Source organism: Nicotiana sylvestris, chromosome 11 (genome assembly GCF_000393655.2).
Source record: "Nicotiana sylvestris chromosome 11, ASM39365v2, whole genome shotgun sequence".
In the NCBI taxonomy this organism is placed as follows: Eukaryota; Viridiplantae; Streptophyta; class Magnoliopsida; order Solanales; family Solanaceae; genus Nicotiana; species Nicotiana sylvestris.
The window spans coordinates 162761417-162833505 of NC_091067.1; the positions used below are offsets into that span (position 1 = coordinate 162761417).

Consider the following 72089-nt stretch of genomic DNA (forward strand, 5'->3'; position numbering starts at 1 on the left):
GAAGAGAGCCCATCTTCAATCTCAGTACCCCCACCGACCTATGGTGTCGCAGAGTCATAACTACAGGCAAGACGAGCCTCGCGTGCCTTAACCCGAGCATCTTCAAAAGAGGCCTCAGGAATGCTCCCCGCCGTCCCCAAACCCTTATATATATCTCGTTGGGCCTCAATATGATCCATAGCTCGTACAAATGGCTGGTGACAACAGCAGAGGCAGATTCTTGAGGGGGGCTTGAGCCAACAACTACACCTTCTCGGCCTTGAGAGCCACAACTTGATCTCCCAGGTTCGAGGCATCCCACTCGAGCTCACCGATCCGCTCCTCGAACCTTGCCTCTTTCAGTGTGGTCATCTCCCTCTCGGCTTCCTGCTTAGACCTGAGGATACATATAGTGTCTTCTAGAACCGCTGCTTTCGCCAAAGCCGCCACTCGGGCTCCCTCGACCCTCTCCAGCTCGGCCACTTTCCTTTCTAGCTCATCCAGCTTCTCTGTCCACTCTGCACTTAGACTGGCAACTCTAGTGGCATTCTTTTCAAGCTCGGCTCGCAAAAATAATACCTTCGCCTGAAGATCCTCGCATTCCGCCGCAACCCTTTTGCCCACCTTGAGCTCCTTTTCTTTAGCCCTAAGCAGCCCCTCGAGCTCGCTACATCTACAGATAGACCGCACCAGATCCTCGTCCTTCATCTCCAACTCCTCCTTGAGGGATTGAGTATTACTGCCCACCCTAAGTTGCGCATGCATCTCACGACACCTGTTGTGATACCGGCGATACTTCGTGGCCATTTTTAGAAAGCCTTCGGCCCACGTCTCAGCCATACGAGCACTCTAGATCTCTAATATATAAGTCTAAAATAAGAAGAGGAAGAATCAGCAAAAGGTAACTCACCCTCAAGGCCATCCCAGCCACACCGCACGACAAACCAGAATCACCGATCTCCCAAAGAAACCCACCTTCGGCGGCGGAGCACAGAAGGTCAAATTGGGGCACCAAGTCCATCGTGTCCTCCAATAGGTTAAAGTCCGATGAAATTTCGAGAACACAGGAAGGGCCTTTCGCTATCCCATCGACCCTGGTAAAGCCTTCCTCGAACATCCTCATGTCCTCAGGATTGATGTCAGAATCAGATTCATAATCATCTACCACTACGCCCTTCAACCTCTCATTAGCCTAAGATAGGGTGCGGGCCTGCCGAGAAGTTGATGGACAGTTCGGAACAATCGCGGCATCCTCCGAACTCTGTCCCCCTGCCGTAACAGCATCTTTCACGCCCGAAATAGGCACCGCCTCCATACCCAGGCTGGTACCACTGCCGGCTTCAGACACCGCCAAACCAGGGTCGCCCCTCGAGGGCGTTTCAATCAAAGACGCCCCCTCCGACATTAACCTTTGCCTCTTTGACGAGGCCTCTTCACCACTATCATGAGAAGGTCCATCTGCCGAACGAACTGTAGTGACTGGAGTGTCCGACCGAAGAGCAGTCTCTGAATGTACAGGGCCAAACGCGGACGCAGTCTGAGGAATCACCAGACTTTGGGCGCCCTCATCCACAGCTACCACTGGCACAGGCTTAGCAGAAGAAGTTGGCTGATGAAAAGCAAGAACAGGAGCCCTCGCCCTTCTTGCTCCTCTCCACTTGCCAATGAGAGAATTTTGACCAAACGAAGATATAAGGAAAAGAAAAATATGGAGAGAAGAATAAAGCAACTAAGGCTGAAACAAGCTGACTCACCGGCGGAAGGTTTGTGCCCAAATCTCTCGTGGAAAGGTGCCCATTCACAAATCCCCATCGTGTGGGGGCAGAATCGAGCTCACCCACCCACGAATATCAGTAACTTGCGGATGAGGTACTCTCTCGGCTGGAAAAAAATACAAACAAACACTCGACGGGATCATAAAAAGGGAGACGACCAACAACCTCTTTAAAAAAATGATAATATAAAGAAAGGAAGACCTACAGACGAAATTCCACGTCTCAGGAAATCCCGCAGGGTTCGATACCACGTGCTCTGTTCAGACGTAGAAAATGTTCTTCCAGAAGCGGCGATTGGCCTTGTCATCCATCTTCACCACCAAAACCTTGGTTCCTCGGTGACGAAGGTGAATCATCATGCCCTGATAAAAATAGGGGGCGAAGAGGTGAAGCATATGTTGTAGAGAAATTCCTCGATCGGCCAACTCCGCGTACTTCATGAGCATAAGGAAGAGCTTATATACGCACGAAGAGAGTTGAGACGGACACACCTCGTAGAAGCGGTAGAAGTCCACCGCCAAGGAAGGAAGGGGAAGCGTGTATCCGATGACAAATGGATACGCGTAAAACATGCAGTAGCCCGGATGGTGTATATGCACTATGTCACGACCCCCCGAAACCAGTTCAATGTGATCGGGATCCCCTATTTGGCTTTAAATGCTGTGAATGCTGCAACATCCATCATAGAAATGACATGTTCAAACTCATCATCAGCAGGGCTTTTGAAGTCAGTCCTTGCCTTCCCTAGGTGGGGGACCACTTCATCCACCGGCGGAAAACTTTCATCCTTCACCATAGCCACTCCCTCATTGAGTGGAGGTATTTCTTTTTTCGGCACCGGGGCACTGACGACTTTATCAGGGTTGGAGGATGCACTAGCCATCTCTTCTTTGATTGCAAAAATCAGGAATGATAAGGGAAAAAGGTAGCAGCCACATGAATTTTTAACAGAAAGGGAAATGTAAAAAACTGAAGAAGAAGAAGAAGAAGAAGAAGAAAAACTACAAAAGTCTCTCTTGAGCGATTAGGAAGCACAACATTCAAATGTAAGATTTTCCCCTATTTATAGGGATATAAATACCCTGAGCGGGAAAACCAAACGCTGCCATTTTGAAAACGAAAAGGGCACAGGATGATGCAATGCATAGAAAACGTGCGCCATAATGACGCATGATGAGTTTTAATGACATCCTGAACTGACGTGACGGTCTGATGCAGCTCTAGAAACATCACATCGCTACGTCGCATTAGGTACTTTCCTCTCGCACAAAGTGCTCAGATTTCTCACAACTTTCGAATAGACAGAGTCTGCCCATCGGGCTCGCCAAAAGACGACCCTAATAGGTGGAAGGACTAACTGTATAAGTCGAAATCTGACCAGACAAGTGTAAGCACGTGATTTTTGACCCTCCCCGAGAATTTTCACATTTTTAGCATGAATATGTGAAATTGGGTCTAGTATAGCTATTTTAACTATTTTTACTTTATTTCGTTGAAAAAAGAAAATTTCAAAAAAAATATATATATAAATTTTAGTTTATGTATTTCTCATAAACTTGAAAAATACAAAAATTGCACTTTATTTTTGTACCTTATATAATTTCGAAAAAATACAAAAATAATAATTCTATTAAAGTTTTATAGGCATTTTTAACTTTGAAAAAATACAAAAATATTACCTCATATTTTATCTTAATATTTTAAAACGAAAATTACAAAAAAAAATAGTTTTATTAATATTTTGTAGCTATTTTAAACCTTGAAAAATATTTAAAAAGATATAGTTTTGTTTAAATACTAGTCTTATTTTTGGTAGTTATTTTGCTTACATAGGACTAGTTAAGCAACGTGTTCCTATTTCTCGGGTCCGGGCAAAAGAATAATATTCGGGTTTAAACTACCCGGTTTTAGGCCTAATTTTCGGACCTAGCCCATAATAAACAGTGTCCAGGACACGTGAGGAACCCCACCACGTGTGGGGGACATATGCCTCGAACCCCACCACGCGTGGGGCTCATTTTCATGGGCATTGTATTAAAACACGGACAAACAAATTTTAAAAGGAAAAAAGAAAAAGCCAACAGAAGAAAACGAAGGAAGGACTTGGAAAATTTAAAAAAGAGGTACTGTTCCCCCGTCTTCTTCCTGGGAAAAAAAACAAGAAACCCTACTGCCTGCTTCGTCCAAACTACGACCCTCCTCCTCAGGTTCGTCACCTTCCCCACGTCCAAACGCTCCAAACACCACCACCACACGGACCCTCCTCCTCCCAGCTCCACCATCGTCACTACCCAGTCCGACGAGTAGCAACAGCGTCGTCACCTCCACTGTCCGAACCCCACCCCGTCACCTTCCCCCAGCCCGCGAGCTCCAGCTCCATCTCCGCCTCAAACCACCACCAAACGACCACCCGTCCCCTCCAAAACTCCAAAAAACCAGACCCATCGCCGACCAGCTCCACCATCACCGATAGACCACCATCCTCACCTTCCCAGAAACCCCATAACCCGCGCTGCTTCACTCGTCAAAAACCAGTCACGACCCAACGACGCCGGAACCACCACGTCTAAACCCACCTTGAGGCCACCACCAGTGACGAACACCCCACAACGCCATAACCTCCACTCTCTCACGTCCGGGCTCCAGCCATTAACCACTGTTCAAACAACCCACCCTACTGTCGCAACTAACGCCCTCGTCATTGTCCAGTCGACAACCATCACCTCGTCACTATTAAACACTGCCCGTCGACCCCCACAATCATCGACTAAACAGTCTGTCAACTTCACGCCACTAGTTGAGCCGGAGTTCATGGAGGTGAGCTGCTCGACCTTGTGTTGAGGTCGAGTTCCAGTCCAAGGTCCAAAGGTTGAGTCGAGGTCCGGTACGTCGAGGCGCTGTCCGAGGTTTCGTCGTTGTTCTTCGTTCAGAAAGGTCCGGCTTAAGTTCCGTCGGAATCGTGTTTGTTGCTCTGAGTTTGTCGAGGTGCAAAGGTTAGTAAACCTCGATGTATTGGATTAAAGAAATTTTACGTTCAATGTTTGAAGTTGCAATATATCAATTGATATGATAATTTTCTGCTTATGTTTCACCGTATGCATTTTCGTTCAATGTGTTATATTATTATTGTCTTAGTTTATTTGGACAAAATTAGTATTAGTACCTGTTGTTGCTACGCCCGAAACACTCATTCGCTTAACTTCTTTTGTTAAATCTTGACAAGTTATGAGATTGTATTTGTAAAGAGGCTGTAAGGTTTAGTATGGTTAAAGGCGTAAAAATGGCATCCCTTTAAGAATGTATATATATAAAAAATAATAATAAAAATAAATAATAATAATAATAATAAATAATAATAATAATAAAAAAAATGAGACGAGCCTCGCCAAATAAAAGGGACAAATTGCGGGGCCCTCACAAAATATATGTATTAAATACTTAGATTCCGGGATGGGTCGTTTAGCAAATTTCACGGCCCTACCCAAAAAAATAATGCGCTAGTTGCTTTAGGCGCGCCTTTAATAATGTTATCTCCCTAAACTCGGGTGCACATTTATGTGACCCAAATCCAAATCTCAACGGAGTCGAAATATGTCTTTAGTCGCGGGCACATTGATTGTGACGTGGCCCGAGACGCATTTCCACGACGTTGCAAATTCCTTTTAAAAATAAGCATGAGATGAGCCTCGCCGAATAAAAACACAAATTGCGGGGCCCTCAGTAAATACCTGTTTAAAATTACTTAGAATTCAGGAGGGCTGTTTAGCGAATTTCACGGCCTCCGCAAAAATAATAATGCGCTAGTTGCTTTAGGCGCATCTTCAATAATTTAATTTTCTTAAGCTCGGGTGTGCATTTCATGCGACCCAAATCCGATCCCAAAACATCAAATAAAATGTGTTCCGGATTATGGGTGCATTTCATGTGACGTAGTCCAAAGACGTGTTTTAAATGATGTTCACATTTCTTTTAAAAACAATAATAGTAAAGCGGTTAAAAGATAAATTTGCACATAAGTTCATACTTGTATAAAATCAGATAATCAAGCCGAATATAACAATTGAGCGACCGTGCTAGAACCACGGAACTCGGGAATGCCTAACACCTTCTCCCGGGTTAACAGAATTCCTTATCCGGATTTCTGGTACGCAGACTGTAATATAGAGTCATTCTTTTCCTCGATTCGGGATTAAAATTGGTGACTTGGGACACCCTAAATCTCCCAAGTGGCGACTCTGAAATAATTAAACCAATCCCGTTTCGATTGTCCTTTAATTGGAAAAACTCCCCCTTGCGCCCTCTCGGGTGCGGAAAAAGGAGGTGTGACAGCTCTGGCGACTCTGCTGGGGAAGAAACCCAGAACTACTGGTTCAGGGTTAAGAATTCGAGCTTAGATAAATTGTTATATTTGGCTTTATCTGATTTTTACATGTTTTGAGCCTAATGTGCTAAATGCTGCTTTTACCGCTTTGATATTACTTGAACTGTACATATAAATTGTGCTGAAACCTTTCTCTCCTTACCTCCGGGGAGAAGCTCGCTGGACGAGACTCCCTATTCTGTTAGTGTCAATACCTGAAATAAGAAAGAGGTCGGACAAGTTACAAAGCCGGACGATCTCGCGGGTCCCCGGTACGTAGCCCCCTCCTCGGCTCGAGTTGTCCGCTCGGGTACACAGTCTAGAACGTATACCCAGGTTATAAACCCAGTATGACAAAACCGCTGCTGGAAATTAAACCCAGAACCGCTGGTTCAGGGCTCAAGGATTCAAGCTTAGAGTAATTGTTATATTTGGCTTTATTATCCGATATATATTGCATGTTTTGACATAACATACTAAATGTTGTCTTTTACCGCTTTGATATTATCTGAATTGTATATAAACTGTGCCGAAACCCTTCTCTTCTTACCTCCGGGGATGTGCTTACTGGTTGAGACTCCCTATTCTGTTAGTGTCATACCCTAAATAAAAGAGGCTCGGAAAGTTTCTAAGCCGGCTGGCCTTTTGGTTCCCGGAAAGGAGCTCCTTCCTCAGCTCGAGTTGTCCGCTCGGGTACACTGTCTAGAACACCGACCCAGGTTTTTGAACCTAGTATAACAAAGCCACATGCCGGATCCCTAGTAGGAACGTTTATTTGCATCATGTGCATTTGGCTTAGGGGACTCAACACAGGGGTTGGGTCCGTCTAGGACAAGCAACCTGAAAATAATAGACCATCTTTGGCATCCTATGTGCTACATGTTGTATTTAGTCAAAGGCGTATGGGTCATTTGGTCATTTCCAGCATGATGTTATTTTAATCAAAGCATGGGGAACATTTGTGGAATCCAAGAAGCCTTGGAATTCCCATATGTCCCCCACGCTTCACATGTTGGGAAAAGTGCATGGGGAGCATTTGCGGAATCCAAGAAGTCTTGGAAATCGTTATGTCTCCCATGCCACATTTTGAAAGAAATAATAAATATAAAAAATAACAATACAATAAAAACGAAGCATGAAAATTCAAAAAGATTTTGTATGTTGTCATCATTTTCCACATATAAGAAAATCGTGAAAAAAAAGGAGAAAATAACAGCATAGAAGTCCGAGTAGAGTCGAAACTCTACCGAAAAATTGAAAAATGAAAAAATGTCTTGTTAGTTTGTTATATTAAAAGCAAAGAAAAAAAAAATCATCATTGTTCTGTCTGGTGTTTTTTTTAAAATATTAAAGAAAGTAGTTTGTTTTGCCATTAAATAAAAATAAAAAGAGTCCGGCGTTGAATGTGATTTTATTATTTGTTCCAAAAATAAGTATATATATATAATCCAAAAAAAAATTCAAAAGAAAGTTCAAAATTCAAAAGATAAAATAGATAAATACAAAAAAATCCGAAAATATTTTTATTCTTCTTCAGAAAATTCAAAATTCAAAAAAAAAAATATTTTAGAAGCATTTCTTATATTAAAGGTAAAATTCCGAAAATGTGTTCTTCTTTTCTTTAGAATAAAAAAAAAAAACGAAATTCAAAAATATTAGTCTTTCTTTTAAAAAGAAAATCAATCAAAAAATAATATTTCCTCGCTTCTTTAAAGTAGTTCTTTTAAACGAAAATTCAAAAAAAAAAAAGAGTTAGTTCATCTGCTTATTATTATTTGCCTACTTATTCTTATTTGACCGAACTACGCGGGTTTGATTCTCACCGGATGTGAGATACGTAGGCAACCCTCATCGGGTCCAACCCCACCTTCTCAAAAAAGAAGGAATGTTTTATGTTTTTCGTTAATTTGTTTGTTTTTTAATTTTGTCGTAAATAAGTCTAGTGATGTAACTTCCCCCTTTTTACAAAAACAATAGCAAAAACAAATATGTCAAATTTTAGGAGTCATAAATAAGCCAGGTGATTCTGCTTTGTCATAAATAGCCAAATGTTCCCGAAAGGGACGCCGGAAGGCTGACTTTGCATAAACAGCCACCTTTGGGTCATGTTTAGGATTTTGGTCTAGTTGACCTACACAGCCTTAAAAAAGCTTCGTCCCCGAGACGCTGAAGGGCCGTGTTTTGCAACACCAAGTTTTATCATAATTTGAAAAAAAAAACAAAGAGTCGACGGTCAAGTGAATACCGTTCAAAATTTGTCATAATAAGCTGAGCCAGCTTCGGCCGCGTCTTAAACCGTTCTTGCCAAAATAGCCTTAGAGTATATTTCAGTTGTCGAAAGGTTATTTTCGTAAAAGAATGGACAAGTTTGTAAAGTGTCAAAATAATCCTCCCCGACCTCAAAATTCATGTGAAATTTGGAAGGGGAAACATTTGCAAAAATAACCATTTGGTTGCATTTGTCGAACAGAGAAAGGGAGCTGGAATTTTGTTTTTTTTCTGCCAATCTTTTGATTAGAACATGCAGTTTGTTTGATTTTCAAGTTTGCGGGTCATCTTTAAATCCTTGAAACCCAGTTTGTTCTAATATGAAAATTGAAATATGTTTACTGTTGTTTATCTTTTATTGGGCCGAACTACGCAAGGTCTGATTCATGCGGGGTCATGATACGTAGGCAATCTCCATAAGATTCGACCACAACAAAAGAAAAAAGAATGAAAAAAAAAGAATGAAAAAAGGGAAAAGAAAAAAATGAAAAGAAAAAAAAACATCAAAAAAAGAAAAAAAGAAAAGATGTTGTCAATAATGAGGACCGACTGAGTCCATTCTAACCTGTTTGTTTTGCAAATAAAGTTAAGGTGGTTGGTTTGTGGTAAGCCGGACAATGACACCCAGAATCCTTTACTTGCACCTCCTGATGCACACTATGCGGGGATCAGGCCTGATGACGGAAGCATTCGAGTCCTATTGGGAACTTGTTGACTAAGGGTAATGATATGGAAGCTGGTAATGGTCTCGGCAGTATTGATGCAAAGCTCAGGGGCTAAGATGCCAGTTCTTGATAAAATCGGGGGCCGCTCCGTTCCTGGTTAGCAAGAGAGAAGCTGTTGGTGGCTTATTTTGTTGTCATTTCGGTTGTTCGGATTATTCTTAGGGTTGTAATCCAAGTATTGTCTTGTGTCAAACCTTCTTATCTTTCCATTTGGTCATAGCAGTTTGTTTAGGATTTTGTTCTGGTTTGTTTGTTTGTTTTGTTATTCAAACCATTTCATCGGTCTAAGGCAAAATCCGGTCTTTTGTTAGTTCCAGTCGTCTTTTGTTTAGTCCTTTTATCATTTCGTTCAATGTCGATTCTAGGGACATGACATGCGCACCCAGTTTGGGCCTAATCTTAAAGTTAATCATAAAACCCTGGGAAGGTGATCAAAGCATTTAAAGGAAATAAGAACGGGTTGAGACTGGGGCAAGTTAAACACAAAGAAAACCGTTAAAGAAAGATTCGCCTAAATTGGCATGAGGGTCGTTCATAGTAATGAGAATGAGAGTGTCGCCCAACGGTGTTTTAGAAGTGACAAATGAACAAACAGATGTTGAATATAATTGTCAAGTCCGACACCATCGGAAGAGACTATAAATCTATTGTTTAATTGTGTTGTTTGCACTTGGCATGTGTTGAAGACTGGAATGACGAAGGCATTTTGTTCTGCTACCCAAACACTTTATCCTTCGTTAGCCCTTTGCGCCTTATTTATTTTCTTTCATACCCCTCGTTCGGAATTAGTAGCAACGAATAAAATACGCAAGCATGGCAGGTAAGAGAAAAGAAAGAAAAGAAAACAACAAAATGGAAAAAGAAGAATAAAAGAAAAAGAGAGAAAGAGAAAAAAAAACGACAAAAAGAAAGGAGAAATGAGAAAGGAAAAGAAGAAAGAAAAGAAAAGTGATAACAAAAAAAAAAGAAGAAGAAGAAGAAGAAGAAAGTCAAATAGAAAAGAGGAATTGGGAACTACGTTTGACCTGATTCCTCAAAGAGGATACGTAGGCGCTTCACGGCTCGGTCATAGTTTTGAAAAATGAAAAAAAAAAAAAACAATTAAGATATCCCCAAGTAAGAAACTGGGGCAGAGGTTGCGGTCGTTGTAAATAAATCTAATTCTGAAGGTTGTAACTAATAACCCAAAAAAAATTAATGTATTTTTGAGCCTTTTATACCCTTTCTTTCTAGCCTGTCCAAAACCCCATTACGGTCCAAAGAAAGACCTTCCGATCAGTTTTCAAAAATGCCAAGTCAGACAAATGAAGAGTCTTACCGGCGAACATAACATTCTGTTCCACAGCAGAAAGGACTCTAATCTCCAGCAGAAAGAGTCATACCGGCGACACTCCAAATCCCCAGCTGGAAAGTGATACAAATGAGAGAGTCTTATCGGTGAAAACCTTCACAGGCACCATAAGGCGATGAAAGCTGAGAGAAAACCCAAAAATGAGAGAGACTTGATAGTGAAAACCCTTCGGGCACTACAAGTCGAATAAGATTGAGAATCAGAGGGGGAATCGCCAATGGAAGATCTTAAAAGATGATTGACGGCAGAGGATAGGCCACATACGCATGTCATGGCCATTAGAGTCGGTATCTGCGTTTGATAGGTTTTTATTTATAGTTTCTTTTGTAAAAGAGTCATCGTTTCCTTTGTCTTTTATTTTGTTTCTGTTATCTTTCTCCTTTCATAAAAAATTTTCCCCAATAGAGTCTGTCCGGTCAGAACAAGTACGAAATGACTTCAAAAAATATGCCATCAGCTTTCCAAGATGAGATCTGACTAGTATATCCAAATGGTATAGTCAGCGAGGAACAAGCGCGAGGCCAGTGTCAAATATATATCCCCAGCAAAAGGCCCATGAACAAAGCAAGGAGAGCAATGAGCATGGTGTGGGAAAATTCATACTAGACTAAAAGGTCAGGGAAATGCCGGTTTCCGAGCTATGCCCCAAAAGAAGAAGGATATCCCCAGCAGGAAGGGATTATCCCCAACAAATAATATCATCCCCAACAAGTTGGGGAACACAGAGCAAGGATGGAGAAAGGGAAAACCATCCCAACGGGAGTATCACAACCAACCACCGCGTTTTAAACTAACAAAATTTTGTTTGATTTGAAGCAGGTAACGGAAATGGCATTGATGCCAGAACTGCATGCCCCAAGGGATATTATCAAACTGGGGCAGAAAATTTTCCTTCCATTTAGAAAATTTTCTGGAAGTCAGGTACCCCCAGCTGATAACATTTCACCCCCCAACAGGTAAGTAAATGATTCCCCAACAGTGTTATCCCTAGCGATTGCGAGGAGTCCAACACGAGGTTGGAAAGTCGGTATCCTCAGCGGTTAGTCTTCAAAGGAGGAAGCTAATAATAGTAATAAAATAATAATAAAAAAAGGAATAATAATAATAATAATAAAAATAATAATAATAATAATAATAATAATAATAATAATAATAATAATGAATGGGGAAGGTAGAAAGGGAAAGCTCATCCCAATCCCCAGCAAGTATTCAAGGTAGGACATCTTCAAGTCTTAAGGATATTTTGGGTTCATCCGCCCTCAAATAGGATATGTCGGGTTTATCCGCCCTCAAATAGGATATGTTGGGTTCATCCGCCCTCAAATAGGATATTTTGGGTTCATCCGCCCTCAAATAGGATATGTTGGGTTCATCCGCCCTCAAATAGGATCTGTCGGGTTCATCCGCCCTCAAATAGGATATGTTGGGTTAATCCGCCCTCAAATAGGATCTGTCGGGTTCATCCGCCCTCAAATAGGATATGTCGGGTTTATCCGCCCTCAAATAGGATATGTCGGGTTCATCCGCCCTCAAATAGGATATATTGGGTTCATCCGCCCTCAAATAGGATCTGTTGGGTTCATCCGCCCTCAAATAGGATATGTTGGTTTCAGTCTTTTTATTTCAAGTTTTAAAGACAGGCGCCCACCTGAATAACGAGAGGAATACATTTTTGTCTTTTCATTTATGTTCTAGGTCACCCACCAGTATAATGCGGGAATACATTTTTTGTCTTTTCATTTCTGTTCTGGGTCACCCACCAGTATAATGCGGGAATACATTTCTGTCTTTTCATTTCTGTTCTACGTCACCCACCAGTATAATACGGGCATATCATTTTTCATATCTTTACCACCAGGCGCCCACCTGAATAACGAGAGGAATACATTTCAGTATTTGCATTTCATGTTCCAGGCGCCCACCTGTATAACGAGAGGAATACATTTCAGTCTTTTTATTTCAAGCGTCGAAATTGGGAGCCCGCCCAGATAATAGAGGCATACATTCAGTCTTTTCTATTTTAAGTGTTGAAGTTGGGAGCCCGCCCAGATAACAGAGGCATACGTTCAGTTTTTACTTTTAAGTGTTGAAGTTGGGAGCCCGCCCAGATAATAGAGGCATACATTCAGTTTTTACTTTTAAGTGTTGAAGTTGGGAGCCCGCCCAGATAACAGAGGCATACATTCAGTCTTTTTTTTACTTTTAAGTGTTGAAGTTGGGAGCCCGCCCATAATAACAGAGGAATACATTCAGTCTTTACTTTTAAGTGTTGAAATTGGGAGCCCGCCCAGATAACAGAGGCATACATTCCACGTCTTTACCCATAGGAGATGCATTTCCTCCTAAGTTTTAGTTTTACCCATAGGAGACGCACTTCCTAAAAATATTTCACCAGTAGGAGACGCACTTCCTAAGCAAGTTTCACCAGTAGGAGACGCACTTCCTAAGCAAGTTTTATCAGTAGGAGACGCACTTCCTAAGATAAGTTTCACCAGTAGGAGACGCACTTCCTAAGTTCAGTTTCACCAATAGGAGACGCACTTCCTAAAAATATTTCACCAGTAGGAGACGCACTTCCTAAGCAAGTTTCACCAGTAGGAGACGCACTTCCTAAGTTCAGTTCTACCGATAGGAGACGCACTTCCTAAGATAAGTTTCACCAGTAGGAGACGCACTTCCTAAGTTCAGTTTCACCAATAGGAGACGCACTTCCTAAAAATATTCCACCAGTAGGAGACGCACTTCCTAAGCAAGTTTCACCAGTAGGAGACGCACTTCCTAAGCAAGTTTTATCAGTAGGAGACGCACTTCCTAAGATCAGTTTCACCATAGGAGACGCACTTCCTAAGTTTCAGTTTCACCAATAGGAGACGCACTTCCTAAGTTTCAGTTTCACCAATAGGAGACGCACTTCCTAAGATATGTTTCACCATAGGAGACGCACTTCCTAAAGTTCAGTTTCACCATAGGAGACGCACTTCCTAAGTTCATTTCACCCATAGGAGACGCACTTCCTAAGTTTAGTTCTACCAATAGGAGACGCACTTCCTAAGTTCAGTTTTACCATTAGGAGACGCACTTCCTAAGAATAGGTTCACCAATAGGAGACGCACTTCCTAAGTTTATTTCACCCAATAGGAGACGCACTTCCTAAGCAAGTTTCATCAATAGGAGACGCACTTCCTAAGTCAGTTTCACCATAGGAGACGCACTTCCTAAAGCAAGTTTCACCAATAGGAGACGCACTTCCTAAGCAAGTTTCATCAATAGGAGACGCACTTCCTAAGTCAGTTTCACCATAGGAGACGCACTTCCTAAGCAAGTTTCACCAGTAGGAGACGCACTTCCTAAACAAGTTTCACCAGTAGGAGACGCACTTCCTAAGCAAGTTTCACCAGTAGGAGACGCACTTCCTAAATCCATTGTACCAGTAGGAGACGCACTTCCTAAAAAGTTTCACCAGTAGGAGACGCACTTCCTAAGTTTATTGCACCCAATAGGAGACGCACTTCCTAGGCAAGTTTTACCAGTAGGAGACGCACTTCCTAAGAATAGTTCACCAGTAGGAGACGCACTTCCTAAGAATAGTTCACCAGTAGGAGACGCACTTCCTAAGACAAGTTTCACCAGTAGGAGACGCACTTCCTAAAAAGTTTCACCAGTAGGAGACGCACTTCCTAAGCAAGTTTTACCAGTAGGAGACGCACTTCCTAAGATAAGTTTCACCAGTAGGAGACGCACTTCCTAAATTCAGTTTCACCAATAGGAGACGCACTTCCTAAAAAGATTTCACCCCTAGGAGATGCACTTCCTAGTTTGATTCATTTTAAGTTCGACCATAGGAGACACAATTCCTAGTCCAGTTTTTGAAGTTTACCCGTAGGAGACGCACTTCCTAATCGAGATTTTATTCATAGGAAACACACTTCCTAGTTCTAGTCACTGAAGTTTTTACCCTTAGGAGACGCACTTCCTAGTTTAGCTCATTCCGATTCAACCATAGAAGACACACTTTCTAGTTTGAGTCATTGAGGTTTTTATTTTTGCAGACACATTTTCTAGCAAGAGTTTTGGTTTTACTCAGAGGAGATGCACATCCTAGCCTAGTCTTTAGTTTACTCTCATCATTGCATCAGTAGTGTAAGTGAGTTACAATTTTGCTAACGACTCACAAATCTTCCCAGTACAAACTGGGTTAGAAAATTTTGTTTGTTTTGTTTGTTTTGATTGTCAGGGACCCGCCTGTAGAACGGAGGTTGTGGCGTGTCGAAGATAGAAGAAGTCAGGAGTCCGCCTGTAGAACGGAGAAGCATGTTTCAAGATCAAGCAGTGACCCACTGGAAAGCAGAAGGTTACAACAAAAATCCCCAGCACTCAATCCAAGATAGAAGCAACAAGAAGCTCGCCCCAAGAATGCAAGTCAACAGTCTGGGATGATCAACAAAAGCTGGTCACCAAAAAACAAAAAAAAAACAAGAAGAAAAAGAGAAAAAAAAAAGAACCCAAATTACGGAAGTGGAGAACAAATGTGGTCTGCTCAAGAACTAGCACCTACAACTAGCAAGTATCAAGGTTCAGATCCAAAGTCTGCATGAAGCACCATTCAAGACTCAAGACCAAGTTTCAGAAGACTTAAGAGATATGAATCCTTGTAACAAGTAGCTGATAGGCTTAGTTAGTCTTTTTCAGTTTTCATTTTTGTTGTAATGACAGGACCGCGGACCGGAACCTCGACGGAACGGCACCTCGATCGGCTCTCCACCTCGGTACACCTCACTATCTCTATCATATCCCGAACTACACGTGGCCTGATTCCTGTATAACCAAGGATATGTAGGCAGCTCAGATACCAGGGCTCGGTCACAATCCCTCCCTTTCCTTAAGTGTAGTCCGTCCAAGTAATGGTCGGGTCAAAAACACGTCTAGTCGTTCTTTGTCGGAAAACTCTTCGTGTTTCCAGTCAAAGAGGGGCAGCTGTAAGCACGTGATTTTTGACCCTCCCCGAGAATTTTCACATTTTTAGCATGAATATGTGAAATTGGGTCTAGTATAGCTATTTTAACTATTTTTACTTTATTTCGTTGCAAAAAGAAAATTTCAAAAAATATATATATAAATTTTAGTTTATGTATTTCTCATAAACTTGAAAAATACAAAAATTGCACTTTATTTTTGTACCTTATATAATTTCGAAAAAATACAAAAATAATAATTCTATTAAAGTTTTATAGGCATTTTTAACTTTGAAAAAATACAAAAATATTACCTCATATTTTATCTTAATATTTTAAAACGAAAATTACAAAAAAAAAAATAGTTTTATTAATATTTTGTAGCTATTTTAAACCTTGAAAAATATTTAAAAAGATATAGTTTTGTTTAAATACTAGTCTTATTTTTGGTAGTTATTTTGCTTACATAGGACTAGTTAAGCAACGTGTTCCTATTTCTCGGGTCCGGGCAAAAGAATAATATTCGGGTTTAAACTACCCGGTTTTAGGCCTAATTTTCGGACCTAGCCCATAATAAACAGTGTCCAGGACACGTGAGGAACCCCACCACGTGTGGGGGACATATGCCTCGAACCCCACCACGCGTGGGGCTCATTTTCATGGGCATTGTATTAAAACACGGACAAACAAATTTTAAAAGGAAAAAAGAAAAAGCCAACAGAAGAAAACGAAGGAAGGACTTGGAAAATTTAAAAAAGAGGTACTGTTCCTCCGTCTTCTTCCTGGGAAAAAAACCAAGAAACCGTACTGCCTGCTTCGTCCAAACTACGACCCTCCTCCTCAGGTTCGTTACCTTCCCCACGTCCAAACGCTCCAAACACCACCACCACACGGACCCTCCTCCTCCCAGCTCCACCATCGTCACTACCCAGTCCGATGAGTAGCAACAACGTCGTCACCTCCACTGTCCGAACCCCACCCCGTCACCTTCCCCCAGCCCGCGAGCTCCAGCTCCATCTCCGCCTCAAACCACCACCAAACGACCACCCGTCCCCTCCAAAACTCCAAAAAACCAGACCCATCGCCGACCAGCTCCACCATCACCGATAGACCACCATCCTCACCTTCCCAGAAACCCCATAACCCGCGCTGCTTCACTCGTCAAAAACCAGTCACGACCCAACGACGCCGGAACCACCACGTCTAAACCCACCTTGAGGCCACCACCAGTGACGAACACCCCACAACGCCATAACCTCCACTCTCTCACGTCCGGGCTCCAGCCATTAACCACTGTTCAAACAACCCACCCTACTGTCGCAACTAACGCCCTCGTCATTGTCCAGTCGACAACCATCACCTCGTCACTATTAAACACTGCCCGTCGACCCCCACAATCGTCGACTAAACAGTCCGTCAACTTCACGCCACTAGTTGAGCCGGAGTTCATGGAGGTGAGCTGCTCGACCTTGTGTTGAGGTCGAGTTCCAGTCCAAGGTCCAAAGGTTGAGTCGAGGTCCGGTACGTCGAGGCGTTGTCCGAGGTTCCGTCGTTGTTCTTCGTTCAGAAAGGTCCGGCTTAAGTTCCGTCGGAATCGTGTTTGTTGCTCTGAGTTTGTCGAGGTGCAAAGGTTAGTAAACCTCGATGTATTGGATTAAAGAAATTTTACGTTCAATGTTTGAAGTTGCAATATATCAATTGATATGATAATTTTCTGCTTATGTTTCACCGTATGCATTTTCATTCAATGTGTTGTGTTATTATTGTCTTAGTTTATTTGGACAAAATTAGTATTAGTACCTGTTGTTGCTACGCCCGAAACACTCATTCGCTTAACTTCTTTTGTTAAATCTTGACAAGTTATGAGATTGTATTTGTAAAGAGGCTGTAAGGTTTAGTATGGTTAAAGGCGTAAAAATGGCATCCCTTTAAGAATGTATATATATAAAAAATAATAATAAAAATAAATAAAAATAATAATAATAAATAAATAATAATAATAAAAAAAAATGAGACGAGCCTCGCCAAATAAAAGGGACAAATTGCGGGGCCCTCACAAAATATATGTATTAAATACTTAGATTCCGGGATGGGTCGTTTAGCAAATTTCACGGCCCTACCCAAAAATAATAATGCGCTAGTTGCTTTAGGCGCGCCTTTAATAATGTTATCTCCCTAAACTCGGGTGCACATTTATGTGACCCAAATCCAAATCTCAACGGAGTCGAAATATGTCTCTAGTCACGGGCACATTGATTGTGACGTGGCCCGAGATGCATGTCCATGACGTTGCAAATTCCTTTTAAAAATAAGCATGAGATGAGCCTCGCCGAATAAAAACACAAATTGCGGGGCCCTCAGTAAATACCTGTTTAAAATTACTTAGAATTCAGGAGGGTTGTTTAGCGAATTTCACGGCCTCCGCAAAAATAATAATGCGCTAGTTGCTTTAGGCGCGTCTTCAATAATTTAATTTTCTTAAGCTCGGGTGTGCATTTCATGCGACCCAAATCCGATCCCAAAACATCAAATAAAATGTGTTCCGGATTATGGGTGCATTTCATGTGACGTAGTCCAAAGACGTGTTTTAAATGATGTTCACATTTCTTTTAAAAACAATAATAGTAAAGCGGTTAAAAGATAAATTTGCACATAAGTTCATACTTGTATAAAATCAGATAATCAAGCCGAATATAACAATTGAGCGACCGTGCTAGAACCACGGAACTCGGGAATGCCTAACACCTTCTCCCGGGTTAACAAAATTCCTTATCCGGATTTCTGGTACGCAGACTGTAATATAGAGTCATTCTTTTCCTCGATTCGGGATTAAAATTGGTGACTTGGGACACCCTAAATCTCCCAAGTGGCGACTCTAAAATAATTAAACCAATCCCGTTTCGATTGTCCTTTAATTGGAAAAACTCCCCCTTGCGCCCTCTCGGGTGCGGAAAAAGGAGGTGCGACAACAAGAATCCGCGTGAAGAGGAACGACAAAAAGTCACTTGGGCCGAAGTCGTATTCATACAACGCTATAATGAAATGCACCTTGGCCATGACCGAGGTCGTATATTCAGAATGCTTGAATGGCGAATTGGATGTTGCGGCATTTCAGAGGGTCAACCAGTAATACAGTCATATGAATTAGGTACTATGGCTAATGACCGTTGTGTAAATGAGATTATCTAGTATATAAACTAAGTGAGAGGAAGAAGAAAGGGGGCTGAAACAAACTTACACACACATATATCCCTGCTAAGGAGAAAGAAGCAAGGAAGCCCAGATCCTCAGTATAAATCATTACTCTCATCATATTAAATGTGTGGGGGTCAACCTTGTTAAAGATCAGTGATCCTTTTTATCTATGTATTCTTCATTATTATTCAATGTTATGAAAGTCACTATCCTATTCTTACATTACGGGATTCAATTTTTGCTATGAATAAATTTTATGTTCCGCTATTCTTACTTGTTCTTATCTTCTGCCTCAGATCTAGAACAAATTATCTTTGGTTATGATTTACCTCAAATCTTCCTATTTAATTAGTTTATAAAAAGACTTAACACTTTTTGGTAAAACAAAAAAGCGATTAAAGAGCTCTAGAAGGTCTCATTCTTTTCACCAAATAAAAGAACAAGAAATACATCATTGGAGAAAGAATAATGTATATTTAATACTTGTGATCATGACCAAGATTACTATTCCCTATACATTTTATTTGATTTTTTATATGTTTTTGCACACATTAAAAAATTCATCTTTTAATATTAATTAGCAATGAAATTGATTATATTTTAATTTTTACTATCTCTTCACATTTATTTTATTCTATTTTATATTTGACATAATGCTATTTTGGGATTTGGGATATGATGATTAGCAACTCCCAGTAAACAAAACAATTGGCAGAACTCGAAGCAATAGCAGAACTCATTGAATCTTCAACATTCTTTGGGGAGTCAACTCTCTTGATTGAGTTTTTAATCGCACAGTTCATCGAATCATCAAGCTTATCTATTAAGTCTTCAATCTTTTCGAACGAGTCTTTAACTTTACCGTTCACAGAATACTATCGAACTGTTTTGATTGAGTCTTCAAATTTAAAATTCATGGAATCTTGATCATCTCACTCATATTGCCTCTCCATTTTTATTTTACAAAAATATTAACATGAATTGTAGGAGATGAAATGATCATCTGGTTTTATAACAAGTAGTATGTGAACTATAGAGAAATGAAACGCCAATATGAGATGGATGAATTCAATTGCATTGGAAAATAAATATAACACATACTCCAACACTGTTTATTCGAAGGGCAATTTTGAAAAAAAAATAATTCACTCTTAAAATCTGAAAAAATTAAATATTTTGGACCACAAAAAAAAGCTAAAAAATCAAATAAAGTGGACCAAAAGAGTAGTGTTTTGCTTCCTAAAACGCCATGAAAAAACCTAAGTATCAGAGCTAATCATCTAAACAGTCCTAAACCTTAAAACAATTCTTTATAAACCGCTTTAAGAACTTTATCAACAATACTTTATTTCTACCAAATTCTTATGGCTTAGAAGACGATAGTATAACAACTATCTGTGATTACATGTCAACTTAAGTTAATAGTATAAAAAAATTATGCATTATCAATGAATACAACAACTATCGGTTATTACAAATCAACTTAAATTAATAGTTTGAAAAAATTATGCAATACATTAAACTCTTTCTTTAATTGTCTTAACGTACCTTTAACTCTCAAATTTTGATTCCAACTCTTTACAGTCCACAATCTTTTTTAGTCCTTACAAATTTGGACTGCATAGTTTCCACGCCTTACATACAGTAAGAACTTAAGCAAAGTCTAAATTACCGATGCAGGTAAGTTTTTACTCCTTACGTATGTATGATATATGGTAATAGATACATCCAAATGGGATTTTTATGTTTCTTCCTTTTCTCTCTCGCTAGGTGCAGCGAAGAGCTAGTTACCAATTTTACTATACTATACAAGTTATTTTTATTCCGAATAAAAGAAGTGTAAAACAACTAGACAATATAATTCGAGCAAATATTATTGATGTAAATATCGGGTGCGAATAAATATTTTTGCTTGACATTTCACTTCAAATGGTTAAAATTAGTGCTCGATCGTCCGTCTGTATTTGGACTTAAAACCTAATTTTCTCCTAACTATTTATGCATCTATTTTAAAATTTGGTTCCAACGATTAGTTAAATTAAAATATAATAATCAAACTAAAAGCCATCAACAATCCATTTCCCACCAAAAAAAATAAATAAAAAAGCCTTCAACAACGTGCTTCTTTCCACTTATTCTCCCACCACCACTCTCCTCCGTGCACGCCGTCGTCAACCACCCGAAAAATGGACGTAAACATTAAGGAAACAACCATAATTCTCCCATCAACACCTCCTTTCGCCGACGATCACGTCCTCTCTCTTTCTCACCTAGACACTGATATAAACCTGCATGTTACCTTTCGATACCTTCGGGTCTACGCCAATGACCCGGAAAACCAAACCCGAGCACAACCCGACCCGTTTCAAGTTGTCACTTCCTCCCTCTCCGCCGCCCTCGCCTGTTACTATCACTACATTTGCAGTTGCCCGTCGTGACTTGGACAACCGCCTAGAGCTCCACTGCCACGCTGGCAGTGGAGTCCCCGTGACACGGTGGATTGTTTCTTGAGTGAAATTAACTATACCTTGATGATCCAGAATAAAAGTTCGTCGAGAAGTTAGTACCCGACCCGAGAGAGGAAGATGCTTTGACCCGACCCTTTATTCTCCAAGTGACACGGTTCAAGTGTGGCGGGTGGGTTCTTGAAAAGCCGCGATACATCACTCATTATGTGATGGACTCGTGGCGACCCTTTTTTTCAATGCAATGGCGGAGCTGGCTCATGGGGCGAGCCGGGTAAAGTTTGAACCGGTTTGGGACCGGTCGAGTCTGCTTGGACCCAGGAACCCGCCCCGCGTCGATTTCCCGTTTCATGAGTTTCTTAATCTGGATAAAAAACTCTTTGCCGTACATGGAGTCGGATAAACCGGCGGTTCGAGAGTGTTTTAAGGTGAAGGATGAGTGGTTGGACCGGCTTAAGGGATTTCTTCATGAGCAATCTGGTTCAAATTATACTACTTTTGAAGCCTTGGGAGCTTTCATATGGCGGGCAAGGTATGTCCTACTCATATAAAAATTGACTTGTTTAATATTCCCTCTTTCTCAATATATATTGGAACCATTCAAATTTCGAGCGTCAAATTTTTCTTTGTTGCTTTATCTTATCTATACTGTTCCTTGAGCAGGTAGTTTATCGAAAAAAGTCTCTCTATCTTGAAAAATAGGGGTTAGGTCTGAGTACACACTGCTCTTCCCAAACTCCATATATGGGATTACACTAGATTTTTTTCGTTACAAACGATGCCACATATATATATTGAAACTATCTTTAGTTTTTGCTAATTTATTTATAATTCTGTTTGCCGAGGGTCTTCCGGAAACGATTTCTCTACCTTTTTAAAGGCAGGGGTAAGGTCTGCCGTAGTGGCGGAGGCAGGATTTCTGCCAAGGAGTTCTAAAAATACAAAAGTTAAAAAAATTAAAAGACACTGTGGCTAGTGGAATTGAACTAATGACCTCACAAAGGTTTTGAACCCCTTGACTACTAAGTTATGCTTTTGGCCTGTATTAACGGGATTCAAAATATAATATATTGAGGTAAAAAATAGATTTTGCCTTATATATACAGTGTAATTTTTCTGCGATCCGCCTCCTAAATTCGCCCCTGGGTCTGCTTACACTCTGCCCTCCCCAGACCCCACTTGTAGGACTACACCAGGTATGTTGTTGTTGTATTTATAATTCTGTTAGGGACTAATTTCTCAAAGTGTGAAACAGGGTAAAGGCTACTAAAATCTCTGGTGAAGAGACGGTGAAATTTGCATATGCAACAAATATAAGAAGAATAACAAAACCACAATTACCTCCTGGCTATTGGGGCATTGGCTGTGTCCCAGTGTATGTTCAACTCCTTGCAAAAGACCTGTTGGATCAACCATTGTATAAAACTGCAGATTCAATCAAGAACAGTAAATACAACACGACCGATGAGTACGTTCGATCCTTCATCGATTTCCAGGAGCTTCATTATCATGAAGGAATCACAGCAGGTAATCTAGCACTAAATTTGTTGTCGTCTTGAAATTAGAGGTTCAGAATTTAATATTTGTTTGGAAATTTGCGTTTTCAGTCCCTCAAAATATTGACAAATTTGTATTTTGGTTCTTTGTGATAATTGACTAAGCACATTTAACTTTCAAATAATAGAAATGTGTAATTTTGATCCCTATGCTTGCCAAACTTCACATATTATTTAGCCGTTACCAGGGGCGGATCTAGCGTAGCGGTGCCAGGTTCATCCCAGTACTTTCGATGCGGAGCATAAATTTATAACAACAACAATAACAAACCCAATATATTCCCATAAGTGGGGTATGGGGAAGGTAGTGTGTACGCTGACCTTACTCCTACCTAGTGAAAGTACAGAGGTTGTTTCCAATAAACTCTCGATTTAGAAAGAAGAAGAAGAAGAAGAAGAAGAAGAAGAAGAAGAAGAAGAAGAAGAAGAAGGGGAAGGATGAGGAGAAATAGAGCTGAAATTGTTTAAAAAGTGGGTACAGGGGGAGAGTAGAGCATAAATTTATGTGTAACAATTATCTAAAATAGGAACAAATAGCATATATAAACCTATGACTTTAACAATATAATGAGTTCGAACTCATAGAATTCAAATCCTTGATCAGCCTTTGACCGTTACACCATTTACCAGTAACTAAGGGGCTAAAAGTGCTAATATCCGTTGTTGAAATTTTAGTAATTTATTATCTATAGTATATATGTTGGATGTCGAAAATATTGGATTCAATTATATCTATTAACTAAAATTTTGATCTGCCTCTGCATGTAATAGAGTAAGTGGTTTCACTGATTGGAGACATTTGGGACATGCCACCGTTGATTTTGGATGGGGTGGTCCTGTGACTGTTTTTCCACTTTCTAGGCACTTAGTTGGTAGTATTGAGCCATGTTTTTTCTTGCCTTATTCTTCTTCTAGTGACGGGAAGAAAGATGGATTCAAAGTATTGGTATCTCTTCAAGAAGAAGCAATGGTTGATTTCACGGAAGAGATGAAGAAATTGGAGCATGGTCTTTCTTGATTTTATATGGAGAGTTTTGGTGGGTGGGGTTGGGGGCAGGGGCGAAGCCACCCTATGGTTAGGGTGGTCAATTGACCACCATTTATCGGAAAATTACACTTCGTATATAGGTAAAATATTACGTTTTAGAGGTACATAACATATATTGAACACCCTTTGTCAGATTTTTTTTACTTATTTCAAGTTTGAACACATTGAGAAAAATTCTAGCTTCGCCACTAGTTGGGGGTGTGGGATCTTATATGTGAGGTAATAAGAGTTATCAAGAATGATCATCAAATAAAAGAGCTCTTACATCATTGGTGGCTTTTCAGCATTTTCTGTCTAAGTTGTTGACCATCATCTCACCTCCCAGATGAATTTCGGCATACCAATAACGGTTTGTTTGGATGGTTGCTACCTATTATGTTGTATCGTATTGTTACTTTAAATATAATGTTTGTTTTGATTGTTACTTGATGTGACGACCCGGCCAATCGTCTCATGAGTTACCGCTTCGTTTTCCCTATTTCTGCTTTTTTATGCTTTGTTTATCCGTGTTATGTGATATCGGATTGGTCGGATCGAATCCGGAAGGAATTTGGTAAGGTTTGAGACAATAGTCTCTTTTAAGGAAGTTTAAGTTGGAAAAGTCAATCGGATGTTGACTTATGTGTTAGAAGCTCGGATGTGAGTTCTGATGGTTCGGTCAGCTTCAGGAGGTGATTTGTGACTTAGGAGCGCGATCGGAATGAATTTTGGAGGTTCGTAGTAGATTTAGGCTTGAATTGGCGAAGTTGATATTTTGGCAATTTCCGGTTGGTAGGCGAAATTTTGATATAGGGGTCAGAATGGAATTCCGAGAGTTGCAGTAGTTTCGTTGAGTCATTTGGGATGTGTGTGCAAATTTTCAGGTCATTCGGACGTGGTTTGTTTGGGTTGTTGATCAAAAGCGGAATTCGGAAGATTTTAGAAAGTTTGGCTTGAATCCGATGTGTTTTGGGTGATTTGATGTTGTTTGAGGTGTTTGATGATTGGAACAAGTTTGAATAAGGTTTTAGGATATGTTGGTATGTTGGTGCCTTTGGTGGAGGTCTCGGGGGCCTCGGGTGAGTTTCGGGTGGTCAATCGGACCATTTCGTGAAGTTTGGAGTTGCAGGTTCAACTGTTGCAGATTTTTTTACTCTTCGTGTTCGGGAGTGGACCATCGCGTTCGCGAAGAGTCAGTGGAATTTAAGCCTTCAGGTTCGCGAGGGAGGCTCCACATTCGTGAAGGGCTGGATGCTCGTGCATCGCGTTCGTGAGAAGGGAGTCGCATTCGCATAAAGTCTTTTGGTCAGCTGGGTCTGAGGTCGAGTTATTCATCACGTTCGCGAGAGAGGAGGTGCGTTCGCGAAGAGTAAGTCTGAGGAACCATCACGTTCGCGATGGCCTTGTCGCGTTCGCGAAAGAGGAAAATTGGTCAAAGTAAATTTGTGCTTCGGGAACGCGAGGATTTCTATTTTGACGTTCCAATTTGGTATGTTGTTATCTTTCAAAAAATATTTCTATTTTGACGTTCCAATTTCTAAAACTTTATATATATAGATAAACTCAAAATGACGTCATATTGAAATAAAATTTCACCGGCTAAAGAATCATTTAAATTCTTAGATAGCCGACTAAAGTGAATTTTAAATTAAGAATAATATCTTCACTTGCATCATTACAAAGATAATATATATATATATATATATCTTCACTTGCATCATTATAAAAATATATATTATCTTTATAATGATGCAAGTGAAGATATTATTCTTAATTCGGAAAAGGCCTAAAAATGCCACTCAACCTTTAGAAATGGTCTATCCATGCCATCCGTTAAAAAATGCTCATTTCATGCCATCCATGTCGTTAAAAAGGGTCAATCCGTTGCTTGTCTATTACCCTTTGTTATAGTTTTTGAGCTATGGGTTCATATATACTATTTTTATAATTTTAAGAATTTTTTACATATAAATTTTTGCTCAGTGTGAAAAGTTATGGGTTCAATTGAAACTGTTGTCAACACTCTACAGATGCCTCTGCCTATATATATGTACAGTTTTTTTCTTTGAATCATTAAATGTTAAATTAGTTGACTGTTATTATATAACATTTCATATATTGTCTTGAAATTAGCAAGTAGTTTTTTCTCGACACCATACTTGGCTTAACCTCAATGCAAACTACTCAAATTGCATTTATATTCAAATTCAGATATCATATCAGTTTGTTAGTAATAGTGATTTTTTTTAAAATGACACATAATGTAAATTAAAAAAATATTCTAAGATATTCTTGTCTTATAATCTATGTATTTGAGTTGAAAACAATATTTAAAATCGATGATATCAACTTCCAAAATTTTTATACTTAACATAGATGAAGTAGAAGAAGAAATTCGATGTCATCTCCTACTTCTGGTTTTTAGATTTTTCATACATTTTTCTATATTTATTTTCTTTTATCTTATTTATAATGTCTTTTTTTTTACAAAAAATTAATTTATTTCTCTATAAAAGGATGAGTTTAAATAGAAATTGTCTAGATAAGAACTTTATTTATATTTTTAGTCTTTAGTTGAAATTCTTCCATATTTTCTTTTGGCTTTATCTAATCAACCTAAATAAGTGCTCGCCTTACCACTTAAATTAAAAAATTGAAGATTGTGTAATTTAGATATAATCCATATAAAATATATGTATAATCGTGTGTTGCCAGTATATCATTTATGGATATTAGCCATAAAAAGTAAACAATAAATCTGGCTAGATATTTATGTAAATATTCCATAAGATTTTGATTTCTTGATTTTATCCATGATATGACTTCTATTATAATAATTTTAAAAATTCTATAAAATTCAAAAATATCTTATCCATTTTTTTTAAAATTACATTATATTAAAAAATAATCCCATTTTGAAATAATTTGTTTACATTTTAAAAAAAAATATTTCATGTCATACCAGTTTTTTTAATATACTTTTTGTTACACTTGAAAATTGCTATAGAAACTATCAATTAGAAACCAATGGCCCTCTTGTTGACTTCGAGAAAAATAATTTTTCACATAATCTAGTGATTCAAAACTGATATTCTTCAACAAAACAATATTAAACACGTGCAATACTGGCTTGACTGCAGCTAAATGAAGAGGTTTCATCTTATACCCATCAATTCCTAGTAGGTGCTAAATAAAAATTAATGATAGCAAATGTATAGGCAAAATTTTGTTATTTGTTTGATGTCCATTTATACCAATTGATTCTTCCAACAAATGTTTTTCAAAAAGGAAAAAAAATAATTTTTTGAATATTGACTGACTTTTGTGATGTTTCTTTCTCCAACATGTAGATTTACTTCATTATATATGTAAATAAACTTTTATTCGATTTTTAAACTCTTTTTTATTATCTGGATAACCATAGACGTGTACCCTATATGTTACATTTATTTTAAAATAAATTCGATTTATTCAAATCTTACTATATTGTATTAAAGAACTTAATTATAGGGTTTTAAATGTGAAATAGCTTTATAGTTGTATGGAATAGTTTTTTTTACCACAGGCGCAGTAGTATTTAAATAATCAGAAAGATAATAAAAGTTCCTAGCATGATTGCATATGACCATTAACCAAATTAAGTATGATAATTTGACCCCAAAAAAAGATAAATTTCTTTTTTATTTTAACTCAAATTTAAAAACTTTATTTATAAATTCAAAATTATTCTTTAATTCAAATTCAGTTATATATATATATATATATATATATAAGAGAGAGAGTCAAATATAGAATAAAGTTACCATATACTATTTGCATTTATTAGCTTGTCACTTGGCTTAACCACAATGCAATTATATATGGTAACTTTCTTGCTTTAATATATATATATAGATAATGAGGTTATATATATATATATTTATTTATCTTTTACCCTACTTTTTTATATAGCAATAATTTTACTTCGTATCCTGTTCTTTGTTAGTAATTTTGCAAGTTTATTCTTCATATTATTGGTGTGTGACGTCATGAAACGACGACAAATGATACAATCTATTAAAACGTTGTATTCTTCAAACAATACAAAACAATACAGTACAATACAATACTATACATTATGAAATAACTTGTAACAACAATCCAACAAGCTGTAAAAGTACAATGAATTATATATAGAGCTTATAGAATTTGGAAAATGGAAACTTAATTAAGAACCTTGAAATAGTCAAGACATCCTACTAATTAAGGTAGTAAATCAACAACAACAACGATCTAGTAAAATCCCATAACGTAGGGTCTGGGGAGGGTAATGTGTATGTAGACCTTATCCCTATTCTGATGGAGCGGAGAGGTTGTTTCCGATAGACCCTCGGCTCAGGATAATTAAGGTAGTTAATCAACAGTGGAAATTGGGCAGCTCATTTGCCGAATCTCCACAACACATAGGTACAGTAATTAACTAATTATAACACAGAACTAGTAAAGAAACAAAGTCAATATACGTATATCATTTAATTTTGATTCAATTCCGACATAAATTTTTCATCAGAATTAGACTTAAAATTTGATTAGAACTCTATAAGAGAGAATTAGTTCTGGTTAAACGCGCTCATTGAATAAGTAGTGAAATTAATTTGATTAGGCCGATACATTATCTTTTAGTTGACCCGATAGTGCAAACAATAATTTACACCGTCCCTGTATAGAAGTTTTAACTCTATATAAAGGAAAGATACTGCATATTTATTTATGCACTCAAAACAAGCCATAACAATTGTTTTCAGGGAAGTAGCACTTTGACTCTACGTTATAAATCTCAACTACTATCCAAAATTAAATGTCCCAACCCTGACCTTTCATTCTGATATATCGACGTTAGAAAGCTCAAGACTGATGCATAGGTTCATGTTGCAAAAAGTGTTCATGAAATTCTTAAATGCATTGCTCGCCTAATCAGTTTCAAAGTTAGGAATTTATATAAGGTGATTCAAAAATGTTATACCTGAAATTTAGACATGTAATCTAAAGAAATTTTTGAACTCCTCATTTGCCACTTAGTTAGAATATCAAGGTAATATGTAATGTATGTTTTTAATTTTTATATTACTAGAGTAGGTTTATGAAAAATAAATACGAAACTCTGCAGTGGACGCTCTTCTCTTCAACAAGAGTTCGGATCGAACAGAAGAGCAGGAGATATACTTATAGACCAAGAAAAAAATAGCCCGATTAGAACAAACTGTAGTAGTAATAAAGAAGAATATAATATCAACCAATTAAAATAAAATTCTCAAGAGAATTACACCGAAAGGGGCTTAATTGATACAATAAGACAAACTACTGTTTGAGATCTCGAGGATCTTGAATATCAAATAATGCAAATTATAAATTAGAATGAGCACACAGCAACAAAAGCCGACCCTTTGGGGAAGCACACATAAGATTTTGGGAGAGAAAACAGAAATCCTTCAAATAAGAGGATGAAAAGGATCTAAAAATCAAGGAAATGGTGAAAATTGATAGAAGTGAATGGTTTGATCATTACTAGTAGTAGGTTGCTGGAGGAGGTGAAGCATGGGTGGCAGATTGCTCGTATTTTGCAGGTGGTGGAGGTGAGGCATAGGCGGGAGTTTGCTTATAGTAATTCGTTGGTGGTGGAGGTGAGTAGTATGATGGCAATTTTTCATTGATCTTTGGCAGAGATGGTAAGTCGTAAGTTATAGGTGATTGCTCGTAGTATTTTGGTGGAGGTGGAGGAGATTTGTAGGAAGGTGTAGATTCTTTGTAGTACGGTGGAGGGGGAGACTTATAATTGATTGGTGATTGCTCATAGTATTTTGGTGGTGGTGGTGGAGAGTTGTATGACAATGGTTGCCCATAGTATTTTGGTGGAGGTGGAGGAGATTTGTAAGAAGATTGTGATTGCTCGTAGTATTTTGGTGGGGGTGGAGGTGACTTAGGTGATTGCTCATAGTATGTTGGAGGAGGTGGAGGTGACTTGTAATACGAAGGTGATTTCTCATAATAAGTTGGTGGTGGTGGAGATTTATAATAAACTGGGGACTTGTAATATTTTGGTGGTGGCGGAGACTTATAATATTTAGAGGGAGCAGGCGATTTGTAGTACTTTGCTGGTGATGGCGACTTGTAGTATTTTACGGGAGCTGGCGACTTGTAGTAGTTCTTTGAAGGAGCTGACGACTTGTAGTATTTTGCGGGAGTTGGCGACTTGTGGTATTTTGCGGGAGCTGGTGCTTTGTAGTATTTTGCAGGAGCTGGCGCTTTGTAGTATTTTGCATGTGATGGCGACTTGTAGTAGTTCTTTGAAGTTGCTGGCGACTTGTAGTATTTTACGGGAGTTGGCGACTTGTAGTAGTTCTTTGAATGAGCTGGTGACTTGTAGTATTTTGCGGGAGCTGGCGCCTTGTAGTATTTTGCGAGAGTTGGCGCCTTGTAGTATTTTGCGGGAGCTGGCGATTTGTAGTATTTTGTGGGAGCTGGCGACTTGTAATATTTTACGGGAGCTGGAGATTTGTAGTATTTTGCGGGAGATGGTGACTTGTAATAGTGCTTTGCAATAGCAGGTGACTTATAGTAAGGAGTAGGTACTGAGTACTTGGGTGGAGATGGTGATTTGTAATACTTCTTAGAGGTGTAAGAAGGTGAGGGAGAAGCATACCCATAAGAGTAATCAGCAACAACAGTGCTGGCTATAAAGCAAATTACCAAAGCAGTTACAAGTAAAGGCAATTGCCCCAACTTCCCTAAGCTTGTCATTTTGCTTATGCAGCCAACAATACTTAGAAAAAGAATGAAAAGAAGTTAAACTTGTCTTGAATAGTGAGTAGGGAGCTTTGGCTTTTATATAGGAACAATATTATCATTTTAGGTTTGTGTTATTGGCACCCACTAACATTATAGCTAAGTCAAAATATATATGGGCTCGAACTTTTCTATAATTGCTTCATGGTTAGCCACTAAGATGATATAGCATAGTCCAAATAAATAATAGGCAATTACTAAGTGGTTAGCTTTTTTCTGGTGGCAGAAAAAATAATTTACAGATAATAAATATTAAAAGCGGAGAAAAAAAATAAGGATGCCACGACTTGCATCTCATTAGCGAATAATTAAGTTGACTTGTACGAATAATTACGGTATATTGAATTTGAAGTTCGGGATATTCCATGGATTATCTATCCCGCCTCTGATAGATTATTATTATACTGAAACTCCATTATATTATACTGTAACTCCAGCATAATATATTGGAACTCCGATATAATTTTTCCAAATTTTGAACTGTGTTTTCGTTCAAATTTATTTTTACATGAAAAGTGGCTAAATTTCGATTACTTTTGAAACTATGGCTATTTTTGAATCTCCCTAGATAATACCACCATTTTGGTATTAACTCTATATCCATGGATTATCTATCCTGCCTCTGGTAGATAATACCACCATTTTGGTATTAGTTGTCACACCCCAATTGAGGCGATTTTCACATACTTGGATTGGATAAGTGTTTTTGAATCGGATTGATTATTATTCATCATTCTATCTTTGTTTTTGGCATTTGATTGGTAGATCTAAGAGAGAAATATTAGGGGTTTTGGCAAAACTTTTCTAAAGTAAAAAATGGAGACTTGAACCCCGATTTAGAGTCGGTTTTGGATGAAACTTGTATATTTGGAGTCGTATTCGAATGGGTTTTGGATGAAACTTTTCTACCTGCATATAGTGATATTGCCAAATGTATCAAGACAAGAACTAAAATTCAGAGCTCAGGAAAAGGGAAAAGAGAAAATAAAAAGGAATGCTAGGAAGGATTAAGCAGAAAATGTTTATTACCGGCAAAAGAATTATATCTAGCAATACAGCTGCAGTTAAAAACTATAATAAGGTCTGTAGCTGCTTTTCGATGCCAGAATTTTCACAACAGATTGTCTCTAGTAATGACTGCCACACCTGGATATTTGGAGTCGAGGCTAGAGAGATCATGTCCTCCAAACACATTATTGCAGTGTGTAAATCACCTACTTGGCAAAGACCTTTGATAAGAGAATTCAAAGTCTCAACTCTAGGCCAAAAGGAATTGCTTGACATTTGCTCCAATATCTTACTTGCTTCAACATATTTACCATCTTTACATAACCCATCTACCAAAGTTTCATAAGTCTCATAGTTTGGCGCGCAACCTACTTGCCTAGACATCCTTTCCAAATACTTAACAGCTGAAGTAGATTTTCTTTCATGGCATAGGCCTTTTATAACACCATTATACAACTTAATATTTGGAACACAGTTTTTCTGCATCATCTCAGAATCAATGACCACAACTGCCTCATCAACCTGGCCATCACGACACAATGCAGATACCTTAGCTTCATAAATCCACACCGATGGTTTGAAGCCTCTGTGATGCATTTCCTTCAGAACCTTGTTACCTTCATCAATCTTTCCTTCAGCGTAAAAGTCAATGGCCATTGCACTGTAGCTATCTGAACTGGGAACTATGCCTCTTATCAGAGCTTCATTAATCAACACTTTCATATCTTCTGTATCTGCACCATTTTGGCATCGAAAATGATCAATCTGCTTGTAGCATCTTTTCGGAGCTTTAAGTCCTTTCCGCAGTACCTTCCCGAGAATACTAATGGCTTCCTCCCCTTCTTCATTGTCGCATAATGCTTCCAATAGAGTCCGATATACAACAACATCTTCACCACTACCCTTTTGAGATATCCTCCAGAACATTGAGTACAACAGATGAGTAGCCTCATTGAGCCGCTTTTCTTCACACAGACCCCTCATCAAGATCCTATAACTCTCTTTGTTTGGATAGCAGTTCTGGTAACTCATCTCTTGGAAAATATGCAATGCAAGGTCTGACCGTTTCAATTTACAAAGAACATTCATCAACAAATTTAAGAAATAGGCCCGAGACTTCACTTCCCATCTACAAGAGTTCTCAAGGAATAACTGATAAACTGATTCTAGCTTAGATTCTTCTACCAATATCTCCAAAAGAGTATTCAAAGATCTTGTCCAATCTATACAATTGAACTCCGGAAGAGACTTAAAAAGAGACATGGCTTCATTTGTTAATCCAGCTTGTGCATAACTACTAATGGCACTCACAAATATTGAGTCATGACACTCACATGAGTCATCTTTCATCTGATTAATTACTCTCTTCATCTCAGCTGTTCTACCTGATCTGCCTAAAATATTAATCATAGTGCCATAGACAGGACCATTATGATGGTAAGTTGGATACTTGAATTTTGCTTCGTCAAAGAGTTGAAGCGCTTTTAGTGGGTTCTTCTGGCTCTGTATTATCTGTGAGAGCTGCTTCGGCGTTAAAACCCTTGGCCATCTTATGCCCATTAGCAGCAGCAAACTTGATGGATTCTGAAACAATAAAGAAGAGAAACTATTATAAAAGGATGACGATTTCATAAGAAAGTCGAGACAGGGCGTAACACTTACAAACCTCAAGTTGACATCCAAATTCAGCTCGGTTTCACAATTGAAACATAACAACATACAAGATAATATCAATTTAAGTCCATGGCAGTACGCGACATATACTTATCATCCTTATTATTTTCCAACTAAAGTAGACTTAGGCAGTTCTAATTGGCATATAACATCTTCTTTTAATAGTAAAATTGAGAGTGATATTGAGAAAGCACGGCAGCAGGACTCAAGCAAACAAATAATACATCCAACAATCGTGCCAATCTATCAACTAACATTCCGGTGTGCTAACTTGCACTGCCAACGACACTATGACAGGAGGACGCACGCACACCCATCACTAAGTTCATGCTCTACCCAGTGGCGGAGCCAGAAGTTTAACTAAGGGGAGTCCAAATATAAATAAGTAAGCACACAAAGAAATCAAGGGGAGTCAATGTATATTATATATACATAAAATTAAGCATTTAACGTGTTTACACCATGTAATTTTCCGAAGAAGGGTGTAAATTGACTCCCCTTGCCAATGAGTGGCTCCACCACTGGCTCTACCCTAGTCAAGTAGGCCGTGGTTACTCAGAACTTCACCAGCGGGCTCACTTTGTCCCCTGCGACAATTCATCAAACATGTTGTGTGTAGTTTAGTGAGTGAGTTTCGCGCATGCGAAAGAACCCCGACACCCTCCCAAATCCACATGGGAATTCAAGTTTATAGGAAAAGAGCACATCCAGCACCACAATTCAGTCACCGCATCACACTGAAATCACCAGCAGACATAAACCTCACACCCCTACAGAACTAGGGGACTAGGGGGAGAATTGCGGAGAGGAAGAGAGAAGACAGACTAGGAGAAGAGAAGAAGATTGTTACCTGGTCGCGGGTGGCCCAAGTCGAGCGTGGTGGCCGGAGAAAGTGTGTGCAGTGGTGAAGGTAATGGGAGGATGTTCCCGGGGGGGGGGGGGGGGAGGAGGTGAACCGGAAAGGGGCAAAAATGTCATTGTACCTATGAAAGTTTTCTATTTTATAATCCCACCTAAATTCCTATAAGTTATTTTTATATAAAATCTTAAATATTCTTAGTGAAATTTCTGACTCCGTCACTCGCGACATGAATAATAATGATTTATATTACCTAATCTAACTTGCTTAAAATCGAGACTTAATATTATTGTTATTTATGTTGTTTTTAGGTTATCATGGAGTTCCCGTGAAAGTTCTGGAAACATAAAGGAGACATGTTATAGGCAGGGACGGTTAAAGCCCAAAGCAACTAAAGCAAGTATCATATATATATATATATATATATATATATATATATATTATAAAAATTGTTATAATTTAAGTTGGTATTATGTGACATGATTAATTCTTGTACGAACGTTATATGAATTTTTGGAATAGTGCAATGTATAAATTCACTATTTTTGCTTCTTCTAATAAGCGATCAAAAATTCTAAAAGATAGTGTATCTAACCTAACTCTTAAATCATCATCTCAAACATGTCAGAAAGTCGTATCAAAACTAAGATTTCAAGCTCCACAAATATGAGATATTTAAATAAGTAGAAGCTTATTGGGATCCAAAAATTAAAAATGAAGCTATTTGTTCAACATATGAGTTTGAAATTTTTGAGTTTTAATTAGGCATGACTATTTTTTTGGTATATTTTTCAAAGAAAAAAATTTGATTGAACCACCTTCGTTCAAGCTAGCTTCGCCTTGCGCATAATGTACATTTTAATATTAATAGAGTATTTTTATGAAAAATAAATACGAAACGCTATGGTGGTCTCTCTTCAACAAGAGTTCGGATCGAACAGAAGAGCTGGAGACTTACTAATAGACCAAGGAAGAAAATTCAGCCCGATTAGAACAAACTATTATGAGTGGGAAGCCCTTAGTGTGAAGTTGATTTACGAAAATACCCATAAAATTTTGATTGACTATTTTGGCCTTCTTCAAAAAAAAAATTCTATTATACTTTATATTTATTTTTATTTAATTTTTTAAGGCATTTCATATCAGCCTTTTATTTTAGTTTTCTTTTTTATTCCTTCCCACTGACAATTTTGTTTTTGGTCTTTGCTATTGTTATTGCTATATTTCTTGCTTTTGTTATTTGGTAAAAATGTTTCCTCTTGCAGTCACTTCATCTGCTGCAATTTTGTCTCTTGAGTGCAAGGGATGAAGTATAAATTATAGGTTCAAAATGCATCTTGAGTTGTCCTTTTGACAATTTCTTTTGCATGGGATCATGACCATTACTAAAATCATATTTCTCTTTTTATTTTGGTAAGTAACAGTTTATCTCTTCTTCTTTTTTAAAGTTATTTACTGCTTCTTTCTATTTATCATTATTTATTCTTGAAGGAATTCTACAAAGATATTCTCTCATTTTTTCTTGATACTAAAATTAAGGGAAGAGTTATTTTTTTCCAATGTAATTTACTTCTAGGTAGATATGGCCCTTGCGGGAAGAAATGAAACTGTAATGTTATTGTTTGATAATGTTTCTTGTAGATGCGTATTGGAAGAAATTTAAAGTTATTATTTGTGACAATATATACAATATGGTTTAGCAATATTTGTTATACTTTATTGATATAAGAGTGTTCTTCTCGAGCTTTCTATACTTCTTGTCAAAAAAAAAAGAATCATCACAAAATATATACCATCTTGAAATATTTGTACTAATGGATTTATACCATCTTGAAATATTTGTACTAATTAGCATGGGATACACGTGCAAGGCACATGTCAAGAAACTAATATTGTAGTAAAGAAGAAGATAGTAGTAAGAAATTAAAGTAAAATTCTCAAGAGATTACACCGAAAGGAGCTTAATTGATACAATGAGCCAAACTGTTGGAGATCTCGAGGATCTTACTTGAATATCAAATAATGCAAATTATAAATTAAAAATAGCACACAACAAGAGAAGCCGACCTTTGGGGAAAACGCACATAAGAATTTGGGAGAGAAAATAGAAATACTTCATATATGAAGATGAAAAGGATCTATAAATCAAGGAAATGGTGAAAATTGATTGAAGTGAATGATATGATCAATATTAGTAGTAGGTTGCTGGGGAGGTGAAACATAGGTGGCAGATTGCTCGTATTTTACAGGTGGTGAAGGTGAGGCATAAACGGGAGTTTGCTTATAATAGTTCGTTGGTGGTGGAGGTGAGTAGTATGATGGCGATTTTTCATAAGTCTTTGGTAGAGATGGTAAGTTGTAAGTTATAGGTGATTGCTCGTAGTATTTTGGTGGAGGTGGAGGAGATTTGTAGGAAGATGTAGATTCTTTATAGTATGGTGGAGGTGGAGATTTATAATTGATTGGTGATTGTTAATAGTATTTTGGTGGTGGTGGAGGAGAACTGTATGACCACAGTTGCTCATAGTATTTTGATGGGGGTGGAGGTGACTTGTAATAAGGTGATTGCTCATAGTATGTTGGAAGAGGTGGAGGTGACTCGTAATACGAAGGTGATTTCTCATAATAAGTTGGTGGTGGTGGAGATTTATAGTAAACTCGAGATTTGTAATATTTTTGTGGTGCCGATGACTTATAATATTTAGAGGGAGCAGGCGATTTATAGTATTTTGCTGGGGATGGTGACTTGTAATACTTTGCAGGTGATAGCGCTTTGTAGTACTTTGTTGGTGATGGCGACTTGTAGTAGTTCTTTGAAGGAGCTAGCGACTTGTAGTATTTTGCGGGAGCTGGCGACATGTAGTATTTTGCGGGAGCTGGCGATTTGTAGTACTTTGCGGGAGATGGCGATTTGTAGTATTTTACAGGAGATGACGAGTTGCAATATTTTACGGGAGCTGGCGAGTTGTAATATTTTACGAGAGTTGAAGATTTGTAGTATTTTGCGGGAGCTGGTGTTGCAAACAAAATAATATTCAATTGTTTGCGACGGATTCCGTCGGAAACTAAATAAAATTTGATTTTTAATGATTAATTTCAGACTGATTCGGTTGGAAAATTTTAAAAAAATTAATATTCAATAGTTTTCGACGGATTCCATCAGAAAACAAATAAAATTTAATTTTTAATTATTAATTTCCGACTGATTTAGTCGGAAATGATACATTTATATTATTTAATTTTAAATAAATAATTATTTTATTTGTTTTAATATGACTGATTCAGTTGGTAAATTTCAACCACTTTGGTCGGAAACGTGAAATATTTGTTCGTCTGACCTTTTTAAATTTGCGACCACTTCGGTCAGAAATCACCGACGGTTTTGGTCGGAAATTGTTTTCCGACCAACGTTTTTCCAACCGATCAATTTTGGTCGGAAAGCAGTCGGAAATACGTGATTTCTGACCGATTTCCGACCATTTTGGCGGTCGGAAATTTGCCATTTTTCAGTAGTGTATTCATCATATTACGCTCTTTACAATGCTCAAATTTTATCCCCTTAAAGATGAAAAACACAGCTATTCTAATTGTACTCCCCAAATAAAAAATAAACGCGTGTAATCTTCTAGAACCCTTCTTAGCCCTTCTCCTATGGACCAAAATGGAAAAAGCTAAACTTAAGGATTAAAAATGAAAACTCAATTCTTTAATTACAATGACTGATATTAACAGTACTTCACTAACTCTCAAAACATTCTTGATTCTCCTTCCTTAGCGGTGATGATTTCTAATCGTCACATTCCACTCTTCTTCAGCAAGAACCTTGGTTTCTACAAGGTTCAAATGTTTAGAAATTGAGATTTTAGAAAAGAGTATTCTTCCCATGTTGCTTCATCTGGGCTTAAGTTCGCCCACTGAACAAGTACTTGAGTTGAAGCTCTGTTCCCTTTTTTCTCTAAATCTTATTATTTCTCTGTTAACATCCTTTATTTTGCAAGTAGAATCATTACAATGGGTATCTAGAGCCTTTGATCCTGGCAATAATAGACTATGATGGATAAAAACAAGAATGCTTCTGGCGGTAGCCGGACGCCAGATTTACCTTTCCGGCGACGACGGGTGGATCTAAGCTACGTACGACTAAGTTGGAGGAATGGCAGGCTTTCCTCGAAATGGCGGTCATGGAGCTTTTCGATTCTAGCAAAAAGGTTGAATACGATGACTCAATTCACTATTCTGGACACTCATATGTGGGGGGAAATCTGCAAAGTTTAACCCCGTTCATCTCTCCAAATGTTTCAGGTGTGACCCATGGTCTGACCTTTCCTTCTACATCTTTCGTTTCAACCCCTGTTCTTCAACCCTTATCTTACCCAGATAACATCACCACCTCACAAACCTCAAACCTGGCAGCTCATGCTTACAGACCCTTATCCCAAACTTTCCCTCTACCTGCCACCCATTTGAGCTTAACACCACCACCTTCTTTCTATACTACTACATCTCACATACCTTTTTCTCTTCCTTCTTTTCCTCTTATGTCAGTTCATTATACCTCCACTATGCCATACTCATTGAATCCCTCCATTTCTTACCACCTTACGTAGATTTCTGGGTATGGGAATCAACCTTTCTCAGTACCTATTGGTTCTTTCCAACCCCAGCCCTTCAGAGGAGCCATGCCACCTTTCAACGGGTTTGACACTACTAGGTCTCACTCGAAGGGGTCGAAAGAAAAAATGCCATTTCTTGAATTTGATGGCAAAAATCCACTCACGTGGATTCGGAGGTGTAACAGGTTCTTTGAACTTTATGAAGTCGATGATGGTGAGAAACTAACGTATATGTCAATGAATCTGCAAGATGAAATAGGCATGTGGTTTGATAGCTATGTTTTGGACAAAAGATAGGGAGTGACATGGCCTATGTTTTGCCTAGACGTGTGTATTCGTTTTGGAAATATTAGGCCCACTCAAATTATTAGAGAATTCAAACAAGTGCAGCAAGTGATAGATGTAGAAAGTTATCAAAAGAAGTTTGAGGAATTACGTTGTTTGATGGGAGTGACAAATCCAAATCTGGATGAGGCATATTTTGTGGAATGTTTTATTGGAGGTCTCACTTTAGACATCTAAGAAATTGTTTCATTATCTAATCTATGTACCTTGGTTGATGCTTATGACTTGGAAAAGATTCATGAAAGGAAGGTGGAGGACATATATAAAAAGTTCACCGCAAAAAACACGCAAATGACTAATCAGGTGGGCCAAAAATTCAGCTCATCTGGCCCATTTTCAAGTTCTGTTACCCCCAAAGGCACCCAACCTTCTGAACCACTAAAAGCCCAACATATTATTCCCAACAGAGCTACTACTACCAAGAATCTTTCTTATGAGACGATGCGATCTCAAAACCTCTGTTTCTATTGTCATGAAAAATATCACCCTAGCCATCAATGTAAGGCTTTGAATGCAATAGCAGGGGAAGTGGCAATTGGGGAATTAACAGAAGAAGGAGTTGAATTGGAGTAAGAGGTAATTCATCTTTAGGCCTAGGACAAGGGGGAATTCTCAATAAATGTTATACTGGGTTTGGGATTCAATACAAAAACCATCAAGATTGCAGGATGGTTAAAGAAGCAAATGATGTTGGTTTTAATTGATAGTGGATCTACCCACATTTTTGTGGATCCACAACTGGTTAAGAACTTGAGGGCTCAGATTAGTTGTCTTCGTATGCCCATGAAGGTAATGGTTGCCAATGGGCAAATCGTTGATTGCAAGGAAGTTGGCAAAAAATTTAAGTGGAGGATGGATGAGGAGGAATTCTCTTTTGGTTTTGGATTATTAAAAGTTAGGGGGGTGATATGGTTTTAGGAATGGATTGGCTTGATACCATCGCTTTAGTGGTGTTATATAATCGGCCATTGAGTATTACTTTTATCAAGGATAACAAAAGGACAACACTCGTAGGGGACCAGGAATCACAAACCTTGTCCATAGCTGATGCTAAAACTATAGATCGATTGCTAGTGACGAGCCAGTGTAGTTGTGTGGGCCAGCTCTTTGAAATGGCCCATGAAGATCCAGACCAGAACATGAAAAGCATTCTAGTGGAGGTCCAAAGGTTGTTAAATGAGAACCGCGACATTTTCCATGAACCTAAAGGCCTACCACCTCATAAGGCCAATGACCATCATATCGAGTTACTACCAGGGACTAAACCCATCAACCTCAGACCAAACAAATACTCATTTGAGCAAAAAATATTCTATTGAAAAGATAGTATCTGAAATGTTAGAGTCCGAGACTGTAGCTTCCAGAATCTCTCATTTTTCTTCACCAGTAATACTAGTCAAGAAAAAAGATTCAAGCTAGCGCATGTGTGTAGATTATCGAAAATTTAATGAAGCAATCGTGAAGAACAAATACCCCATTCCGGTGGTAGAGGATTTATTAGATGAACTTTGTGGTACCAAGTTACTCTCTAAATTGGACCTACGATCGGGCTATCACCAAATTGAAAGATGGGGAGGAATACAAAATGGCCTTTAAGACCCACCATGGGTTATGGGAGTTTAGAGCTATGCCCTTTGGGCTAATGAATGCCCCGTCTACGTTCGAAGCCTTAATGCATAATATTTTTTGGGCCTTATCTTAGACATTTTGTCTTGGTATTTTTTGATGATATCTTGGTCTATAGTCCAACATTACATGACCATGTGAAACACTTGGATACTGTGTTTAAGGTTCTGAGAACAAACCAATTAGTGGCCAAGAGATCAAAGTGTACCTTTACTAAAAAACAAGTGGAGTATTTGGGTCATATCATTTCGGAAGATGGGGTGAGCACTGACGAAGCAAAAGTTGCAGCTATGCCACAACCCAAAACATTAAAAGAGTTAAGGGGTTTCCTTGGGCTTACATGCTATTATAGACGCTTCATCCAGAATTTTGCTACCATCAGTAAACCCCTCAAAAGTCTGCTTAAAAAGGGGAATTTTCATTGGAATGAAGAAGCCACAAGTGCTTTTAATGAACTAAAGCAAGCAATGAGCAACGCTCCAGTATTGGCTTTGCCAAATTTCACAACACCTTTTGTGACGAGGTCAATGCTAGTGGTAAAGGAATAGGTGCGGTTTTGACTCAAAATGGCAGACCCATAGCTTATATAAGCCAGGTCTTATGTCAGAAACACCTCGGACTCTCAACTTATGAAAAAGAGCTCATAGCATTACTCATCGCGGTGGAGAAATGGAGGCATTATCTTTAGCCTAGACCTTTTGTGATCAAAACAGATCATTTCAGTCTCAAATTCTTGAAAGACCAAAGGATCACTACCTTGTTACAACAAAAGGGGGTTATAAAATTGTTGGGATTAACTTATGAGATCCAATATAGAAAGGGAGCTGAGAACTTGGCAGCATACGCTCTATCAAGAAGATTCGAAAAAATAGGTGACAGAGAGTGTTTGGGGTTGTCCACAGTTCAACCTAAGTGGATGTCAGAGGTGATTGAAAGCTACGAAAATGATGCTAAGGCACAAGAATTACTCACCAAGCTCACTTTATATCAAAATGCAGTACCAAATATTACCCTTCAATAGGGGATTTTAAGGTACTGCAACAGAATATGGGTGGGCGGTAATGACAACTTGAGATCAAAATTAATCACTGATATGCATGCCACTCTGGTCCATTAGCAACACTACAAAGATTAAAGGCCTTGTTTTATTGGCATGGTTTGCCTAATGAAGTTAAAACACAAGTGCACAGTTGTGAAGTTTGTCAAGATAACAAAGATGAGAATGTGGCATACCCCATCCTCCTACAACCGCTGCCAATTCCCTCAAGAGCTTGAGAACATGTGGCAATGGATTTCATTGATCGATTGCCGAAATCTGCCATCTTGGTGGTCATTGACCTTTATACCAAGTATGCTCATTTTTTTGTGCTTTCACATCCTTACTCAACTAGCCACAATACACAGTTATTTCTTGAAAATATGTGCAAGGTACATGGGTCATCCAGTTCAATTGTCTCAGATAGAGATCCTATTTTTGCAAGTACATTTTGGAAAGAACTCTTTAAAGGATTGGGGGTGCAGTTGAGGATGATTTCTACTTACCATCCTCAAACGGATGGGCAATCGAAAAGATTGAACCGATGTTTGGAAACATACATGAGGTGCATGACTGATCATCGACCATCGAAATGGAGCAAATGGATATCATTGACATAATTTTGGTACAATTTAAACTTCGAGTCTGCAATTGGCTTGACCCTTTTTAAATCATTATATGATTATGACCCTCTGCAACCATCATTTGAATTGGTTGCCCAATCCTCATTGAGTCCAACTAACCAATTCATCGGAAGCAGGCAGGTGATGTCTCGAGGTCTCAAAGATAATCTCGAAAAAACTCAGGTTATAGGAAGTTTGAAATTGGGGATTGGGTTTTCCTTAAGCTGCAGCCCTACCGTCAAGTTTCTTTGGCAGTGAGGAGAAATTTGAAGTTAGCAGCCAAGTTTTTGGACCCTATGAGATCATTCAGGTGGTAGGACCAGTAGCGTACAAGCTTAAGTTACCTTCAAATTCTCGGATTCACCCAGCTCTCCATGTCTCCCTACTGAAGAAGAAGATTAGGAATCAAGTTTTCGTAGCTCAAGATCCTCCAATTTGCAACTAGGAGGGTCAAATGTTAGTTAAACCAGTCGTTATCCTCGATCGGAAAGTGGTGAAAAAAGGGAACAGAGCTTCAACTTAAGTACTCATTCAGTGGGCGAACTTAAGCCCAGATGAAGCAACATGGGAAGAATACTCTTTTCTAAAATCTCATTTTCCAAATTTTGATGAAAGCTATAGAAACCAAGATTCTTGCTGAAGAAGAGCGGAATGTGACGTTCAGAAATCATCACTGCTAAGGCAGGAGAATCAATAATGTTTTGGGAGTTAGTCAAGTATTGTTAATATCGGTCATTGTAATTAAAGAAATGGGTTTTCATTTTTAATCCTTAAGTTTAGATTTTTTTGTTTTAGTCCATAGGAGAAGGGCTATGAAGAGTTCTAGAAGATTACATGCGTCTATTTCTGGTTTGGGGAGTACAATTAGAATAACTGTCTTTTTCATCCTTAAAGGGATAGAAGTTGAGCATTGTAAAGAGCGTAATATGATGAATACAAATCCTCTGTTTCTATAAATCTTCTTATTTCTCTGTTAATTTCCTTTATTTATCAAGTAGAATCGTTACAGTATAATTTTTTATATACACAGAATAATTTTTCAATGAAGGGTGTTCAACTGACCACCCTTCATCGTATGTGTCTACGCTACTAATTATTGAACATGAAGTTCAAAAATTATCAGGAAAATCAGCAAATACACACACCAGAGTATACCTTAAGGGGTCATTTTCTCAGTTATGGAATATCCCATGGGATTATAATTCTGTGATATCTCATGGGATTATCTATCCTGCTTCTGATATGGGATAGCAAATACCATTATTTTGATATAAAATCTACCGGTATAAGTTAATACCCACAGTGAAATATGGGATAACTCTAATCCCAAATTTTATATGGGGATTAATATCTTTATCCCGATAACCTAGCGACTCCTAAATCTATCGGCATGAGAATCAGTACAACCTGGGATAGGACGAAGAACTCGTAAAACGGTTTGATCCAGATGAGGGGGACTCTTGTCTCGTAAAATCTGTGCTTCAAGCGCCCGCATATACCCTTAAAATGCATCCAACGGGATTTTGTTCGATTGAGTGTAATTAGCTGTGTAAATCGAGAAAATCCTTAACTAACCCTTAATTCTTCAAAAGCCGTCTATATTGATCATAAATCAGAAGTGAGAACATCGCAAGCATAGTCTTTAGAACATTAGATGATCTTTTCTCTTTTGTTAAAGTGTTTATGGCCAGAGTTACTCAGTACCTATGCTGATGGGAGAAAACAAATCCAGACACTCACTTATTATCCGGGGAGAAGAACTTCAAATAATATTAATAAAATGTTTCGTGTTTAATTTACTTCACATGAGGTACATATCACATTTTGTTTCCAAGATATTTTTTTCTCTTTCGATGTTGGATTGTTGATATTGTAACTGATGTAATACATAAAGTTATTTTATTTTTCATAGGTATACTAGAGTTTCTATATTTGTGCTAATTTTTTGACAATTTATTTTATTTTAGAATTTTATAATTTTAACTATTTTTAACAATTTTTTTTTATTTTTCTACTAATTTGCAGATTTATAAATTAACAAAATTTAAAGATTCACGAGGCTTACATTGCCTTGTGCCCCCGGCTTTTAATACACCACGTCAGACCTTAAAACTCAAACTGCGCACTTTTGTACTTTTCAGTTTTTTTAAATCTTTTGGCTTTTCAGTTTTTTTAAATCTTTTGGAAACCGAAGAGATCAATATTTCTTAAACCATTCTCAGGAAAAAGTTCTCAAGAGACAATCTGCTTCATTTCAACTAAGTTTGAATAGATGTTCAGGAGATATACTTATGGACCGATAGAAGAATATAGTCAATTAAAACACACAATAGTAGACAAAGAAGACGACAGAACTAAGAAAAGTAGAATGCACAGAATCTCGATATAATGAGAACAATTGATGGTGATCTCGAGGATCTTACTTAAACCAAACAATAAATAATACAAATTATTAAAACAAAAGAACATTGAACACATAATAAGTAAACCCGATCATTTCGGGAAGCATACATCAAATTTTGGCGGAGGAAATGGAGTTGCTAATATTAAGAGGACAAAAAGGAATTAGAAGTCATGGAAATAGCGGAAAATGATTGAATAGTTAATATCACTAGCACGTTGGTGGGGGAGATGCTGATAGGGTGGAGGTGAAGCATAGGTAGCGGATTGCTCGTACTTCTCAGGTGGTGGAGGTGAGGCATAGGTGGGAGTTTGATTGTAATAGTTTGCGGATGGTGGAGGTGAGTAATAAGATGGTGATTTTTCATAGGTCTTTGGTAGAGATGGCAAATTGTAAGTTATAGGTAATTGCCCATAGTATTTTGGTGGAGATGGACGAGATTTATAGGAAGGTATAGATTCTTTATAGTATGGTGGAGGTGGAGATTTGTAAGAAGATGGTGACTGCTCATAGTATGTTGGAGGAGGTGGGGCGACTTGTAATACGAAGGTGATTTCTCATAATAAATTGGTGGTGGTGGAGATTTATAGTAAACTGGGGACTTGCAATATTTTAGTGGTGCCGGTGACTTATAATATTTAGAAGGAGCAGGCGATTTGTAGTATTTTGCTGGGGATGGTGACTTGTAGTACTCTGCTGGTGATGACACTTTGTAGTACTTTGCAGGTGATGGTGACTTGTAATAGTTCATTGAAGGAGTTGGTGACTTGTAGTAATTTGCAGGAGCTGGAGACTTGTAGTATTTTGCGGGAACTGACGATTTGTAGTATTTTGCGGGAACTCGCGCCTTGTAGTATTTTGCAGGTGCTGGTGACTTGTAGTATTTTACGGGAACTGGAGATTTGTAGTATTTTGCAGAATTTGGTGACTTGTAATAATGCTTTGCAGGAGTAGGTGACTTATAGTAAGGAGTTGGTACATGATACTTGGGTACGGGAGATGGTGATTTGTAATACTTCTTAGAGTTGTAAGAAGGTGAAGGAGAAGCATACCCATAAGAGTAATCAGCAACAACAGTGCTAGCTATAAAGCAAATTGCCAAAGCAGTTACAAGTAAAGGCCATTGTGATTAGGGGTGTTCATGGTTCGGTTTGGATCGTTTTTTCCTTAAAAAAAAACCAAACCAAGTAAGTCGATTTTTCAAATATTAGAACCAAACCAAACCAATTAAGTCAGTTTTTTCCGATTCGGTTTATGTCAGTTTTTCGGTTTTTTCTTAAATATAAGACATACACTGCCAAACACATATTCCGGCGACCACATTTTTAATGTAACACTATCAAATCAATTGCTCTTTGATAAATCTATTATTTACTAAAATATATTGATAATAATTGAATCAAATAGTGATGAATAATTTAAGGATTCAATTAAAATATGTTATTTTTAACACGAAATGGATTCTTACACTAAACAAAAGAAAACTACCAATCAAACTAGAATGTAAAGGTAAAGAACTACATTAAAAGTGCAAACTATTAACATTTACCATAAATTTTTTTGAAATTTTGTATAACAATATACATATATATAGGTGTAAAAATAGCTACTCATATAGTCGGTTTGGTTCGGGTTTTTTCTGATTAAAACCAAAACCAAGTCAAATTTGATCGGTTTTTAAAATTCAAAACCAAAACCAAACCAAACCAAAAAGTATCAATTTTTTTGGTCGGTTTGGTTTGGTTCGATTTTTCGGTTTTTTATGAATACCCCTAATTGTGATGATAGGCTATAATTGTGTATTTTAGTCGCTTATTACACTCTAATTTACTGCACTTTAATTGAGTTTGAGTTTTAATCGCTAGTGTTTTGCACTAAATATGTGTTTTATGCCTTGTAGGAGTGATTCCGAGCTATGTAGGCGTTATGGAATGAATTCAAGTGATTTGGAGCTTTGAAGTCTGAGTAAAAGCCCAAGGAATTAAGCTGGGCATACGGCACATTGTCTAGTAAAATGCATATAGCTTTTTGCTCAGAACTCCGTTTGGGCTCCACAATATATCGTTGGAAAGCTACTTGAAAGGGATACAACTTTAATGTTATGTATTTTCGTAAATTCTCAATACCGCGCCGCATGGGATGCCGTAGAGTGCGGCGCAGCAGTGTAAAAACTGGCGTGACAAGAAAAATGCAAGGTTGCTGATAATCTCCATTAGTGCACCGTAGGGGACGCCGCAGGGTGCGGCGCGCCTGTACAAATTTTATAGATTGATTTTCGTATTTCGCGCGTGAGAAGGTATTTTCGTCTGGGACCAACCCTACTTGGTATAAATACATATAAAAACGCTATTTTAAGAACTTTTGACAGATCTTAGACCTAGGGACACACTTTAGACGTAAGGAGAACACACCACGCTTGGAGGAGGCTTCTAACTAGTTTTTCTTCTCTTCTCTTCTCTTCCTTTAATTTCATAGTCCATTAGTTCTAGAGTTTTGGGTTCTACATGAACGTTGTAGTTTGAAACTTGAATTGTTCTTATTATTTTATCATATTGGTTTATTTATTCAATCTTGCGCTTAATTATTTGATTGTTTGATCACCAATTGAATACTATCTACGAATCTAGGATTGGACTCGGAAGAGGGAATTCTAGATTGCATTTAAGATCGAGTAGAGCAAGATCTTAACTCTGGGGGGGGCAGATTTGCGGTTAGGATAGGAATATACCTAATCGCCTTGCTTGGTTACTATATAGGAATTATTAATGCGTTCTTGTTAATTCTAATTCCATAGGAATATAGGCGTTAGGTTATCTTGAATAGGCGAGGTGTACTTGGGGAGAAGGCTACGAGCAATAGTAACCATGTCAACCAATAAACCAGATAAATTAATTAGACGATTTAAGTGGAAACTCAACGGGATTGTTAGCTAATCCATAGCTCTAGAATATTTATTCACATCGAATTCGTCTCTATAATTCGCCAACTTATTTTTTTAATCTCTTAATTTGTTACTTTAGATTAATTTAGTTAAATATTCATACTTTAGAATACGCTTGAATAGATTAATTGTTTTGATTTAATTTAGTTGATAGTTAATCACAAGTCCCTGTAGGTACGATATCTGGACTTACAATCATATATTACTTATCAACCACGTATACTTGCGTGTGCGTTTGGGAGCAACACATTGCCCCAGCTTCCCTATGCTTGTCATTTTGCTTTTGCAGCCAACAATACTTAAAAGAAAGATGAAAAAGAACTTAAACTTGACTTGCATATTGAGTAGGGAGCTCTGGTTTTTATATAGGAACATAATATTATCATTTTAGGTATGTGTTATTGACACCCACTAAGATTATAGCTAAGTCAAAATATGGGCTCGATATTTTCTATAATTAGTGGTAGGCATTTTTTCCAAGATCAGAGGCGGCTCAATAAGTTTGGTGGCCTAAAGTCAAACTTTAATGTGAGGCCCTTTTAAAAAAAAATTATACTATATATTTTTAATTGAAGTAGATTTTTCTAACTTTTTTAGAATAAAATTACTTAAAAAAATTCGAATAAACCATTTACTCTCTCATGTGCAGTATTTTTTGATGATTAATACACTTAAAAGAATTTTTTGATGTTTCAATATACTTGTTGCAATGCTGAAAAACCTGAGGAAAAATAGAGTTTAAAAATGTATTACATATTTTCTAATGATTAATGCAATCCTTTTTTATATATATAAAATATTTTACTTTTTTACTTTGAAATACTTAAATTTTCTTAAAAAGATTTGGGGCCTCACGAGAGTTGTGGTGGGATGGATAGCATATCTCCTTCTTTAATCGGAAGTATTCGGTTTCAGTAGTTATAATGAAAAAAAATCCCTTCTAAAGAATAGTTCCGACTTTAATGAACTTTACATGGTACAAATTTGAATTCATCAATGACCCAAATTAAATACCGGACATCAAATAAAAATTAAAAAATAAAAATTAGGACCCCAAAATTCTGGGGCCTAAAGCCACCGCTTGAGTTGCTATACCCTCTGACCGCCCGTGTCTAAGACTTGTCTTCCGTAGTTGAGCAGGGAACTCTGCTTTTTATATTGTAGTGAGACATCCTTATTAATTAGGAGTAACTTTTATGTAATTGGTTATTGGTTAGCCACAAAGATAATATAGCAATGTCCAAATAAATAAGGGCTTTTTTACTTTTAGCCCGCGTCAGAAATTATTTATATTCAGTAGTCGAAAAAGTTATAAAATTTATGTAATCTTTTTGTCACACCTCCTTTTTACGCGCCTACCCCGAAAGATAAATGCGTGAGGGAGTTTTTCCAATTTAAGTGACAATATTCGAAATGGGGTTATTTATTTAATTCAGAGTCGCCACTTGGGAAAGGTTTGGCTTTTGGTGTCCCAAGTCATCGGTTTATCTTGAATCCCAATTCGAGGAAATTATTCGACTTTCCAAATGAAGTCTGCGAACCAGAATTCTAAGTAAGGAATTCTGTTGACCCGAGGGAAGGTGTTAGGCACCCCCGAATCTCGTGGTTCTAGCACGGTCGCTTAAATTGTTATAATGGCTAAATATCTGATTTTAATACATGTTATAACTTGTGTGCTTTTATTAGGTTTAAACCGCTTTTATTATTATTTATTTTTTATGGAATTGCAACGCCGTGAAAATGCATTTCAAACCACGTCACAATCAATGCGCTCGTGGTTGTTAATACATTCCGACTCCGTTGAGATTTGGATTTGGGTCACATAAATGTGCACCCGAATTGAAGAATGCAATTTAATTAAAAATCGCGCCTAAAAAGTCTAACGCGTTATTATCTTTGAGGAAGGCCGTAAAAGTTCGCTAAACGGTCCATCCCAAATTCTAAGTATTTTATTATGACCAATTATTGAGGGCCCCGATATTTGCATTTTTGTTTGGCAAGGCATGCCTCATTTTTGTTTTAAAAGGATCGACCTATAGTGACTATGTTTTCTATTTCGTTTGTCTCTATAATGAAAGAAAAAGAATTCTAACTTATTTATATGCTCATGAGTTATTATAGTTGAGTTTTCGAAAGTGAGTCGTTTAAAGAGTTTACATGGGCAGCGCATAGAATGTTCTAAATACAGACAGTAAAAGAAAGAAAAAACTACATTAAACTACAGTTTCAAATCTTTCCCATTTTTACATTCATGCTTCGAGTAGCTTACAAGATGAACCAATGTATCAGTTTGTGTACCTGGTATTTGCAAAGCAAGGAAAGAAGATGAAGATCAGTAGAAACAGCAGTAGTGTAAATACACAGCAACAACAGGTTCAGCAACACATCAAAACCAGTAACGACCAGTAGAATAACCCAGTAACAGATTGAAAAACCAGCAGTACCAGAATGCAATCGCAGTCAAATCAAAAGAGAGACGGATACAAGATGCAGTAGTTTACTAATTTTGAATAACACTCAAGGAAAGGCAAACGGAAATTATTCAAGTAAAAGTTCAACTTGTTTTTCTCTTTTGCTCTCAAATTCTGATTTCTCAAAATTCAGTCAACTCTCTCAACTTTTTTTTCTATCTTCTTCAAAGTCTCCCTTTCTATTCTCCAAGTCTCCCACAATGTGTAAAAATGACTCTATTTATAACCAAGACTCTTGTCTTGAACCACTAACCCGAAATATTCCCATGATTGCATACTTTGTTTCCCACTACCTTAAACAAATGAATTATTCTCCACTATTTTGTGTCTTGTCCCCCACTATATTAAACTAAAGAGTTATTCCCCACTATCTTGTGTCTTGTCCCCCATTATATTAAACAAATGCATTATTCCCACTCCATTATGTCTTGTCCCTCACTATATTAAACTAAAGAATTATTCCCCACTATCTTGTGTCTTGTCCCCCACCATGTACTATTTTAATATTGTTAATACCTAGTGGACAGAGCACTCAAAATTAAGACTTGTTTCCCATATTTCCCCTGACACTACTGAAATTACCGTTCTACCCCCATCAGCTATAACCAATTTTGAATGAGAAATCCTAACAATTGACTAATCAAATCAGTCAAATTCATATCAACATTCAAGATCAGATTCACATCAGAACAACATTAAGATTCATCAAACTCAAATCACCATTTAAGCTTAAAACTCGATTCGGACCAAATAACATCAAAAAAAAAAATCAGTAATTAAACTAAACACATTTCTAGATTAAACCTAAACAAGAACAAATGAATAAAAGCAAACTGAGGAAATAATCAAGACATGATAAACAACGAACAAGAAAAGAATCAAACATATACTGATTTCAGACCCGAGAATATCAAACAAAATACGGACAGAAATGAAACTTAAACCAACTAACCGAATTGGAACAACGACGAACTCGAACGGAAACAAATCTGCCCGGAAACTTTGAAACCCAAATAACTCGAATCTGCCCGGAAATTTTTGTATGTTTTCCAGTTAATTTCAGGCGATGAAGCTGGACGACGAAGACGACCACGAACACCACTGAAAATGACCGAACGGTCAGTGGTTTCCGGTATGGTTGGGCGACGGACGAGTGAGCTAGGTTGCTTGACGAGCAGGAACGCATCAGTGACGGCGCTGGGGATGGAGCGACGATGAGCTGTGGTCGTTCATGGCTGGTTTGACAGTGGGGAAGGCAGCAGAAGCGACGGGGTTCGTTTGGACGTGAGCTGAGTGGTCGTTTGGGCTGTTCGTTGGTTCAAAGGAGATGGTGGTGGAGGGCAGTCAATGGACGAGCTTGAGCTCGCCATGGAGAAGACAAAGCAGCAAGGGGCAGCCATGGGAGCTGGACCTCGAAGGTAGTCGTTCATGGCGGAGCTTCGTGGCATGAGGTCGCTCATGGTGAAGCTCGCGAAGACGATGTGTTGAAGGGGGTAGCCATGGTCGAGCTTGAGCTCGACATGGAGAAGACGAAGAAGATGAAGGAGGGCAGCAGGTGGTCGTTGCCGGACTGTTGGTCGACGGTGGAGGAGGGCAGCCATGGTTGCTGCTTGTGTGTGAGGGCAGCCATGAGATGTTAGGGTGTTTGGTTTGGAGAAGAAGAAGAGAGGGGCGGGTAGGTGTTTTAGGGTTTGGGGGTTTTTTTTTTGTTTTGGGAAAAATGAAAAAATGAAAATGAAGAGGGGGAGTTGGATCTTTGGGGTTATGGGGCGGATCGGGTCGGGTTGACCCGGTATGAGTTTGTTTCTTTTAGGCTTGTGGTTTAAATTTGAAGAAAAGGCCCAATCCGGTTTTCTTCTATTTTTTGTTCTTTTCTATTTATTCAATTTCCTAATTAATAAAGCTAAAAATGCTAAGATTAAATTATAAAACCCAAAATTATCTCAAAATACTAATTAACTCCTAATAACAATTAACATATAATTAAATAGCAATTAAGGATAAAATTACACAATTTGGACGTTAAATGCTAAAAATGCAAAATACATATTTTTATGATTTTTCATTTTGTAAAACAAACTTAATTACTCATAACTGTAGAATTAAATATTAAATGCAAATGCGACATATTTTTATATTTTTTATTAATATAACAAATAAACATGCACAAAAAAAAATACAAATAATTATCCAAAAATGCCACGAAAATTCAAAAATTGCACACAAAGGAAAATTGTTTTATTTTGAATTTTTTGGGAGTAATTCTCATATAGGGCAAAAATCACGTGCTTACACTTTTTATATAACATATATATATTTTCGGCTATTATTTTGAGAGCAGCTATACAATGTCATATTTCCAATAAATAGTAGGCCAGTACTTAGTGGTTAGTTTTTTTTTTTTTTTGGTGACTGAAAAAATAATTTAGAGATAAATATTAAAAATGGAGAAAACAATAAGGTTACCACGGCTTGCATCCCATTAGCGCATAATTAAGTTGACTTGTACATATAATTACGGTATATTGAATATGAAGTTTAAAAACAATTAGGGAAAACCAGCGAATACACACAACAGATTATACCTTAAGCAGGAGCGTACGTAAGAATTTTTATAAGTGGTGTCGAAATTTACAGAAGAACGAAAATAAATAATTTTAATTATCATACTTCTAGAGCAAAAATAGGCGTATAACCAACATGCTAAGAGACAATTTGTGTTGAATTGTGACATTTTTTCCTACTTATTCGTTTTCACACAGTATTAATACATATATTTATTAAAAGAATTCGACAAAGCAGTGTCGCGTGACACCGCTTTATCGAACGTGCATCCACCCCTAACCTTAAGGGGTCGTTTGGTTCAATTATGAAATAACCCATGGTATTATAATTATGAGATATTCCATGGATTATCTATCCATGGAATATAGGGTTTTATCTTTATCCTGATAACCAAATCCTAAACACTTACTAAGCTAGACCTTACCTTATAAGAGATAGCTAATTTCACTATTTTGGTATTAACTCTATATCGGTATTAGTTTATGTCCGCAATCAAATATGAGATAATTCTAATCTCAAATTTCATACGAGGATTAATATTTTTATTCTGATAACCAAACAACCCCTATATGTATCGGTATGAGAATCACGTACAACCTGGAATTGGACTAGGCGCTCGTGAAACGGTTTGAGCCAGATGTGGGAGAGTCTTGTCTCGTAAAATTTGCACTTCAGGCGCCCAATTGTACCCTATGCATCCAATGCGCAACGCATGAGGCTCGTCCAATTGATTTTGTGCAATCGAGTATAATTAGTTGTGTAAATCCAGAAATTCCATAACTAAGCTGTCTATATTGACCATAAATCAGAAGTGAGAACATTGCAAACATCAGATGATCTATCCTTTTCTATTAATTAAATAAAGTCATTTTATTTTCCATGGTTATGCTAGAGTTTCGATAGTTAAGCTAATTTTTTGACAATTATATTAATTTAATTAGAGTTTTATAAGCTTAACGTATTTTAGCAATTTTTTAATTTTTCTACTATTTGTAGAATTATAAATTAATAAAATTTAAAACTTATGGGGCTTACACACCATGTCTGAGCTTACACTTCGTCTTTTGCCCCTGTCCTTCAATACACTACGTCAGACCTTAAAACTTGAACTTTTGCCATTTTTGTGCTTTTCAATTTTTATTTAAATCTTTTGGAAACTGTGAAAAGAGAGTTTTAGAATAGATCGGTTATAAACCATTCTCGGGAAATTTCTCAAGAGACAATCTGCTTCTTTTCATCTTAGTTTGAATAGATGTTCAGGAGGTACGTAGTTTTAGACAAAGAAGACGACACAATTAAGAAAAGTAGAATGCAAAAAATCTCGATATAATGAGCAGAATTGATCGATATCTCAAGGATCTTACTTAAATCAAACAATAAATAATACAAATTATTAAAACAAAAGAACATTGAACACATAATAAGCAAACCCGATCATTTCGGGAAGCATACATCAAATTTTGGCTGCGGAAATGGGGTTGCTAAAAAAAGAGGACAAAAAGGAATAAAAAGCCATGGAAATGGCGAAAATGACTGAATAGTTAAAATTAGTAGTAGGTCGGCGGAGGAGATGCTGGCGGGGTTGGAGGTGAAGCATAGTTGGCGGATTTCTCGTACTTCTCAGGCGGTGGAGGTGACGCATAGGTAGGAGTTTGCTTGTAATAGTTTGTTGGTGGTGGAGGTGAGTAATAAGATGGTGATTTTTCATAGGTCTTTGGTAGAGATGGCAAGTTGTAAGTTATAGGCGATTGCTCGTAGTATTTTGGTGGAGGTGGAGGAGATTTATAGGAAGGTATAGATTCTTTATAGTATGGTGGAGGTGGAGACTTGTAAGAAGATGGTGACTGCTCATAGTATGTTGGAGGAGGTGGGGATGACTTGTAATATGAAGGTGATTTCTCATAATAAATTGGTGGTGGTGGAGATTTATAGTAAACTGGGGACTTGTAATATTTTAGTGGGGCCGGTGACTTATAATATTTAGAAGGAGCAGGCGATTTGTAGTATTTTGCTGGGGATGGTGACTTGTAGTACTTTGCTGGTGATGACGCTATGTAGTACTTTGCAGGTGATGGTGACTTGTAGTTGTTCATTGAAGGAGCTGGTGACTTGTAGTATTTTGCAGGAGCTGGGGATTTGTAGTATTTTGCGGGAACTGGCGATTTATAGTATTTTGCGGGAGCTGGCGCCTTGTAATATTTTGCAGGAGCTGGCGACTTGTAGTATTTTGCAGGAGCTGGAGATTTATAGTATTTTGCAGGAACTAGTGACTTGTAATAATACTTTGCAGGTGCAGGTGACTTATAGTAAGGAGTTGGTACATGATACTTGGGTACGGGAGATGGTGATTTGTAATACTTCTTAGAGTTGTAAGAATGTGAAGGAGAAGCATACCCATAAGAGTAATCAGCAACAACAGTGCTAGCTATAAAGCAAATTGCCAAAGCAGTTACAAGTAAAGGCCATTGCCCCAATTTCCCTAAGCTTGTCATTTTGTTTATGCAGCCAACAATACTTAGAGAAAGAATGAAAAGAACTAAAACTTGACTTGCATATTGAGTAGGGAGCTCTGGTTTTTATATAGCAACATAATATTAGCGCTTGTGTTATTGGCACCCACTAAGATTATAGCTAAGTCAAAATATGGGCTTGATCTTTTCTATAATTAGTGGTAGGCATTTTCTCCAAGACTTGTCTTGCATAGTTGAGTAGGGAACTCTGGTTTTTATATTGCAGTGAGACATCCCTTAACATTTATGTATCGCTACATGGTTAGCCACTAAGATCATAGCAAAGCCCAAATAAAGAATAGACGAGTACTTAGTGGTTAGCAAAGTCCAATAAAGATACCACGACTTGCATCCCATTAGCGAATAATTACGTTGACTTGTACAAATAATTACGGTGTATGAAAACCAACGAATACACACAACAGATTATACATTAAGCAAGGGTATACGTAAGAATTTTTATAAGTGGTATCGAAATTTATAGAAGAACGAGAATAAATAATTTTAATTATCATACTTCTAGATAGAGGTGGCAAAATGGTTAAAAGAAAACAGTTATCCACCTATATTATCCATTAGAAAATGGGTTGAATAATAAACTTTTTAAAAACGGGTCGAATATGGATAAGAACCATATTATCCACTTAGAAAATGGTTAACCAAATGGATAACTAATGTGTTTAACTTTTACATTTTTAAAGCCTCAAATTGGGGGTTCCTCAAGTTTGGGAGACAAGAAATTCTCCCATAAGTGATTATATTCAAGAAGCTATGGATAATATGAATATCTATATTATCCGCCGGATAACCCGTTTTTTATCCGTCTCAAATACGTGTCGAGTTGGATAATTTATTCATTTTTTGATTACTTGTTTTCGATCCGCTCATATCTGACCCGACCCACCCATTTGTCACCCCTACTTCTAGACAAGAAATAGCCTTAGTAGATGCTTTCTCAAATATTTTCCAAAAATACGTGTGTGAGATTTGAACATTTGACCTCTTAGAGCAAAAAAAGGCACATAACCAACACGACAACAACAACAACAACAACACCAACAACAACCCAGTATAATCCCACTTAGTAGGGTCTGGGGAGGGTAGTGTGTACGCAGACCTTACCCCTACCCTGAGGTAGAGAGGCTGTTTCCAAATAGACCCCCGACATCCTTCCCTCCAAGAACTTCCCACCTTGCTCTTGGGGAGACTCGAACTCACAACCTCTTGGTTGGAAGTGGAGGTTGTTTACCATCAGAGCAACCCCTCTTGTCCTATAACCAACACGCCAAAAGACAATTTGTGTTGAGTGGTGTCATTTTTTTTTTCTACTTGATCGTTTTCACACAGTATTAATACATATATTTAGTAAAAAAAATTGATGAAGCGATATCGCGTGATATCGCTTTGTCGAATGTGCATCCGCCCCTGACTTAAGGGGTTGTTTGGTTCATTCATGAAATATCCCATGGTACTATAATTCCGAGATATTCCATGGATTATCTATCCCGCCCCAGATTAGGGATAACTAATACCACCATTTTTGTATTAACTATATATCAGTATTAGTTTATATCTGCAATCAAATATGAGATAACTCTAATCCCAAATTTTATACGGGGATTAATATCTTTATCCTGATAACCAAACTACCCATAAATGTATCGGTATGGGAATCGCGTACAACCTGGGATTGGACTAGGCACTCGTAAAACAGTTTGAGCCAGATTGGGAGAGTCTTGTCTCGTAAAATTTGCGCTTCAAGTGCCCACATGTACCATATACATCCAATGTCAAATGCATGAGGCTCGCCTAATTGATTTTGTGCAATCGAGTGTAATTAGTATTACGTGGCGCCTTCCTGAGATTCCTTGGAAGGGCGACGTAAGGCTAAGCAACTGATGTTAGTGCAGTTACTGTCTGCCAACTGAGGTCCCCTCCGTATGCTAGACTAGATTGTCAGTGCCGTACGGGAAAACCAATGTCAAGAACAATTGAGATAACAGAAATGAGAATTGAGAATGAAAGAAAGCTTGATTGCATTAATGAAAGCTATTACAAAAAGCAACACGGTGTCGAGGGGGAGAGACACCAGTACAGAGAATTGTTTGCTTGCTAGAAAGTTTGATTGCTCGATTCCCCCTAATAATGCTTAAAAAAAAATCCAAAGCTACAAGACTAGACTTGACTAAGCTAGAGAAACATAATGGAAGTACATGAAATAAAACTACTTTATATTTACAATGAAAAGGACTTAGTTTTCTACAAGGCAGAAACAGGTTCGTTGTCAGCAGCAGCGTCTTTGGCATCACGGTCGGCGCACGCGGCACTGTTGGCATCTGCCTGCGGCTAGGCTCTGACGAGGGATATAGGTGGGGCGACAGAGGCACATGCGTGCTTGTCACTTGGCGCGGCCAAGACCACGGGGCCGTCCGTGGCGTTAGGCATTGGGAGGCTTGCTAGGACACGACAGGACGCGCCCAAAGGGTCATGGAGCATGGCTGGAAAGCCGCCCATGACATTCTCCCCCACCTGAGTTGGTGACGTCCTTGGCGCCTTACTTGCAATATAATCTTCAATTAGGCTTTTGTAGGCTTTGAGGTTTGTTCCTCTCTCCCAAGTATTCTCATCTGCATCACAGCCCTGCCATTTCACCAAAAAACTCTTGGTGATCTTTCCTTGAGGCTTGAATCACTCTATCATCAAGGATAGCTTCAACACGCCTTTTCCCGGTTGAATTGGGACCTTGAATACTGGGTATTATGAGCTGGCTCCGTGAAGGATCCTCCGTGTCTTCCCGAAAAGGTTTCAGGAGGCTGACATGGAAGACAGGATGAATTTTCCACCAAGCTGGGGTATCTACCCGGTATGCAACTTTCCTAATGCGTCTTTCAATGGAAAAAAGGTCTAATGTATTTTTGCAATAGGCGAGAGTCATGGACCCCCGCAAATAAGTACCGCTTTGGAATTTTGACCATCACTTTGTCTCCTACTTGGTATTCAACAAAGCGATGATTCTGATCAGCATGCCTCTTCATCCGCTTTTGAGCTTTGACAAGATAGCTTCGCACTATCTCCAAATTTTGCTTCCACTCTTTTGAGAAGCTAGCAGCTCGAGGAGATTTAGACATATTTGGTATATTCACAATGTGTGGGAGTAGCGGTTGTTGTCCAGTAACATTTTCAAAAGAGCTTTTGTTTGTACTAGAGCTCTTTTATGAATTGAAACACAGTTGAACAGCATCCAGAAGCTTCACCCAATTCTTCTGCGATCCAGTTACAAAGTGGCGGAGATATTCCTCCAACATACCATTGAACCGCTCTGTCTAGCCATCAGATGCGGATGAGTTGTGACTCAATTTTGACCCAAGGCTCTTAAAAAGCTGGGTCTAAAAGTTGCTAGTGAAGCGTGAGTCACGATCACTAACAATGTCTTTGGGTAGGCCCCAATATTTGACGACATTAGAGAAGAAGAGTCGAGCTTTATCTTTTGCTGATATATATTGTGGGGCTACAATAAAGGTAGCATACTTGGAAAACCTATCCACCACAACCAAGATAGTTGTGAGATCTCCGACCTTGGGAAATTCGGTGATGAAATCCAGGGAAACGCTTTCCCAAGGTCATTTTGGGACAGCTAGCGGTTCCAAGAGTCCCGTTTGTGTCAAGCGGTCCGACTTGTCCTTCTGGCATACTAGACAAGTCTTCACATACTGAGCGACATCATCGGCCATTTGAGGCCATAATATGCACGACGAAGTAACACCATGGTGCGTTCTTCACCGGGATGGCCAACCCACAAAGTATCATGACATTCCGCCAGAAGAGTCCTTCCCAAATCTCCTCCTTTAGGAACATAAAGTCGATTCCCTTTAACTTTCAGGAAACCATCTTCCATGTAGAACTGGCGAGTCTTGCCTTATCCTACCAAATCAACCAAATATTGTGCAGCAGAATCTTTGATGAGTAGATCTTGTATCTGGTCCTTGATGGAGGTGGCTACCTTGCTCCCCCTTAGGGTGGTGAGTAAGCACACCGATGCTAGGTCAGCTCTCCGACTGAGCGCATCAGTAACATGATTGGTCTTCCCACTTCGGTACTCCAGGTTGAAGTGGAATTCAGCTAGAAGTTCCTGCCACCTGGCTTGTCAACCATTCAGTTTCGGCTGGGTCATGAAATGGCTAACAGCTGTGTTGTCTGTCTTGGCCACGAATTGGGTCCCCAACAGATAGTGCCTCCAAAGGCGCAAGCAGTGGACGATAGCCAATAATTCTTTCTCATAGGCGGCATAGAGCCACTCTGCATCCTTCAGCTTCCGACTCTCGTACGCTACAGGATGCCTTTCTTGTAGCAAGACACCGCCGAGGGCATAGTGGATGCATCCGTTTGTACCTCGAATGGCTTGGCCAAATCAGGTCTACTAGACATAGCCGCTTTTAATGCATTAAAGGCCTCCACTTGCCTCAGTCCCCAATCCCAGGGTGTGACTTTCTTGAGGAGTTCTGTCAAGGGCACCGCAATGAGGGAATAGTATTTCACAAATCGCCGGTAGAAGTTGCATAGGCCAAGGAACGCCGTCAAGGCGTGGACATCCTTAGGCGGTGACCAATCTGTGATTGCCTATATCTTCTGTTGGTCCATCTTGATCCGTCATTCCTCGATGACATGTCCGAGGAAGTCAATTTGCTTCTGAGCAAATGAGCACTTGGATATATTTACATATAATTCATGCTCCCGCAATCGAGCTAGGACCTTCCGCAAGTGCACTAGGTGTTCTTCCAATGTTTGGCTATATACCACAATGTCATCCAAGTAGACCACCACGAATTCGTCAATGTACTCTCGGAAGACTTGGTTCATCAGAGTGCAAAATGTAGCTGGGATGTTAGTCAAGCCGAACAACATGACCAGGAAGTCGTACAACCCATATCTTGTCACACAGGTCGTCTTGTGTTCATCACCCTCTGCGATACGAACTTGCTAGTAACCTGTCTTGAGGTCTATCTTGGTGAAAACCGTCGCACCACCCAGTCTATCGAACAAGTCTACCATTAGAGGAATAGGGTACTTGTTCTTCACGATGATTTTGTTTAGAGCTTGATAATCCACACAAAGTCGCAGGCTGCCATCATGTTTCTTTTGGAATAGAACAGGGGACTCGTATGGGGACTTGGAGGGTACAATGATCCATGTATCTAGCATTTCCGTCAATTGTCTCCGAAGCTCGGTGAGTTCGGGTTGTGACATTCTGTAAGGCACCCGAGCAGGTGGCTTCGCGCCCGGCACCAACTCAATTTCATGGTCCACAGTGCACCTAGGCGGGAGTCGCTTTGGCATGTCTTGTGGCATGACATCTTCAAACTCCAGTAGTATCTCCTTCACGGGTTTAGGAATGGGACCCGAGGAGCGTTCTATATCTTCAATGCAGAGGGTTGCCAGGAACGTAGGTTCATTCCTTTTGACCCCCTTCTTCAACTGCAAGGCCGAGATGTTCTCAACTGCCATCTTCATGGGCATGCACGGGATAATTCAGGGCTTGGCCCTATTGGTTACCATCATCAGTAGCATGTCTGCAAATGGTACAGGCATGGTGTTGGTTTGCCTTAGGAATTCCAACCCAACTATCAACTCGAAGTCATCTATGATCACTACTCGCAGGTTGAATTTTCCTTCGTAAGGGCCAAGCTTCACCGGTACCTCTTTGGCTATTCTACCTACTGGCTGGGGGGGGGGTGAGTTGATAGCATTGACACGACCTCTACCTTTCCCTACAACTAGACCAAGGCGCTTCACCTGAGTCGAGGCTAAGTAGTTGTGGGTAGCACCTGTGTCTATCATAGCCCGAATGGGCTTGCCATTTACCTGCATCTCAACGAACATTAAGGTCTTCTCTTGTTTAAGAGGAGTCTCCTCATCCGCCTTCTTTTTCCCTTTCATGGTGACTGGACGTGGGTCCTTTTTTTTACGGATACCACCACTGGTCTCCGCTAATGCCTCAGAAATGGAGCCAACAATTGCATTGAAGGCACCTACTGGTTCAGTCTGGTCCGCATCGTCTGAGTCGTAATCAGTCCCATCATCAAAAGCCTGATGGGCGTTCATCTATACATATGGGCACTCATTGTTCCAATGTGGTCCACCGCAATGACGCTATCTTGAAGGAGGCTTTCTCCCTCGGTCATTGTTGTCTGACGCAGCACTGTTGCTGCCTGAGGAGGGAGCCTTAGATTTGGTTGAGCTCTGATCTCCCCCACTTCTGCTAGGGCCACCATTGCTAGGCTGACCCTCTTTGAATCCCCCTCAGGCAGGCGGCTGAGGCCTATCCTTCCGAGCTTCCATTTGATAGTCCCCAAGGCATTCAGCTGCTTGGATCGCCTTGGGCAGGGTATCTACCATTTGTCTTTGTAGCTACATACGTGCATAAGGTTTCAACCCTTCCAGGAAGGTGAAGAGCTTGTCTTTGTCCCCCATGTCGCATATGTTTAGCATGAGCGCGGAGAATTCCTGCATGTAGTCCCGCACTGATTTGGTCTGGCGGAGCTCCAGTAGCTTTCTCCTTGCATTGTATTCAACATTTTCGGGGAAGAATTGTAGGCGTATGGCTGCCTTCAGTTCTACCCATGTCTTGAGAGCATCTTCATCAGCCCTAATGGCTTCGTACTTCACCCGCCACCAGAGTTTAGTATCACCCTGAAGATACATGGCAGCAGTTGCTACCTTCTTAGCTTCTTCTAAGCCCCCAACAGCATCGAAATACTGTTCGACATCAAAGATAAAGTTCTCCACTTCCTTGGCATTCCTAGCTCTACTGTATGGCTTTGGCTCAGTAATTTTCAATTTTGTGTCGCGGAAGCGGGGTTCACAGCGCCCCCGATTTGGTTTCCACCTCCTCGAAGTAGGCCCTGTAAAGCAGCATTGGCAACATTGAGCTTGTCTGTCAAGTCGTCAATAGTTTTTTGCATGGCAGTCACCCTGTCTGCCTCTTGTGCCATATAAGCTAAATCCTCGGCACGCTCCTGTTGGAGTCCCTCGAATCTGCCAAAAATTTCGGCTGCCTCTGTGGCTGCCGTTTGCCGATCTCTCTCGGAGTCGCGACTGATGTTTTCTATGTCAACTTCGGCCTGGAGTACCCTGCGGTCCAGGTCGTCCAACCTTTGCCCTAGGCTGGTTCTTAGTTCAGTCACCATATCCACGATGGGTCGTAATCCATCAACCGTCTGTTCAAGGGCCGCAATGTGGTCCCCATGATTCACCATGGTCAAAAATGGTGGTAATGGCAATGCATTCCCTCATCCGATGTCGAGCCTAGGCTCTAATACCAACTGTTACGTGGCGCCTTCTTGAGATTCCTTGGAAGGGCGACGTAAGGCTAAGCAACTGATGTAAGTGCAGTTACTGTCCGCCAACTGAGGTCCCTTCCGTATGCTAGACTAGATTGTCAGTGCCGTACGGAAAAACCAATGTCAAGAACAATTGAGAGAACAGAAATGAGAATTGAGAATGAAAGAAAGCTTGATTGCATTAATGAAAGCTATTACAGAAAGCAACACGGTGTCGAGGGGGAGAGACACCAGCACAAAGAATTGTTTGCTTGCTAGAAAGTTTGATTGCTTGATCCCCCCTAATAATGCTTAAAAAAAATAATCCAAAGCTACAAGACTAGACTTGACTAAGCTAGAGAAACATAATGGAAGTACATGAAATAAAAATACTCTATATTTACAAATAAAAGGACTTAGTTTTCTACAAGGCAGAAACAGGTTCGTTGTCAGCAACAACGTCTTTGGCATCACAGTCGGCGCACACGGCGTTGCCTGCACGCGCGACGATGTTGGCTTCTGCCTGCGGCTGGGCGTTGGCGAGAGATATCAGTGGGGCGACAAAGGCACATGCGCGCTTGTCACTTGGCGCGGCCAAGACTACGGGGCCGTTCGTGGCACTAGGCATTGGGAGGCTTGCTAGGATACCACGGAGCGCGCCCAAGGGGTCATAGGGCATGGCTGGAAAGCCGCCCATGACATTAGTTATGTAAATCCAGAAATTCCTTAACTAAATTATCTACATTGACCATAAATCAGAAGTGAGAACATGGCAAGCTTAGTCTTTAAAACATCAGATAAAGTTTTAGTGGGTAGAGTTACTCAATATCTATACTGGTGGAAGAAAGCAGAACATGTTCTGTTAAACTTAAACAGACACCCACTTATTATCGAGAGAGAACTTCAAATAATAGTAAGAAAATGTTTCGTGATTCATTTACTTCACATGAGGTACATATCACATTATGTTTCCAAGTTGTTTTTTTTTCTTCTTTCGATGTTGGATTGTTGATGTTGTAATTGATTCACATACCATGGTATTATATAAAGTCATTTTATTTTTTATGGTTACGCTAGAGCTTCTATATTTATCTAATGTTTTGACAATTATATAATTTTGTTTTTTGGTAAATAGACTTTTCTATTATCTGAGAAAATTGTACAAGTACATCAATCATTTCCTAAAGTTGGACATGCTGCAGCCCCAACTTTAGCATGCATCTATAACTTCTTCTTCTATAGCTAATACACTCAGAGATCCTTTACTAGTCAGTTACTAGCAACTAAATGCACATGGCTAGAACTTCTCATTCACATTGTTTTATATTTATTTAAGACTTTTGCTTAAATCTCATATTCCGCTGTCATTTAAATGTTTATCACTTGTTAATATAAGTTGAAAAAAAAGGATTAAAACAGAAGAGTTAAAGATTTCTAAGTTCGTGGCTTGCCTAGCTTCTACGAGTAGGCGCCATCATGACTCCCGAGGGTGGAAATTTCGGGTCGTGACATAGATGCATATTGGAAGAAATTTAAAGTTATTATTTGTGCCAATTTATACATTATGGTTTACCAATATTTGTTATACTTTATTGATATAAGAGTATTCTTCTCCAACTTTCTATACTTTTTGTAAAAAAAAAAAAAAGAATCATCACAAAATATATACCATCTTGAAATATTTGTACTAATGGATTTATACCATCTTGAAATATTTGTACTAATTAGCATGAGATACACATGTCTAGAACCTAGTATAGTAATAAAGAAGAAGATAGTATTAAGCAATTAAAGTAAAATTCTCAAGAGATTACACCGAAAGGAGCTTAATTGATACAATGAGCCAAACTGTTGGAGATCTCGGGGATCTTACTTGAATATCAAATAATGCAAATTATAAATTAAAAATAGCACACAACAAGAGAAGCCGACCCTTTGGAGAAGCGCACATAAGATTTTGGGAGAGAAAATAGAAATACTTCATATAGGAAGATGAAAAGGATCTAAAAATCAAGGAAATGGTGAAAATTGATTGAAGTGAATGATATGATCAATATTAGTAGTAGGTTGCTGGGGGAGGTGAAGCATAGGTGGCAGATTGCTCGTATTTTATAGGTGGTGAAGGTGAGGCATAGACGGGAGTTTGCTTATAGTAGTTCGTTGGTGGTGGAGGTGAGTAGTATGATGGCGATTTTTCATAAGTCTTTGGTAGAGATGGTAAGTTGTAAGTTATAGGTGATTGCTCGTAGTATTTTGGTGGAGGTGGAGGAGATTTATAGGAATGTGTAGATTCTTTGTAGTATGGTGGAGGTGGAGATTTATAATTAATTGGTGATTGTTCATAGTATTTTGGTGGTGGTGGAGGAGAACTGTATGACGACAGTTGCTCATAGTATTTTGGTGGGGGTGGAGGTGACTTGTAATAAGGTGATTACTCATAGTATGTTGGAGTAGGTGGAGGTGACTTGTAATAAGAAGGTGATTTCTCATAATAAGTTGGTGGTGGTGGAGATTTATAGTAAACTGGGGACTTGTAATATTTTTGTGGTGCCGGTGACTTATAATATTTAGAGGGAGCAGGCGATTTGTAGTATTTTGCTGGGGATGGTGACTTGTAATACTTTGCAGGTGATGGCGCTTTGTAGTACTTTGCTGGTGATGGTGACTTGTAGTAGCTCTTTGAAGGAGCTGGCGACTTGTAGTATTTTGCGGGAGCTGGCGATTTGTAGTACTGGGGAGATGGCGATTTGTAGTATTTTACAGGAGATGGCGAACTGTAGTATTTTACGGGAGCTGGAGATTCGTAGTATTTTGCGGGAGCTGGTGACTTGTAATAGTGCTTTGCAGGAGCATGTGACTTATAGTAAGGAATCGGTACATGATACTCGGATGGAGATGGTGATTTGTAATACTTCTCGGAGGTGTAAGAAGGTGAGGGAGAAGTATACCCATAAGAGTAATCAGCAACAACAGTACTGGCTATAAAGCAAATTACCACAGCAGTTACAAGCAAAGGCAATTGCCCCAGCTTCCCTATGCTTGTCATTTTGCTTATGCAGCCAACAATACTTAGAGAAAGAATGAAAAGAACTTAAACTTGACCTGCATATTGAGTAGGGAGCTCTGGCTTTTATATAGGAACATAATATTGTCCTTTTAGTTATGTGTTATTGGCACCCACTAACATTATAGCTAAGTCAAAATATGGGCTTGGTCTTTTCTATAATTAGTGGTAGGCATTTTCTCCAAGACTTGTGTTGCATAGTTGAGTAGGGAACTCTGCTTTTTATATTGCAGTGAGACATCCTTATTAATTAGGAGTAACATTTATGTAATTGTTGCTTGGTTAGCCACAAAGATGATATAGGATCGTCTAAATAAATAAATAAGAGCTTTTTCACTTTTAGTTCGCGCCAGAAATTATTTATATTTAGTAGCCAAAAAAGTATATAAAATTTGTATAATTTTTGTATGTAACATATAGAATGTGTATATATACTAAAAGTATACATTTTTCGGCTATTATTTTGAGAGCGGCTATACAGTGTTATTTTCCCAATAAATAATAGGCCAGTACTTAGTGGTTAGCTTTTTTTGGTGACTGAAAAAATAATTTAAAGATAAATATTAAAAATGGAGAAAACAATAAGGATACCACGACTTGCATCCCATTAGCGAATAATTAAGTTGACTTGTACAAATAATTATGGTATATTGAATATGAAGCTCAAAAACAATAAGGGAACACCAGCGAATACACACAACAGATTATACCTTAACCAGGGGAGTACGTAAGAATTTTTATAAGTGGTGTCAAAATTTATAGAAGAACGAGAATAAATAATTTTAATTATCATACTTCTAGACAAGAAATAGCCTTAGTAGAAGTTTTCTCAAACATTTTGCAAAAATACATGATATGTGAGATTTGACCCTTTGACCTCTTAGAGCAAAAAGAGGCACATAACCAACATGCCAGGAGATAATTTGTGTTGAGTGGTATCATTTTTTTCTCCTTGATCGTTTTCACATAATATTAATACATATATTTAGTAAAAAGTTTCGACGAAGCGGTGTCACGTGACACTGCTTTATCGAACGTGCATCTGCCCCTGACCTTAAGGGGTCGTTTGATTCAGTTATGAAATATCCCTTGGTACTATAATTCTGGGATATTCCATGGGTTATCTATTTTGCCTCTGATAAGGGATAGCTAATATCACCATTTTGGCATTAACTCTATATCGGTATTAGTTTATAGCCGCAATCAAATATGAGATAACTCTAATCCCAAATTTTATATGGGGATTAATATTTTTTGTCCTGATAACCAAACGACCCCGAAATGTATCGGTATGAGAATCACGTACAACCTGAGATTGGACTAGGCACTCGTAAAACGGTTTGAGCCAGATTGGGAGAGTCTTGTCTCGTAAAATTTGCGCTTCAAGTGCCCACATGTACCCTATGCATCCAATTCCCAACGCATGATGCTCGTCCAATTGATTTTGTGCAATCGAGTGTAATTAGTTATGTAAATCAAGAAATTCCTTAACTAAGCTGTCTATATTGACCATAAATCAGAAGTGAGAACATGGCAAGCTTAGTCTTTAAAACATCAGATGATCTATTCTTCTATGTTTAAGTCTTAGTGGGTAGAGTTACTCAATATCTACACTGGTGGAAGAAAGCAGTATATGTTATGTTAAACTTAAACAGACACCCACTTATTATCGAAAGGGAGAACTTTAAATAATAGTAAGAAAATGTTTCGTGATTCATTTACTTCACATGAGGTACATATCACATTATGTTTCCAAGATGTTTTTTTCTTCTTTCGATGTTGGATTGTTGATGTTGTAATTGATTCACATACCATGGTAATATATAAAGTCATTTTATTTTTTATGGTTATGCTAGAGCTTCTATATTTATCTAATGTTTTGACAATTATATAAATTTTTTTTTGGTAAATAGACTTTTCTATTATCTGAGAAAATTGTACAAGTACATCAATCATTTCCTAAAGTTGGACATGCAGGCTGCAGCCCCAACTTTAGCATGCATCTATAGCTTCTTCTTCTATAGCTAATACACTCAGAGATCCTTTACTAGCTACTAGCAACTAAATGCACATGGCTAGAACTTCTCATTCTGCATCATGGATAGAAATTTAGGCTGGCCATCTGCTTGGCTAGCCTTGGAAGTTTGCTCCCTCTACAATGTACATCTTGCATAATCATCTTTGTAATCACATTCTCTGATCGTCGCTTATTTTGGAACATTTTTAAGTTCCTTTCCTGCCAAATGTAGTAGATGCTCCCAGACAGAGCCATCCTATAGATTTCAGCTTTCCCACATTTACCTTTCGTATTGCTTACTGCCCATGCTACCTCCTCAGTCCAACCCATTACAGCTCTTTAATACCTTGCCATTTGAGAATTTGTTGTCATATTTTAGCTTCTATAGAGCACTCAAAGAATAGATGTTGGGTGCTTTCTTGTTCTTGCCCGCACAAAGGGCATATCGGGCTACTTTGAATCCCCCACTTGATAAGTCTATCTCTCGTGTACAACCTATTTTGTACTGCCAAGTATAAGATGAAAGACCATCTTGGACTGCTTTGGTTGTTACATATCAACCTCCTCCAATGAGTTTTGGGATAATCACCTCTCATGTTGTTGTATACTGTCCTTATTGAGAAGTTATCCTTGCTCATGATCTCCTCTACTGTTAGCCCAGCATCCTCAAGATATTTCCCGGCTTTGAGAATCTTTTGCACAACCTAGGAGGCTTGCTTTGGATTCTCTTAGTGTACTCTCCTTATATAGTATGTATGAGCCCACTTAATCCACAACCTGTCCTTTTTTCTGTCCCAGGTTCCAATAGTGCTTCAGAATAGCTGCTTTATTCCATAAGGCAATGTTTGTTATGTTCAAGCCACCAGCAACTTTAGGCAAGCATAGTTTATCCCAACCAATGAGAGCCTTTTTGGAACATTTTGCAGCTCCTGCCCATAGGTAACTTCTGCATATTGCTTCAATCGGCTGGATAATTTTTCTAGGCAGTATGAATATTTGGGACCAAAAGTTTTGAATAGTTGTAAGCACACTTTTAGTCAGCTGCAGCCTGCCTACATAGGATAGTAGCTTTGCAGTCCATGTAGTGATCCTTCCTATCATCTTGTGTAGTAATGGTTCGCACTTTCCTATCTATAGTCTCTTTGAGCTTAGAGGTACACCAAGGTATCTGAATGTAGTGTGCCAACTTTGAAGCCTAGTGCTTGAATTATTTCCTACTGCGTAGATGATGAGACCCCTCCAAAGTAAATAGAGCTCTTCCCTTGGTTAGCAACTAGTCCAGATGCCTTAGAGAAGCTTTCAAAGCATGCATATAGCAGCTTAGCAGAGATCACATCACATCTGCAGAATAGCAGTAGGTCATCTGCAAATCTTAACTGCACTAGATTTAGTTTGGCAGACCAGGGATGGTAGTTGAAATTTGGATTGTCCTTCAGAGTCTTCAGAAGTCTAGTAAGGTATTCCATTGCTATGACAAAGAGATATGGGGATAGGGGATCATCCTGTCTCACACATCTTTCTGCAGTAAAGGGTGCAGTTGCCCTACCATTAACTATAATGGAGCATGAGACCGTTTGAACACATACCATAAGCCATTTCACAAAAACTTTAGGAAAGTTCAGCCCAATAAGAACCTGTTACGAAAAAACCCATTCTAATGAGTCATTGGCCTTTTATATGTCTATCTTGAGCATGCATCTTGATGAAATTCCTTTCCTCCCATGCCCCTTTACTAATTCATGACTAAGGCTAATATTATCATTGATCACCCAACTAGGCACAAAAGCAGCTTGTCCTTTGTCAATCAGTTCATCTATGACCCCCTGTATTCTTTTGTAAGCATTTTAGATATGATATTATATATTGTGGTGCAGTAGGATTTAGGTCTAAACTCTTTCACAGAGGAGGGGTTCTTTACTTTTGGTACTAATCTGACAACAGTGCAGCTAATTGGTCCATACACGCCTTTAGTTTCAAAAAAATTAAGCACTGCAGTGGTCACCTTATTCCCAATTGTTGTTCATGCCCTTTTGAAGAAACAGGAACTAAATCCACCAACTCCTGGAGCTTTAGAGTCATCAATCCCCTATAGTGCCTGGTATACTTCTTCCTTGGTGAATGCTCTGCTAAGTACTTTTTGTTGGCTTATGGTAAGTATAGGACCTTTGGTCATTATGTCAGGCTGGATGGCAGGCATTGTTGCATTGGCAGTCCCTATCATCTGCTTATAGAATTTGAGTATCTCTTTTTCTATTCCCTTCTATGTTTGTAGCATAATTCCTTCACTAGACAATAATGCCTTGATATGGTTTTGAGCTCTCCTATTCTTCACATTGGCAAAAAGATATGCAAAGTTTGAGTCTCTAAGTTTTAGCCATTGCACCCTAGACTTCTGCTTGTAAATGCTTTCTTCTATTAGGTCCCACTTTTCAAGTGTATCCTCAATTCCTTCTCTGCTTCAAAGAGTTCATGTGGGTGATTTGTAATTCTCATATCCTCTTGATTGTCCTTTAGTCTTTCTATAACCCCAACAAAATCTTTAATATTCAGTTCTTTGATAGCAGTCTTGACATGTTTTAATTTATCCCATATATCCTCTATATATTGTGCAGTATTGGTTTGGCTCCAGCTTTCCTCTACCACACTGATGAAGTTAGAGTGCTCTGCTATACAATTCATAAACCTAAAAGCCCTCTTGCATCTACTTCCTGATCTGCCCAGTTCAATGCTATGTGGTGAATGATCTGAGAAAATTGGGTCCATCACTTGCACCGATAGAGGTGGCATTGTAGTCATCCATATTGAATTTACTATGGCTCTGTCAATACTACTATATGTGTGGTTATTGCTCCATGTGTAGGATCTTCCTATTGTCTGTAGTTCTGTCATCCCAGCTTCAACCATTGAAGTCTCTTATCTCTATATCCTGGACCTCAGCACCATGAATCATGTCCTCCATATTCAAGATGGCATTGAAGTCCCCTATTATTAGCTAGGGTTCTTGCTGCCATGTCTCTATTTACTTCAGTTGTTTCCACAATTCCAGCCTGAACTTTATACTATGCACGCCATAGACAGCAGTGAAATGGCATTCAAGATTTGTAGCTATCCCTCTGACTGAAACATGTATGAACTGAGGGTGATCCAGTTCATTAACCACTGGATGATTAATTTTGTTCCAAAATAGCCATATCCTTCCTTTGTGTGTAGTAGATGCATTAGTTATCCGTCCCCAGCCAGGTGCAATTTTATTTGCTATATGAGCAGCTTTGTTCTCTTGAACTCTGTGCTCTATTATTGCTATAATACTAATATTATTTTCTCTAATAAACTCGTTTGTCTCCTTTTGTTTATACAACTTATTCATCCCTCTAACATTCCAAGTGACTATCTTCATCTTGGTATGAAAGGAAATTGAGTCATATCCTCCACCCCTATACCACTTTCTCCCCCTTTTCATGCTGTGCATATTGAAGTTCCATTCTCTGATAATCTGATTCTTCACTAAGAGAATTGAAACCATTTTTACTAACCAGCTGTTGTGTATCCTCCATATGTGATGTTTCAGTTATCTTCCCAGCTGATCTGCCTCTAACTTCTGTCCATCCAACCTCTCCTTCTTTAGCTTTTCCCTTATTTCCTGGTACTACCTTATCATTTTTCGTCTCAGCTTGTATTACTGCTTTACTTTGTCCTGCTTTCATCCATAGCTGTTTGGTAATCTTCTTCTGAATATTTTGCTGTTGTTCCTGATTTCTTGGGGCTTGAGGTTGTTTCAGTTTTTCATTCTGTTGACAGAAATGTCCTACTTGCAAGAATGTGGTACAGTACATAGGCCTTCAGTCATAGGTTCTCCTGCTCAAATACTTCTCTAGAATTTTCTACTTTCACACTTGTTAGAAATGGTTGAGTGGCATCCATCTCGATTAGCATTCTTGCATAGGAAACCCTCTCTATCTTTGTTGTACAATCATCTGCATACAAAGGGTTCCCTAGTCCACTTCCTATTCTGCTTAGATAATTCATACTCTAGCAGCTCAAAGGTAGATTTGGGAGTTTAATCCATAGGGGTATGATTTTCAGAACCTCTTCATAAAAGTTGAAGTATGGAGTCCATGCCTTGGTAATTATAGGTTTATTATTCTTTGTGTAGGGCCCTGAGAACAAAACATCATTTCAATCTTCTTTGCAAGTGAATCTGATAATGAAGTAGCCTTCATTGTGCAGGTACACTTTAGGTCTGGCTGTGAAATTTCAGTGCTAAGAAATGAATCACTCAGCAGCCCCAATTGTAGGTGTTTCCCCAATAACGTACATTATCACAACATTACTCCATTTCTCTGTCTCTATACACCTCTTCCTTTTCTAATTGAACAATTTTCTCCCAATTACGAATTTGAGGAGCAATGAAGGTTAGATTCATACCTTTACCAGCCATTTTTTCCCCTCGAAGAGGTTTGCCCAATTCTTCTTCCTCGAAGAGTTGAATTCGCATTCTTCTCCGGCAGTTCTGGTCGAGCAATTGGCATGATAACTTCTCTGGCG

At 38.6% G+C, this 72089-nt stretch overlaps 6 protein-coding genes and 1 pseudogene across 6 annotated transcripts; 1 reads left to right on the forward strand and 6 right to left on the reverse strand.

The window, feature by feature from the left end:
- The first annotated feature begins 20657 nt into the window (after positions 1-20657).
- LOC104236896 (tetrahydroanabasine acetyltransferase-like) lies at positions 20658-22707 on the forward strand (annotated as a pseudogene).
- Positions 22708-28933: 6226 nt separating this feature from the next.
- LOC104236899 (extensin-2-like) lies at positions 28934-30465 on the reverse strand. Its single transcript, XM_070162953.1, has one exon. The coding sequence runs from the start codon at positions 30428-30430 to the stop codon at positions 29198-29200; it is 1233 nt and encodes a 410-aa protein (XP_070019054.1). The 5' UTR covers positions 30431-30465; the 3' UTR covers positions 28934-29197.
- Positions 30466-31462: 997 nt separating this feature from the next.
- Positions 31463-34073, reverse strand: LOC104236898 (pentatricopeptide repeat-containing protein At1g05600). The gene is made up of 2 exons (XM_009790947.2): positions 34008-34073; positions 31463-33067 (listed from the first exon to the last, which is right to left on the reverse strand). Exon 2 carries the CDS (start codon positions 33041-33043, stop codon positions 31547-31549), a length of 1497 nt encoding a protein of 498 aa, XP_009789249.1. The 5' UTR covers positions 33044-33067; positions 34008-34073; the 3' UTR covers positions 31463-31546.
- Positions 34074-54006: 19933 nt separating this feature from the next.
- On the reverse strand, positions 54007-55168 carry LOC104236897 (extensin-1-like). The gene has a single exon (XM_009790945.2). The coding sequence runs from the start codon at positions 55127-55129 to the stop codon at positions 54185-54187; it is 945 nt and encodes a 314-aa protein (XP_009789247.1). The 5' UTR covers positions 55130-55168; the 3' UTR covers positions 54007-54184.
- Positions 55169-64894: 9726 nt separating this feature from the next.
- LOC104236900 (extensin-2-like) lies at positions 64895-65509 on the reverse strand. The gene has a single exon (XM_070162237.1). It carries the CDS (start codon positions 65507-65509, stop codon positions 64895-64897), a length of 615 nt encoding a protein of 204 aa, XP_070018338.1.
- Positions 65510-68758: 3249 nt separating this feature from the next.
- On the reverse strand, positions 68759-69765 carry LOC138881932 (uncharacterized mitochondrial protein AtMg01250-like). The gene is made up of 2 exons (XM_070162238.1): positions 69640-69765; positions 68759-69178 (listed from the first exon to the last, which is right to left on the reverse strand). Exons 1-2 carry the CDS (start codon positions 69763-69765, stop codon positions 68759-68761), a joined length of 546 nt encoding a protein of 181 aa, XP_070018339.1.
- A 194-nt stretch (positions 69766-69959) lies between these two features.
- On the reverse strand, positions 69960-70448 carry LOC138881933 (uncharacterized). Its single transcript, XM_070162239.1, has one exon. It carries the CDS (start codon positions 70446-70448, stop codon positions 69960-69962), a length of 489 nt encoding a protein of 162 aa, XP_070018340.1.
- Between the last annotated feature and the right edge of the window lie 1641 nt (positions 70449-72089).

Coding starts and splice junctions, on each gene's coding strand:
- LOC104236899 (XM_070162953.1), bottom strand. CDS start 30,430: ATGACAAGCTTAGGGAAGTTGGGGCAATTGCCTTTACTTGTAACTGCT.
- LOC104236898 (XM_009790947.2), bottom strand. CDS start 33,043: ATGGGCATAAGATGGCCAAGGGTTTTAACGCCGAAGCAGCTCTCACAG.
- LOC104236897 (XM_009790945.2), bottom strand. CDS start 55,129: ATGACAAGCTTAGGGAAATTGGGGCAATGGCCTTTACTTGTAACTGCT.
- LOC104236900 (XM_070162237.1), bottom strand. CDS start 65,509: ATGACAAGCATAGGGAAGCTGGGGCAATTGCCTTTGCTTGTAACTGCT.
- LOC138881932 (XM_070162238.1), bottom strand. CDS start 69,765: ATGATAGGGACTGCCAATGCAACAATGCCTGCCATCCAGCCTGACATA. Junction 69,179..69,639: donor CCAAGGAAGAAGTATACCAG/GCACTATAGGGG, acceptor TTTTCGTAACAG/GTTCTTATTGGGCTGAACTT.
- LOC138881933 (XM_070162239.1), bottom strand. CDS start 70,448: ATGGTTGAAGCTGGGATGACAGAACTACAGACAATAGGAAGATCCTAC.